Here is a 72,089-nt window from a genome sequence, read left to right as displayed (position 1 = left end):
TGCAAAGCTTGATGATGCTCTATGGGCATACCGGACTGCCTACAAAACACCAATCGGAACCTCCCCTTACAAGGTAGTTTATGGGAAGTCATGCCATTTACCGGTGGAACTTGAGCACAAGGCCTATTGGGCGATAAAGAAGCTGAACGTTGATGCAGAATTAGAGGGTATAAAACGGGTGATGCAATTGAACGAGCTTGATGAGTTTCGCTTGCATGCGTATGAGAATGCCAAGTTATATAAAGAAAAGACCAAGCGCTAGCATGATAAGCATATCCACCATCGCGAGTTCAAACCGGGCCAATTGGTTCTCTTGTTCAATGCGAGGTTAAGACTCTTTATGGGGAAGCTCAAATCGAGATGGTCGGGCCCGTTTGAGGTAGTGAGAGTCACTCCACATGGTGCAATTGAGTTGCGCGTCTTATATGACGAGAGAACGTTCTTAGTGAACGGACAAAGAGTAAATCACTATTATGGAGGTGACTTTGTTCGTCAGAAGTCGAAGGTGTTACTTGCCAATGATTAGACGAGATTCTGTGTCGTGCCGCGACGTTAAATCAGGCAATCCATCTTTACTGCTTTCTTTTATTTTTATTTTTTATCTTATTATTGATGTAGTGTTTGTTTTTGTTTTGCATGATTATAAGCATAGGAGGCAAAGCCATTGGAAGTGTGCAAAAGCGAGTTAGATGGTGAGAACTAAGTGTGAGGTGCTCACACAAAGGACCATGCCTGGGGGAAGTCTGAGTACCCCGTGAGCCGCTATTGCTTTGGCCTTTGGCCTTTCAGGGAGTTTCTTGTCCACCCTCGTTATTGCTTTGCTTTATTTGTGCATTGGGGACACTGCACTCAATTAAATGTGGGGTGGGAGAATTCTCTAGATAATTAGTAGTAGGATGTTAGAAAAATTTTAACTTCTTATTTTTGTTTTCTTAGTTGTGTAGTGTTTTAGTATTTTAGTAGTTGTAATTTTTTTTTTAAAAAAAGTAGAAAAATTGGACTTTTCCCGACGATGGATCTCCTAGACAGTTTTCTTAAGGGATTTAAGTCTAAGGAAAAAGGACAAAAAGATTTTCTTTGTATGTAGTGTAGTAATTCCCCCTTGGGTTTTCTTTGTGCCGTGGTTCTTTTTCGAAGGTTTTGTTTGAACTGGGTGTAGTTAGTTTTATTAGCCACTGTGAGATGAATTGAATTGAAGCAACTTCTATTGACTTTGTTATGCCTTGAGAATAGTGAGTACTTTGGTTGTGACGCTTAGGCTCAGTTTTTGACTCTTGTATAAGTACCTTAAATTGTATGATCTTAAATTTGCTTAACTTCTTTGACTAGAGTGTCTTGATGAGTCCGATCCTGAGTGAGTTATGTTCCATGTGTGTGTGAGGTTTGTGTGTTATTCTGTGCATTGTATTTGATGTCTAGAACTTGCCCCGTGTGTTTGCAAAGCGAAATAGTAGTTTTGTTCAGTATTGGAAGTGATATAGGCGTTTCTTTGTTGAGCCAGATATATATAGTTTACCCGCCTAATTGTTATGTATCGTAGTTAACCCCTTTGAGCCTGTAATCCTATTTCTTTGGCAACCACATTAAAAGCCTTACCCATTTGTTTGAATTAACCATCTATTTGAACCTTTTAACCTCTCATGAGTACTTGAATTGTAATGAACTTTGTAAAAGTTAAAGTGTGGGGGTGGTTGGTTTGGCTTTTGAGTGGAACTAATGAAATAAGGAGAAAGGTGCACTGTTTTGAAAAAGTAAGAGCCATGTGAATTGAAAAAGAAAGAAAACATATATATATATATATATATATATATATATATATAGTTGTATTGCTGTGAAAAATATTCCTTGATAATGGTGACTCTTGATGTAATTATGCTTATGGAGTAATATACATTGATGTGAAGGTGGAGTTTGGTTTGACATAAGTATGGGGTTTGAATGTTAAAGTATATGTATTAAAATGCTTAGGGAGGTGTAGTCACTCTTATATCCAAATGTATCCTACCCGACCCGCAGCCTACATTGCAACCAATTAAAGTCATACTTGATCCTAGACTGAATGAGCTCGATTAGTAGAGTAGTACACTACGGGCAAGCCTATGGTACATCTTTATGTGGCATATGAATGTTATTTCCGAGAGTGAGTGAATTCTTCCTATCTTGAGTTCCTAATTGTTCTTAAATTTTAATGTGTGTGGAACTACTCTCTTTTGTTGTGTGAGGGCACTTGATTCATGAAGAAAAGGTAATAATGTCATTGACCTCTATGTTTAAGTGAGTGAGTGGTGAATAATGCAAATCAGATGAATAAGATGACAATGCACCAAGCACAACAGATGCAGCATGTGCAACCGATGTCTACTTGCTGCGAGTTATGTGGTGAAGGTCACCCAAGTGGGGCAACAAGGTAGAGGGCCGATTAATCAAAATGCTCAATATAGTAACACATACAATCCGAACTGGAGGAATCATCCTAACTTCTCTTGGGGTGGAAATCAGAACATCAGGCCTCAAGCAAATTATAATCATCCACCTCAACCTCTACAGCAATTAGAAAAGAGTTTGACTGACATGATGAAAAAGCGCTTGCTAGACAATCAGAAAGTTATGGCTGAGAATCAACAATTGCGCACAAAGTTCAGAAATCTAGAGAGGAAGTTTGGCCAAATGGCTAACAATAAGAATATTAGACTTGTTGGAGCTCCCCCAAGTGATACAGAGAAAAATCCTCAAGTCAATGCAGCGACGTTGAGAAATGGGAGAGAGTTAGTAGAAGTGCCTAAGAAGAAAAAGGAGCAGTCTGGGTTCGAAGAAGAAAGAGTGCCACAACCTGTAGAGGTAGATGACAGAAACAAAATAGAGTCTGAGCAAATATCAGAGAGGGTGTCACCTCCTTTTCCTCAAAGACTGGGGAAGAAGAATGATGACCACATGTTTCACAAATTTTTAGATAAGCTGAAGCAGATACACTTGAACATCGCTTTGATGGACATGCTCCGTGAGGTCCCAAAATATGCAAAATATATTAAGGATATAGTGGCAAATAAGAGGAGGTTAACTGAATTTGAGACCGATGCACTTACTGAGGAGTGCACTTCCAGGATTCAACATAAGCTTCCACAAAAGCGTAAGGATTCAGGTAGTTTTACCATCCTCGTGAGGATTGGTGAAATTGATGAGGGTAGAGCCTTGTGTGATTTGGGTGCAAGTACCAATCTGATGCCGTTGTCAGTGTTCAAACAATTGGGATTAGGAGCTCCGAGACCCACCACGGTGCTGCTACAGTTATCTGACAGATCTTATGTTTATCCTAAGGGGGTAATTGCGGACGTCTTGCTGCAGATTGGGAAGTTTATTTTCCCTGCAGATTTTATCATCCTGGACTACGAGGTTGATGAGTTAGTTCCTATCATCGTGGAACGACCTCTTTTGGCCACTGGAGATGCCATTATCAAAGTCCGAGAGGGTAAGATGATCCTGAGGGTGGACAATGAAGAAGCGGTCTTTAATGTATATCGAGCCATTCAGTTGCCTCGTCATTACGAGGACCTGGCCATGGTTTCTGTGGTGAAGATAAATGAACCAGCCGTAGAGCCAAGTGCATTTAAAGAAGATGCACTAGAAAAGACATTGATGTTGTTCAATCACTTGGAATTGGAAGAAGAAGTTGAGGAGCTGTTGAAAATTTTGGATGCATCCTGTGAACACATAAGAGAAAGATCCCAGTTTGAGCCTCTAGATAGGGTAATCGGCTTGCCCTCTAGACCCTCAGTTGAGGAGGCTCCAAAACTTGAACTTAAGCACTTACCATCTCATCTTCATTATGCATATTTGGGTAGTTCTAACACTTTACTTGTGATTGTTTCTTCTCATTTGTCTAAATTACAGGAAGAAAAGCTCATAAGTGTGCTGAGGGAGCACAAACATGCCATTGGTTGGACAATGTCTGACATAAAGGGTATTAGCCCTACATTCTTCATGCACAAAATACTCATGGAGGAGGGACACAAACCTAGCTTGGAACATCAACACCGCCTAAATCCAATCATAAAAGAGGTAGTAAGAAAAGAAGTGATTAAGTGGCTCGACACAGGTATAGCATTTCCCATCTCCGATAGTAAGTGGGTTAGCCATGTTCAATGTGTACCTAAAACTTAAAAAGGGGGTATGACTGTTGTAGTTAATGAACAAAATGAATTAATCCCAACTAGGACTGTGACTGGTTGGCGAATATGCATAAATTATAGGAAGTTGAATAATGCTACACGAAAAGATCACTTCCCCCTCCCCTTCATTGATCAAATGCTTGGCAGGTTAGCCGGACAGGAATACTATTGTTTCCTTGATGGCTATTTGGGGTATAATCAGATTGCTATTGCCCCGGAAGATCAAGGAAATACCACTTTTACATGCACTTATGACACTTATGCATTTAAGAGAATGCCATTCGGGTTGTGTAATGCACCTGCGACTTTTCAAAGGTGTATGATGGCTATTTTCACCGATATGGTGGAACGGTTTGTGGAGGTTTTTATGGATGATTTTTCTGTGTTTGGTCCTTCTTTTGATGAATGCTTGACCAATCTTGCTAAAGTGCTTGCCAGGTGTGAGGAGACTAATTTGGTACTGAATTGGGAAAAGTGCCATTTTATGGTACGTGAAGGTATAGTGCTGGGGCACAAGGTGTCCAAAGATAGACTTGAAGTTGACAAAGCTTAGGTGGAAGCAATTGAAAAGTTGCCACCACCGAATTTAGTGAAAGGAGTTAGGAGTTTTCTGGGACATGCAGGTTTTTATCACTGATTTATAAAAGATATCTCAAAAATTTCTTCTCCTTTGTGCAGGCTGTTAGAGAAGGATGTGCCGTTCAAGTTTGACGATACTTGTCTGAAAGCATTCGAGGAGCTGAAAAAGAAATTAGTGAGTTCACCAATCATAGTGGCTCCTGACTGGAAAGAGCCATTTGAGCTGATGTGTGATGCTAGTGATGGTGCAATTGGGGCCGTGTTGGGCCAGAGGCGGAGCAAAAAATTTCACTCCATTTACTACGCAAGCAAGACTCTTACTCCTGCTCAAATAAATTATACTGTGACAGAAAAGGAGTTGCTTGCTGTAGTGTGGGCGTTCGATAAATTTCGAAAAGAAAGATGCTAAACCAAAGCTAATTCGTTGAATTTTACTCTTGCAGGAATTTGATTTGGAGATCGGAGACTGTAAAGGAACAGAGAATCAAGTGGCCGATCACTTATCCAGGTTAGAAACTCGGAATCATGTAGCTGAGAGAGATGTCATCAAGGTAACATTCCTGAATGAGCAATGGTTGGCCATTACTGCTGGGGAGGTGCCATGTTATGCAAATTTTGTGAGCTATCTGGCAAGTGGAGAGATGCCGCCTCATCTTGAACCTTATGCTAAAAAGAAGTTCTTGCGAGATGTGAAGGTAGCCTATGAATTTTTCTATAAAACTCCAATCGGACTGCCTATAAAACTCCAATCGGATTCTCCCCTTACAAGCTAGTTTATGGGAAGGTAGCCTATGAATTTTTCTACTATTTTCAACCCAAAATATTAATTTGTTGATAAAAATAATAATAGATTCGTGTAATTTAACCAAAACCGGGTTAGAATCACTTACCCCAATCCATATGGTGAAAAGCGCCTAAAAATCGCTTCAATCCGAGCTCTATAGCTCCAAATGTGTTAAAATATCTGAAACCTTGAAATATATCTTCTGTCCAGGCATTTACTCTTCGCGATCGCGAAGCACAAAAATTTTCAGCCCTAAAATTGCTCTTCGCGATCGCGGAAAATGCTTCACGATCGCGAAGAACAAACTCCCCAACTCTTCCGGACAGCCTCTAGTATAATGGTCATAACATTTTGTACATAACTCCAAATTTCGATTGGTTTAACTTTCTGAAAACTAGACACCAAGAACTATAACTTTCATTTGTTACAAAACTCCCAGTTCCTTATATATTGTTAGATATAAGCTTACAAATTCAGCCCTGTGCAATAGAGATTTCCAAATTCTTCCCAGATAGCTTATAGTTTATCCACCATAACCTTTTACAAACAACTCCAAATGACATATGGTTTATATTTCCAAAAACTAGACATCAAGGGCTACAACTTTCATTTTTGGATCATCTCCAAATTCCTTATAGATTGCGAGATATAATCTTCGAAAATCGGCTCAGTGCAGCAGAGATTTTGTTTTACGCAATCGCGAAAGAGCTTCCGCGATTGCGATTCACAAGGTTCTTAACTGCTGTTTGCTCTTCGCGAACGCGACCCAATGTTCGCGATCACGATGCACACCTCTGTAGGCAGAAACCAGCAACTAAAAATGGCCTTGAAATGGTCCGAAACCACCCCGAAACTCACCCGAGCCTCCTCGGGACCTCAACCAATTATACCAACAAGTCCTAAAACATCATACGAACTTAGTCGAAGCCTCGAATCACATCAAACAACGCTAAAACTACGAACCGTACCTCAATTCAAGACTAATGAACTTTGAACTTTCAAATTCTATATCTTGTGCCGAAATACATCAAATCAATCCGGAATGATTGCAAATTTTGCACACAAGTCATAAATGACATAACGAAGATATTTCAATTTCCAGAATCGGATTCCGACCTCGATATCAAAAAGTCAACCCCCCGGTCAAACTTTTCAAAAATTCAACTTTCGGCATTTCAAACTTAATTCCACTACGGACCTCCAAAAAAATTTCTGGACAAGCTCCTAAGTAAAAAATCACCATACGGAGCTATTGGAATCATCAGAATTAAATTCTGAGGTCGTTTACACATAAGTCGACATCCGGTCACTATTTTAACTTAAGCTTTAAACCTTGGAACTAAGTGTACCAATTCATTCCAAACACTCACCGGACCCGAATCAATTGCCCCGGCAAGTCACACAACAACTGTATAGCCCAATTTGAGCAGTAAATGGGGAAACGGGGTTGTAATACTCAAAACGACCGGTCGGGTCGTTATAATATATGATAATGAAATAAGATTCTCATGCTCCTGGACTGGTAAAAATAACACGCCATAGTGTAAGCATGTGCAAAGTCTGTTATCACACTTCAAATCGGCGATTTAACGCAGAAATAGTAACTACCCCATTTATTCGGGGGAATTAGCCTCTTTGTAACCTCAAATGTAGCCCAGATAGTTTTCAAAAAAGGTACGAACATAAGAGACTTTATAACTTTACGCTTAACAGTCAACTCTAGGCATATCATAGCCTAAGCATTCTTTCAAGTAGGAATACTTGCCCCGATACCCACACATAGGCTCAACCTCACATATATGTGCACTCATAGCGTGTAGCTATCACAAATAATTAACTCAACTAGTGCCTCCACTGGGCTTTAAATAAAATAAGCACCTCAAATAGGTTGCAACCCCGAAACAATATACTTCTGAGAACTCCCAGTCTCCAAATTCATCGAACACATAAATCACCGTAACTGATCCGAACTCCAGCACTAAAATGACTAACACATCTTCCATTCACGATAATCCCATGGGGAATACTTTCATAATTCTTCCTTTCCACATAGCAATAATTTGAATATCATCAGTCTATCAACCAGGTGAGTACTGTAATACCGATGAACATCCGTAAGTCAAAAGACAACGTGCCTTCTGAAATGCGAACCCTTCTCAGGAATTACCAAGCAGTTATAACACCCATCAAAATATCTAAATCTGACCACGCTGTCCAATATTCGTTACCTTCTCTTCAAGACTGAACTGTGACCCTTTACATGTAAATCCTAATCCCTCACAACACACCACATCTATTATGCCATCATGTGAAAAACACAAGAATCCTATTATCAACATTTAGTCACCAACAATTTACATACTCTATTAGTTTGAAACCGTTCTCTTGCTTCTTTCCAGGAGGAAATCACAATACACAACACATTCTCCACACCGGTAGAAAAGTATCTGATTCAAACCATGGTAGAAACCATCATGAACACTTTGAAATCCATCTGCACATAACCAAGCTATTAGAACTAAATTCCTCTAGCTCGACCAAACCATGTAGGTCACCAAAACCCAAGAATATTGCCACTTATACGTTTTTGAATCCATTATCACCTTCTCGAGAGTCACCCATTTTGCTCAAATCTGAATATTACACCGCCCAAACTTGCTGAAAGACACGTGCCTCATTAGCACAACAACACTCAAAGAAGTAACTCTACTTTAATACCACATATCAAATTCATACACAGTGCGCACTACATCATTCACAAATAACAACTCACTCATCCCACGATTTTCATATACTCATAAGTGTAATATAACCAGTATCCAGGAATTTCCTTACTAGAGTCATTCTCGAACTCCACCTATGCAAGTCATCACTGATTCACAAGTAAACCTCAGGTCAAAACAAACTTTTGACACATAGCCATGAATTAAATTACCGATAGAAGAATCCCTTACTTGGCTCAAAGCCATAAATCAAAACATTCGATAACTCCCAATAACCATACTCTCTTACTGCCATAATGCTGCAGTCAGTTCAATGGAAATTCTTCTCAAGCTCATGCAACACCAACCATAAAATCCCTCGATCATTCTCTAAGCTCACAATCATTCTCTTGTCACTCAAGTCAAGTTTCTCAGCTAGATTCAATTTCAAATCTCCGCACATACGCCCTGCTGGCAGAAAAGAAACTCTCCACTTCTATATAAGGAACATTACCGAACGTATGAATCTAAAAGCACTATTTACAACTGAAGCTACCGAGCTTAAGTTGCGGTCTAAACCTGGCCTCAAGTCCTCTAGATTGGCCCATCACCAAAACACATAATACACATCTCGAACCTCGTTCATAGAATCACAAGCCGATGATGCACAGTTGATAGCGAGCGGTCATGTACACATAAGAATACGTGCAAGAAATTCAAAGAGTTATATCTCAAGCTGAATCAATCTCGCACGATAAGGAAAGAAAGATAGGAAGTATATATCTTAAATTCCCTGTAGCCTCTCGAAGATAAGTATGGACGTCATCATACCGATCCGCAAGACTCTACTAGACACTTGCTCATGAATTGTAGAACCTATGAACCTAGAGCTCTGATACCACCTTGTCACGACCCAAAATTCAACTAGTCGTGATGGCACCTAACCCAACCCGTTAGGTAAGCAAATTACCAACTATTCAATTACAATGACAATTATTTAAAAGAAAATATCTAAAAATAATACATTTTCCCAAGAACTGGTAGTACAAATCATGAGCTTCTAAGAATAAAGTATACAAAGCGGAAATGAAATAAATACATAGCTTGTTTGAATAATACATAAACAGAGATTTTATAAATCTAAGGCTACCCTGAACAAGCGGCAGCAACAATAGGAATGCAGGTACATCTTCAAATTCGGAAACCATTGAACACAGCCACAACGGCAGCCAATATCTGCACGCAATGTGCAGAAGTGCAGTATCATTACAACCGACCCCATGTACTGAGTAAGTAACAAACCTAGCCTTAGGTTGTAAGCAGTGATGAGCTTCTACCAAGGTCGGGTCCAAAACCACTAGTCCACAACAGCCCATAACAACATAAAGCAAATAATACCAGAAGAAACACAGAGATAAAATGCTCAGCCAAATCATGATTTCAAAAATAATAGTTCTTCCTTTCAAATACATCAGTGAAAACCCAAATCGTTTGCCGAAGTTGCCAAAAATATGAATAATTTGAGAACATTAATTTTTTCAAAATCCTTTCAATAATAAATAAAATATCTCATTTTCTTTCCCAGATAACCAGTGTAAAACAAATGCATCACTATGCCCATCTGTCAACGTGTGTGAGAAATCATGAATAGTGTGATACCGTACAGCATGAGGAAAACACATCTCTATGCATATATGTCATGTGTGCATGTCAATGAAATGTATCTCATAGATTGCACTCATGTACTCACACTCTCTCAGAGTACTCAATCTCATTGTCTCGCATTCTCTCTCACTGTGCTCAGCACACTCAATCACTCAGCGCTATACAATACCTGCTGCGGCGTGCAGCCCAATCCCTGTTTATAGTCGACTGCGCTCACTGGGGGGTGTGTACAGACTCATGAGGGGCTCCTACAACCCAAGCGCTATAAGCACGGACAACTCACGTGCCATAATATAAGCCAATAAGTTATGCTGCAGGTGGGCAGCCCTGATCTATATAATAGTAACAATATATATAGAGCCAACATGGCCTACTGCGGCGTGCATCCCGATCCCAAAAATATCCTCACAATCAGTCCCTCGGCCTCCCTCAGTCATCAATCTCTCCAATCTCTCTCTCATGGGCTCACAATGTCATGAGAATAGCCCAAAAATGATGATATGATGTATCAATAAATAACAACAGAGACTGAGATATGATATGCAATGAAATGAATATGAGTGAGTATGAATTTTCAACATAACCAATAATTCACAACAATATGAACTCTGTGGGTCCCAATAATACTGGCACATAGCCTCAAAATAATTTTTAATATGCTCTTCAGCTCAATTTCTTTAACTCATAAAACCGCATGAAAAATGCCAAGATTATTTAACTACAAAATTCCACATAAACAATTATGTCACAATTTCTATAGTGCACACCCACACGCCTGTCACCTAACATGTGCGTCACCTCCCAACAATTCACAAAATACATATATTCAGGGTTCATACCCTTAACTCAAAGATTAGAAGAGTTACTTATCTCGAACAAGCCAAATCCAATGTCGAGCAAGCTAAGCAATGCTCCAGAAATTCCACTATGTGCGTATCAACTTCCAAACGGCTCGAATCTAGTCACAATTAATTTGATTCAGCTCACAAAAATTATAGGAATTAATTCCATATCAAAATACTAATATTTTCCAAAAATCTAAAATTACGCCCCAAAAATCACTCGTGGGGCCCACGTCCAATAAAACTCGCAAAATCCGAATCCCCATTCCACCACGAGTCCAACCATACCAAAATTACTCAAATCCGACCACAACTCGGCCTTCAAATCCTCAATTAAAGTCTTTGAAGTTTTCTACCATTTTCAACCCAATATTTACCCATTTGAACTCAATAATTTTTCCATAAACCTTATTGATATGTATAAATAATACTATTACACCCAAGAATCATACTCTTAATCATCCATCTTTACCCAAACTCGAAATTGAAAACTAGGGGTTAGAACCTAACCTCTTGGGTGAAGATCTTGATATTTCCTTGTTGGATTTCAAAGCTTGAACAAGATCTTGATGAACAAAGCACTTGATCTTCTTCCTCTCTCTAGAATACTCTCCCTTCTCTCTAAAAATATCAGAGTTTTGCTCCAAAATGAGTCCCCAAGCCTATTTATCAAAATGGGGTCAGGTTATGAAAATAGAAAAATTAACCCTCCGAAAGCAGGTCTGCGGTCGCATAATGGGCCGCAGAATGGGTATGCGGGTCGCAAAATGTACCGCAAAATCGATGCATAGAACTGAGCTTCACTGGACAGGTTTGTAACCATTTTGCGGTCGCATAACTACTTCTGCAATCGCATAATGGTTTTGCGATCGTAGAATCGCATTTTTCCAGCCTTTGGTAATTTGGTTATAATTTCTGGTAGGAATATCCAAATGATGAACGGTTTAAAGCGTTAGAAACTAGACTCAAAGATATATAATTTGATAGGTAATATACCATATAACACTTCGTATCATGAGAGGTATGCTCATTTGAAGTTGGGTCTTGTGCGAACTCACTTGACCTTTAGTCTATTATGAAATTTCCAACTTCTACATTCGATGTCGAAACCTATCGAATCAAGTCCGATTGACCTCAACTTTTTCACACAAGTCATAAATGATATAATGAAGCTATTCCAATTTTCATAATCGGATTCCAACCTCGATATCAAAAAGTCAACCGCCCCGGTCAAACTTTCCAAAAATTCAATTTTCGGCAATTCAAGCCTAATTCCACTACGGACATCCAAATAATTTTTCGGAGACACTCCTAAGTCCAAAATCACCATACGGAGTTATTGGAATCATCAAAACTCCATTACAGGGTCGTTTATACATAAGTCGATACTATTTTAACTTAAGTTTTCAATTATGAGACTAAGAGTCTCATTTCACTCTGAAATCCTTCCGGACCCGAACCAACTAACTCGATAAGTCATAAATGAACTGTAAGGCATAAATTGAGTAGTAAATGGGGGAACGGGGTTGTGATACTCAAAACGACCGGTCGGGTCGTTACACTCTGTGGGTTCGACATCTGACTTTTGAGTGACTTTATTACTTGACGGCCATGTATACTTGCGTGTACTTGGGGAACCAACAATTTCTCCTTTGCGAAGGCAAACTTAATCATTAAAGAAAATACTGATCTATTGCGACAACTATAGATCCTTTATCTAGTTTCTTAATATCCCATTGCATGGGATGTGATAGACAATGTGATTAACAGTTATGTTTGATACGCAAAAGATATTTTACCAAAACTTTCTAGCTTAAATTTCTACTTCATGTGTTATTATTTTTTTTTATTCATCTCTATTTTGTAGGGTTCTGTTTGATTCATTTATGTATTGTAGGGATTGGTACCAAGAATTCCTGAATTACTACCAAATTTTGAGCATCGAATGTGTGTTAGGCACTTATGGTCTAACTGTTCAAAAACTTGGATAAGTGAGGAGATGAGAAAGCAATTTTTGAGGTATTCTAAGGCTAGTTTTGAGGTGAAGTTGAAAGAAGAACTGGTTGGGAAAACTTGTATATGTGAAAGCCTATTGAAGTATAACAAAGAGTATTGATGCAGAGCTTTTTTTCTTGAACACTTCAAATGTGATATTGTAGAAAATAATATGTGTGAGACCTTTAATTCTTGGATATTGGCATCTAGGCACCAGTCTATTATTAGCATGTTAGAGGACATTAGATATAAAATAGTTAGGAGACATGTTGATATGATAAAGTTTGCAGAGATTTGGATTACAGACATTTCTCCTATGGCAAGGGTGATTCTAGAAGAAAATAAGGAGTTTTCTAGGAAATGCAAAGTTTTGTGGTTTGGAATTGATGGGTTTGAGGTTGATGAGTATTAATACATATATATAGTGAACTTGAGGAGAAGAACATGCACTTGTAGATCCTGGCAGTTAAGAGGGATCTCTTGTGCACATGCAATATGTGCAATCTATCACCAAGATAAGAATAAGAACCATATAATTATGTGGATAACTGGCATAGAAAGGAGACATTTCTCAAGGCAAATCAACACTTTCTTGAACAAATCCCTAACATGAAGATGTGTCCTGACACTAATAACATGGTAATTGAGCCTCCAGCACCAAAGCCAATGTCAGGCAGACCCCCCAAAAAAAGAAGAAAGGCCAAGAATGAGCCTTAAAAAATGAAGTATGGCAAGCTCTCCAAGAAAGGAGTGAAGATGACATGTTCAAAATGTCATCAAGGAGGCCATAACAAGTCTTCCTTCCAATCAAGGGCAAGTTGTAATGTTTTTCACCTTTCTTTTAACTTCAAATGCTAACTTAAATAAATGTTATAATTGGAAATTTTTTTTAGGGTGGAATTGGAGAGTCTACAAGTAGACAGTCAACTCAAGCAATTCAAGAAAACTAAGGAAGTCAAGCAACTCAAGAATCTAGTGCAACTAATACAAGCAGTGGCAGAGGGAGGGGAAACAATACTAGATTTGGCATGAGTGCATTCCAAATGCACCTCCAGCAACTGCTCCTAGAAAACTTATTGTTAGGGTTAAAAGAGCAATCAAATGGGACTAAGGATGTGAAGGATACTAGTGCATTCAATATTGATCTTGATTTTAAACCTTCTAGGCTTAAGTTTAAAGGCAGAAATGCTATTACTACTTCCCAGCTACAACAACTAAGTGAAAACAGGAGAAACCAAATTGGATCTTCATCAACTACCTCTTCAGTTGCAAGTCCAGCCCCTCCAGCACCATAATGCAAAAGAGCATCCTCAAGAATGTAGTTGTGTTAGGATTATGCTATTTTGAGTTCATGTATTTTGCTAAGTATCCAGACTTGGATTAATTATTCTATCTTTTTTGGGTCACTAGTTAACATTATTTTAAGAAGTTATATTCAAGCTTTGTTGCATTTCTATTCAACTTTTGGAAATATGACTGGTGTTGTATAACACTTTAGTTGTGAATGCAATTTAAATTCTATTGGTAGCCTCAACATTCGTGCTATTTGTTGCTTTTATAACATGAGTTGGCAGCCTCAGCATCCTTTGCAACAGTTGTGAATGCAACTGCTGTGCTTTTTCTTCAAATGAACATAAGATATGGCTCATAAGGTGGACTGTATATGCTTGGTAAATCTGGAAGATGGTAGGTTGCGATGGATGTTTTGTTGAGTACTTATCAGTTGAGTTCAATTACAACTTCAACATGTTAGCACTTCGAATTCCATATTTGAACCAGTACATAAAAAAAATGACAGAAAATTTCTTCAATTCATTGAAATAAGGCTACAGACCACAATTACATTCACACAAACTACAAGTTAAGAAACATCCAAAATATATCAACCACCATTACAAACGCAAAATACAAGAGCTAAGGCTTATATTAAATAATGGCATCAAAACGCTTCTACTCCAACAACATGCAGAGCCACAACAACTTCAACGATCGAAGGCACAATAGCAAACCCAGATATTTAGTATTATTACTATAACATAAGCCAATTTCTTCCTCTGTATTCTTGCTCGTGCCCTTTCTTCTTCAAAAGTTTTGACCCTGTTCAATAAACCCCAAATAACCCTATTTGCTTGGCTAGGAAACTCATCATTAACCCACCTAAAATACTTACATCCACCTTTGTCCTTCAAAAAAAAAAGAAATTGATTCAAACTAAAATCGGGGACAACATAGTAAAAATAATTAATTGTAGTTAATTAACACGTACCTTTTCAATTTTGCATCCATAGAACCTACTTCCAAGATTAGATGGAGACCATGAAGTTTTTAATTGACATTCATGATCACATCGACATGAATCGATTCTTGATGTGAGAGACATTATCCACAAAATTGAGAGATTAAGCCAAATACCGAACACTCAGGCGAGACTACTTTCAATTTGGAGAGAAGAGTAGAATTTTTAAACCAGAAAATCAAGAAAAGGGTGAAGAAATATGGCTGGATTTAAGAGACAAAGTAAAAAGGGACAAGGGTTTATATAATAGGGAAGGGGTATATTTTTACCTTTTGTATTTTACCGTTGAAATAGTTTTTGTCAGCATATTTTTAATGTTCTCACGCTCAACAGCAGTGATGCTCACGTTATTTGCCATTTCAGTCGGACTTGTTAAAATGGTACAGTAAAGATAGAGTTAAAGTGTTCCGTTGGTAAATGGCTTAGTTGAGGTGTTCAAGTGGAATTTTTGGGATAGTTAAAATATCTGTCTATGTATTCTGCCAATATTATTTTAGTATACGCCTTTTAAAATAAATAAAAACATCAATTTTGTTTTTTAAAAAGCCAAAGATAATGTCATACGTAAAAATAACATATTTTTGGAAGGTTTAACATTGGTTTTTTTTTAAAGAAAAAAAATTACTCATGATAAATGAATAAATAGAGTACATCGTTTCTATTATTTAACTCCTAAGTTTCCACATTCAGACAAATTATTGGGGATTGTTTGTATTTGAAGAATTAATTCAATGATTTGTCCTTCCATGGACTAGGCGGAACGTTAACTTGGGATTTCTATCCCTCATGTTTAGCTTTTATTTTTTGTTTTGATGCTTCTCATTTAAAGAACAAAGATTTTCCATAACATAACTCTGTTTTGACATGGTTGTTTAATAAATATTTATTGCTTAAAGAAAAAATCTGCTAAGTTCCCACATATTAACACTTTTTTTATTTAGTACGAACAATTTCTACATATTAACAATTTCTGTTACGTTTTAAAATGAAATATAAACATTATATTCTATAAAAATAAAAAAAACTCAAGAATACACAAAAATAATATATATTTCACGGTAAGATTGACAAAAATATATTAATTTGGAAATTCTTTTAACTCTTTTGTTTCTTTGAAAGATTACTACAAGCTACATGAATAAATAGTGTACATTGTTTTTATTATTTAACTCCCATGTTTCCATATATTAACAGTTCCTTTTTTTAAATTATTTTACAACGAACAATTTCGACCGTTAGAAGAAAGTTTCCAAAATTGTTACACGTTTGGTTTCCTACAAAGGCAGGGATTTCACGTACTTCCCTAAAATCGAACTCATTGCCGTTGATCATAATCAACTTTTTGTTCTATAAATACAAAGTATCTAAACTCCTAAGTCATATATATAGCCCTATTTTATCACTCAAAACTCTCTAGTCTCGGCCGCTGCGTTTTATTAATCTTCATATTCAAGAAACAATGAATATGATGGAGTTAGATAATCTTGGAGAAGGGTATCGATTTCGACCGACGGATTCAGAGTTAGTGAAATTTCTTTTGAGGTTTGTTGCTAAGCAAGAATTGCATGACAATGGTTTTATTGCAATTTATGATGTTTACAAACAAGAACCTTGGGTAACTTACAGCCATGGCCATTCTACTGGAGGAGTAGAAGATAATTGGGACACAAGTATTTACCGTTACTTTATTACACCAAGGAAGAAGAACAAGGGAAGGTTTAGTAGGATTGTAGGAAAAAGAGGTGGAACTTGGAAACAACAAGATAAGGGAAGAGCTGTTACTATAAAGAGTTGTGATGAGAGGAAAAGAGATTTGATTATTGGACGAATGAAGAGTATGTGTTATACTGAGAAGAATAATACTAAGTGTATTAATTCTGATGATTATAATGATGGTAAGTGGCTAATGAAGGAATATGTGTTGTCTGATCCTATTCTTAATAAGTTCAGTAATTCTGAGCGTAAAGATTATGTTATTTGTGCCATAAAAAAGTTGCCCAAAAGAAGTACTACTTGTAATTTTAGTCAGACTAGTAATGTGACAACTACTATGGAGTCATGTTCTGAACAAGAGAAGGTGGATACTGAGGTGACTTCTGATATAAATAATTATGTTGATCAGCCATTGATGGATCAGGACTATTTTGTTGAGAAAGCAATAGTAGAATCTGTTGAACCATTAATGGTGGAAACTGTTGGGATAAATTCGGTTAAGCCTTTGATGGATCAGGAATATACTGAGATGATCACTCCTATCTATTATGTTGAAGAACCAATGGAGGAATCTAAGGTGCAAAGTCACGAGGCTACTGGTGTAGAGAATGGTTCGTCGTTGGGGCTAACTACTTTTTCTCAATTTCAAGAATCTATGATCGCTGACTTTGAGAACGCGATGCAAGAATTTAATGTGCCTGAAATAATGGTTAGATCGGATGAAAATATGGGCTGTGACACACTATTGGAGAAGATCCAGACACAAGATCAAGAAGAAGAAGGTTGTTCTTTTGCTGTTAATGAGGAGCATAATATTGCATTTATGGAATCTGAAGTCAAGGCTGCAAGTTTTCTTGAACTACTAACTGGTTGCAGGGGTTATGGTATGGGGAACAATCAGGTGCAATTGGTACCTGATCAATCGACTACAATAACAACAACTATGCCTCAATTCCTAGAAAGTTGGGATCGGTTGTATGAATCTTCAATGTCCATGTCGTTGGTACCTGAATCGACTACTATGCTAAATTCTAATGAAATTGCAACAGGAGAATGTGACACAACACCTTGTTCTATTCAACCAGCAAATTGATATTACCAACAACCACTATTGAAGTACCTGAGGTAAATTTAGAATCTGAAGGGAATACTATTCTGCAGTTGGAGGGACCAGCCTCTGTTGAACCTGAGCTGCACACACAAGAGGGGGGTGAGTTAGTACAACTCGATGAGGGTACGGGTAACGAGGAGGATGTTTTGACAGGGGAAACAATTACTGAACCAGAAACTAGCTTCATTACTGATCTTGTGGACGCCATGTTAGATAATGCGCCTATGACGGAAAGATTGGCTGCAATAAGGATGGATCAGACAGTAATGTTGGACCAACAATCTTGGAACAATCTACCTGACAAGTTTCAGCTAACTTAGTATTAGCTAGGTTCAATTCTTGTCTTTGAAAGTGTATTTAATGCTTCTCATGGATATATCTCTAACAAATTGTAATAATCTTTCCAGCAATTCATTTGAGATTTGAACAATAACTGTACATACTGCACTTTTGAAGTAATATCAGTAGTTTCAAGTTGTTTTCTAATTAGTCCTTTGGTTTGCTGCTTTTGAGATGCTATTAGTCCGAATTTAGTGTTCAACTTTTTATTTAGACAAAGAATCTTCTTCTGATACTGTTAAACTAATAAGCTTGATCATGTGTTACAAACTGTCTAAACTAATTCTACTACTGAAAGAGATGAGCAGGTGCTTAGCTCTACCATGTTTTAGGTCTCTTCCCCTTTCTTCTTTTACACATATTCATATGAGAATTTGGCTTCTTTTGCCACTTACACACCTAAATTACAGGGGTGGAGCTAGTGTACATGTTATGTTAGAAATTTATTAAATATGTACAAATTATTAATATCTAGAAACTAATACCGCCCAGGCGAATTTCCTTGTACTTAACTTTTCCACTAAAATCTTAGTGGCAAGTGATAATAACGCCAAACATTAATTGGGCAATTTTGATACTCACGTCATGGGGAACATCAAAAGTGATGCATGTTTGAGCCATTTGAAATTCACTTGGTCTAGAAAAGATCACATGAAACTGATAATGAAAAACAAGATCGTGTTCGATTCCTTTTAATTCGTTGCGCGCAGGCACACAAATGAAATCGTATAAAGACAATTCGTATTTGATATAACTATCGTGCAAGTATTTTACCATTAAGAATCAAACAGTTTCTTGTTACAGATTGTATATTGATCTATTATAATTATAGGATATCCCCTTTCGTGAATGACTATTTATCTGAGTGATTTCTGATGTTTGGTTATAATTCCATATTTTTAGTGCATTACTTACCTTACATTTTGGGGCTTTAATGCTAAACTATACTATATTCGTGCTTAATTGAGTTTATTTTATGTGTAGGTACGTTGAAGACGAAATTGGGAGCAAAGTAGAGATTTTATGTGTATTTTATACACTACAAGAATGGAGTTTTGATTATTTAATTAGCGGATATATAAGGATTAAAGTTTAACATTACAAAGGAAGAAAAAAGAGACAAATCAAAAGAAGACAAAAAGAACAATTGAAAAAAGAAACAAAAACGTGAATTGGAAATGTTTGGCAACAAAATGGAATCGAAGCAGCAGCAGGCGTAGCGAGCTACTTTGCTCGCGTTAGAGCAGGCGAGGCGAGGATTCAAGCGCGCCACAGATCTTGCGTCGCACGGGCTACAGCGAGATGAAGCTCGCGTTTTGCCTCGCGCCGCGAGGCCTGTAGCGAGGGTCTTCCGGGTTTTAAAGCCTATTTTTTCTCCTTTTTGGTTTTGGACTTGGTTATTTCGTCTAGGATTTTTCCCTACACATATAAATATTCATTAAATACCATTTTTAGAGGATTTTTTGCGACCGGAGGCAAGAACATCACGTGGAACAACTTTTGGAGGAGAAAATCATTGAGTTCTTTATTCCTTTATCTTTTCTTTGTAATTTGTTTATGCAAAATACTTGGAAAATTGTTACTATGAACATGAGTGGCTAAGCACTCTAGTTCTAGGGTTGTGATTGACATGATTATTAACGTTTATTAATTACATCTTTGTTAATTCGAATTATCATCTTGTGGTAGTTTCTTTAATTCTAGTTTTAACTTGTGAATTGTTGTAGCTACCTATTCACCCTACTATCTATGCTATGCTTGGGGAAAGCCGTATTTAGATTAGAGTAGAATTAGAGAGAGCTTGTTTCTGAACCAGTGGATCGGGGGACGATTTCGCGGTTAGGACAGGAATATACCTAACAGTCTTGCTTAATTGAATACCGTATTATATTCGTTCATGAAAGACTCAATACCATAGGAATATAGGATTGCTATATTGTGGGCAGGCGAGTAGTATTGTGGGAACATGTTATTCATATAAACGATTCGGTTAATTAGCAACCATAGATAATCTGGATTAACCAGTGTGATTATTGAACTGAATAGAATTGATAAACCAACCACAACCCTGGAATTTTCACCTCCTCTGAATTAAAATCTCATCATACACATTTGCATTCTTGATAAATTAGTTGTTACTTGTTTAATTTCCGCAATAGTAGATTAATAGAAAAATATCACTCTTAAATATCTTGTACAATTAATTAATTTTAGTTTGCTTAGTTGACAATTGATCTAAGTCATTGTGGGTTCGACATCCGACTTTCGAGTCACTTTATTACTTGACGGCCACGTATATTTACGTGTACTTGGGGAACCAACAAGTTTTTGATGCCGTTGCCGGTGACTTAGTTATTGATTGTTTATCTAAGTTAAGCTTTTATTCGTTATTTGTTCAAGTTTTAATTTTTAGTTTGCTTTATTTGTGATAACGCAGACTCTTCTCTTGAACGAACACTTCATAGAGTGAGGAGGGAAGTTGAAGCTAGAACTAGAATTGTAAGAGAGTTGGACATCGTAGTTCAACCACAGCCAATAGAGATGGTAGGTAATGAAGGGCGTCCGATGATAAAAGTTGCGAGGCCCAATCTTGCTAATATGACTCAGGCAATTGTGAATCCTGAGATCACGGGTCACTTTGAACTCAAACAGTATATGGTAGAGCTGATTCAGTCCACAGGGCAATATGTGGTTGTATCTCACGAAGACCCGCAGAGGCACATTCAGATCTTCCTGGAAATTACAGACACTTAAGGCTGACAATGTTTCCCTTTTCACTGCTACGGGAAGCTAAGGAATGGTTGCAAAAGGAGCCCGCAAACTCAATCCACAATTGGGATGATTAGCAAGAAAATTCTTAATTAAGATTTTTTCCCACTAAGAAGACAAAGTCGCTGAGGAGACAGATTCTTGGGTTTCAACAACGAGATGGCGAGACTCTTCGTCAAGCTTGGGAAATATACAAGAAGGTACTCAGAGACTGCCCACATCATTGTCAGACTGATGAATTATTGGGTCACACTTTCGTTGATGGGTTGGATGAGGCATCAAAGATGAATCTTGACTCAGCATGTGGGTGTAGTTGCATGGCAAGACCTTATAGTGAGATCCAGATCCTGCTAAACAATTTCACTACTAATTATAATAATTGGCAAGTACATGGGGAGGCACGAAGAGCACTTAAACAAAAGGCAGCAGGTGTGATCAAGCGTGATGATTTCTCATCCATGAGGGTAGATATAGTGAGATTAGCAAATCAAATGAATAAGATGATAATGCACCAAGCACAACAGATCCAGCATGTGCAACAAATGTCTACTTGCTCTGAGTTATGTGGTGAAGGTCACACAAGTGACATATGCCCCGTGAATCCTGAATCCATCTACTACGTGGGGCAACAAGCTAGAGGGCCGATGAATCAAAATGCTCAATATGGTAACACATACAATCCGAACTGGAGGAATCATCCTAACTTCTCTTGGGTGGAAATCAGAACATCAGGCCTCCAACGAATTATAATCATCCACCTCAACCTCCACAGCAATCAGAAGAGAGTTTGACTGACATGATGAAAAAGCTCGTGCTAGACAATCAGAAAGAGAATCAACAATTGCGCACATCGTTCAGAAATCTAGAGAGGCAGTTTGGGTTAATGGCTAACAATCAGAATATTAGACCTGTTGGAGCTCTCCCAAGTGATACAGAGAAAAATTCTCAAGTCAATTCAGTGACGTTGAGAAATGGGAGAGAGTTAGTAGAAGTGGCTAAGAAGAAAAAAAAGCAGTCTGGGCTCGAAGAAGAAAGAGTGCCAAAACCGGTAGAGGTAGATGAGAGAAACAAAAGAGAGTCTGAGCAATTATCAGAGAGGGTGCCACCTCCTTTTCCTCAAATACTGAGAAAGATGAATGATCACCACATGTTTCACAAATTTTTAGATATGTTGAAGCAGATACACTTGAACATACCTTTGGTGGACATGCTCCGTGAGGTCCCAAAATATGCAAAATATATTAAGGATATAGTGGCAAATAAGAGGAGGTTAATTGAATTTGAGACCGGCGCACTTACTGAGGAGTGCACTTCCAGGATTCAATATAAGCTTCCACAAAAGCTTAAGGATCCAGGTAGTTTTACCATCCCCGTGAGGATTGGTGAAATTGATGTGGGTAGAGCCTTGTGTGATTTAGGTTCAAGTATCAATCTGATGTCGTTGTCAATGTTCAAACAATTGGGATTAGGAGCTCTGAGACCCACCACGGTGCTTCTACAGTTAGCTGACATATCTTATGTTTATCCTGAGGGGGTAATTGAGGACGTCTTGCTGCAGATTGGGAAGTTTATTTTCCTTGCAGATTTTATCACCCTGGACTACGAGGCTGATGAGTTAGTTCCTATCATCTTGGGTCGAACTCTTTTGTCTACTAGAGATGCCATTATCAAAGTCCGAGAAGGTAAGATGATCCTGAGGGTTGACAATGAAGAAGTGGTCTTCAATGTATATCTAGCCATTCAGTTTTCTCGTCATTACGAGGACCTGGCCATAATTTCTATGATGAAGATAAATGAACCAGCCGTAGAGACAATTTCATTTAAAGAAGATGCACTAGAAAAGGCATTGATGTTGTTCAATCACTTGGAACTGGAAGAAGAGGTTGAGGAGATGTTGCAAATTTTGGATGCATCTTGTGAATACATAAGAGAAAGATCCCAGTTTGAGCCTCTAGATAAGCCAATAGGCCTGCCCCCTAGACCTTCAGTTGAGGAGGCTCCAAAACTGGAACTTAAACCCTTACCATCTCATCTTCATTATGTATATTTGGGTAGTTCTAACACTTTACCTGTGATTGTTTCTTCTTATTTATCTAAATTTCAGGAAGAAAAGATCTTAGGGGTGATGAGGGAGCACAAGCATGCCATTGCCTGGCGTGGAACATCAACACCGCCTAAATCCAATAATGAAAGAGGTGATAAGAAAAGAAGTGATTAAGTGGCTCGTCATAGGTATAGTATTTCCCATCTCCGATAGTAAGTGGGTAAGCCCTGTTCAATGTGTACCTAAAGAGGGGGGGGGGTATGACTGTTGTAGTAAATGAACAAAATTAATTAATCCCAACTAGAACTGTGACTGGTTGGCGAATATGCATAGATTATAGGAAGTTGAATAATGCTACACGAAAAGATCACTTCCCCCTCCCCTTCATTGAACAAATGCTTGACAGGTTAGCTGGACAGGAATACTATTGTTTCCTTGATGGCTATTCAGGGTATAATCAGATTGCTATTGCCCCGGAAGATCAAGAAAATACCACTTTTACATGCTCTTATGGCACTTATGTATTTAAGAGAATGCCATTCGGGTTGTATAATGCACCTGCGACTTTTCAAAGTTGTATGATGGCTATTTTCACCGATATGGTGGAACGGTTTGAGGAGGTGTTTATGGATGATTTTTCTGTGTTTGGTCCTTATTTTGATGAATGCTTGACCAAACTTGCTAAAGTGCTTTCCAAGTGTGTGAGACTAATCTGGTACTGAATTGGAAAAAGTGCCATTTTATGGTACGTGAAGGTATAGTGTTGGGGCACAAGGTGTCCAAAGATGGACTGGAAGTTGACAAAGCTAATGTGGAAGAAATTGAAAAGTTGCCACTACCGATTTCAGTGAAAGGAGTTAGGAGTTTTCAGGGACATGCAGGTTCTTATCGCCGATTTATAAAGGATTTCTCAAAAATTTCTTCTCTTTTGTGAAGGTTGTTAGAGAAGGATGTGTCGTTCAAGTTTGACGATGCTTGTCTGAAAGCATTTGAGGAGCTGAAAAAGAAGTTAGTGAGTGCACCAATCATAGTGACTCCTGACCGGAAAGAGCCATTTGAGCTGATGTGTGACGCTAGTGATGGTGCAATTGGGGCTGTGTTGGGCCAGAGGAGGAGCAAAGTTTTCACTTCATTTACTACGCAAGCAAGACTGTTACTCCTGCTCAAATAAATTATACTGTGATAGAAAAGGAGTTGCTTGCTGTAGTGTGGGCGTTCGATAAATTTCGGGCCTATTTGGTTAGCACCAAAGTCATCGTCTACTCAGACCATGCAGCCATCATGTATTTGTTCGAAAAGAAATATGCTAAATCAAGGCTAATCCGTTGGGTTTTACTCTTAAAGGAATTTGATTTGGAGATCCGAGACCAAAAAGGAACAGAGAATCAAGTGGCTGATCACTTATCCAGGTTAGAAACTCGGAATCATGTAGCTGAGAGAGTCATCAAGGAAACATTCCCAGATGATCAATTATTGGCCATTACTGCTGGGGAGGTGCCATGGCATGCAGATTTTGTGAACTATCTGTCAAGTGGATAGATGCATCCTGATCTTGAACCATATGCTAAAAAGAAGTTCTTGCGGGATGCGAGGTCATATGTGTGGGATGAGCCATTTCTGTTCAAATCTTGTACCGATCAATTAATGAGAAGATGTGTGCCCGAATATGAAATAAATGCTATCTTACATGACTGTCATGCGTCGCCTTATGGTGGTCATTATGCGGGTGACAAAACGGTAGCTAAGGTGTTACAATCGCGTTTTTATTGGCCTAGGGTGTTTAAAGATGCCCATGAGTTCGTGAGGAGGTGTGATAGGTGCCAGTGAACAGGAACAATCACAAAAAGGCATGAGATGCCATTGCACGGTATTATGGAGGTTAAATTTATGATGTGTGGGGAATTGATTTTATGGGTCCGTTTCCCTTGTCCAGTGGGTGTAAGCACATTTTGGTGGCCGTTGACTATGTGTCGAAGTGGGTGGAGGCCATTGCTCTTCCTACCAATGATGCCAAGGTTGTCGTCAACTTTGTGAAAAAGCATATCTTTACAAGGTTCGGCACTCCAAGAGTGATGATTAGTGATGGGGGCACCCATTTCTGTAACAAGCTCTTGGACAATGTCTTATAACCATATGGGCTCAAACATAAGGTTGCAACCGCTTAGCATCCTCAGACTAGTGGGCAAGTGTCACGACCCGAAATTCTCACCTTCGGACAGTGATGGTGCCTAACATTTCGCTTGCTATGCAAGCCAACGTTAGAATAATATTATCCATTTTAAAACAATTTTTAAATTTATTAATAACAAAGAACCAAATGCGGAAGAAAAGTCCGAAATGTAGTGAATAATTCATAAAAATAACGGTATCTAAATACCATCCCGGAATTGGTGTCACAAGTGCACGAGCTTCTAGAATAATACAAATAAAGGTCTGAATAAAATAAAGCTGTCTGAAAACAAATACACAGCTAAAGTAAAGTAGATGGGGACTTCAGAACTGCAGACCACGTGCAGTTATACCTCAAGTCTCCTATGGGTAGCTGAAATTCGAGCAAGTCTATAGTACGCCACTGGGACCAACTCCGAAATCTGTACAAGAAGTGAAAAGTGTAGTATCAGTACAATCGACCCCATGTACTGGTAAGTGCCGAGCCTAACCTCGATGAAGTAGTGACGAGGCTAAGGCAGGTCACTTATAATAACCTGTACGCAATAATAGTAATAACAACAATAATAGAAATAAATTAGGTAACTCATTTTTAACAATGGAAGCCAATTCGGCAGTCATAACCAATTATTATTTCAACCAATTTCCGTTGCAGCGTGCAACCTGTTCCCACAATATATTCATTTTCAACCCTCCAATATATTTATTTTAATCAAGTATATATATAGACTTTTAAATAAGTCTGTTGCGGCGTGCAATCTGATCCCCCCAATATAGACTTTTTAATAAGTGTGTTGCGGTGTGCAATCTGATCCCCCAATATGGACTTTTAAATAAGTCTGTCGCGGTGTGCAATCTGATCCCCCAATATGGACTTTTTAATAAGTCTGTTGCGGCGAGAAACCCGATCCCCCAACATGGACTTTTAAACAAGTCTGTTGCGTCGTGCAACCCGATCCCCCAATATGAACTTTTAATAAGTCTGTTGCGGCGTGCAACACGATCTCCCAATATGGAATTTTACTAAGTCTGTTGCGGCGTGCAACCCGATCCCCCCAATATGGACTTTTAATAAGTCTGTTGCGGCGTACAACCCGATCCCCCAATATGTTCATTTAAATCAATTCTGTTGCGGCGTGCAACCCGCTCCTCCAATATATTGATTTACTAATTCTTATAAAAGAAATTGCCCCAATAAATGCAACAATTAATATGAAATTATAAGACAATAAGCATACAACAATTATGATTAAATTATGAAACAAACAATGACAAATAACAATTTATTATGAAAATCAAGGAGAACATAGACAGTTTAATATTTAATATGCAAAATGTCAAGTAGCAATTAAAACACATAAATCAAATAAACATGTAACAATTATTGCAAGAATTAAAGAATTAATATTTGACAAAGAATAAAAGAGAAACAATTATTATAACAATTAATTCGTGTCTTAAAATAATTTAATATGTTTAAATAATTAAGAAATAAATTAAATTGACAAAGTATAGGCACTCGTCACCTTGCCTATACATCGTTGCACATGAAATTCACATAGTCAAATAATTCAGGGGTTCTATTCCCTCAAGTCAAGGTTAACCACGACACTTACCTCGCTTTGCAATTTCAATAAATTACTCGACCACAACTTTTCCTTTTAAATTTGTCTCCAAAAACTTCAAATCTATTCACAAACAATTCGATATACTCAATACGAATCATAGGAATTAATTCCATATGAATTTACTAATTTTTTGGATAAAATCCGAAATTCACTTTAAAATTTGACAGTGGGGCCCACATTTCGAATCTCGGAAAAACTAACGAAATCCGAACACTCATTCCGATACGAGTCCAACCATACAAACATTATCCAATTCCGATGTCAAATGTATCGTTAAATCATAAATTTTCATTTTTGGAAAGTTTTACAAAAATTCCAATTTCTTCCATCTAAATGATGAATATAGACATGGATTTATGAATTATAATCACTTTTGGTTATAGAACACTTACCCAATTCAAAGTCGTGAAAAATCGCTTTGGAATCGCCAAAATTCGAGACTCAAAACTCAAAAAATGAGTTAAAATGGCAAAAACCCGATTTTATGTGTTCTGTCCAGCATTTCCGCTTTTGCGGAAAATTGACCGCAGGTACGATTATTCCAGAAGGCCAAAATTTCAAATTTTTCCTTAAGTCCAAATTTTGATCCGTTAACCATCCGGAATCCACCCGAGCCCCCCGGGACCTCAATCAATTATACCAACAAGTTCTAAAACATCATATGAACTTAGTCGAGACCTCAAATCACATCAAACAACGCTAAAATTACAATTCATACCTCGATTCGAACTTTGAGTTTTAAACTTTTCAATTTGCAAATGTCATGCCGAAACATGTTAAATGAATCCGGAATGACTTCAAATTTGGCACAAAAGTCATAAATGACATAACAGAGCTATTCCAATTTCCAGAATCGGATTCCGGCCCCGATATCAAAGAGTCAACTCCGTGGTCAAACCTGGAAATCTTTAGCCTTTAAATTTCTAGTTTTCGTTAAATGGTCATAACTTGAGCTAGGGACCTCCAAATTAAATTCCGGGCATACGCCCAAGTCCCAAGTCACAATACGGACCTACCGGAACTGTCAAAACACTGATCCGGGTCCGTTTGCTCAAAACGTTGACCAAAGTCAACTCAGTTGAGTTTTAAGGCTCTATTTCACATTTTAATCCATTTTTCACATAAAAACTTTCCGGAAAATTATACGTGCTGCGCACGCAAGTCGAGCAATGATAATTAGTGCTTTTTGAGGTCTTTGATCACAGAATTACTTATTAAATTTAAAGATGAACTTTTAGGTCATCACATTCTCCACCTCTAAAACAAACATTCGTCCTCGAACGGAACTAGAAAAAGTACCTGAGCTAGTAAAAAGATGTGGATATTTACTCTGCATGTCTGACTCGGACTCCCAGGTAGATGCTTCTACCGGCTGACCTCTCCATTGCACCCGAACTGAAGGGTAACTCTTAGACCTCAACTGTCGGACCTGTTGGGCTAAAATAGCTACCGGGTCCTCCTCATAAGTCAAATCTTTATCCAATTGGACTGAGCTGAAATCTAACACATGGAATGGATCACCATAATATTTCTGGAGCAAAGACACATGGAACACCGAATGAACCGCTGATAAACTAGGTGATAATACAAGCCTGTAGGCTACTTCACTCACCCTTTCAAGAATTTTAAAGGGTCCAATATACCTAGGGCTCAACTTGCCCTTCTTTCCTAACCTCATTACATCTTTCATAGGTGAAATCCGGAGCAATATTCTCTCTCCAACCATGAATGCAATATCACAAACTTTACGATCGGCCTAACTCTTTTGCCTAGACTGAGCTGTGCGAAGTCGTTCCTGAATAATCGTTACCTTATCCAAGGCATCCTGCACCAAATCGGTACTTAACAACCGAGCCTTACCCGGTTCAAACCAGCCAACTGGCGAATGACATCGTCTTCCGTGTAATGCCTCATATGGAGCCATTTGAATGTTCGACTGGTAGCTATTATTATAAGCAAACTCCGCAAGTGGCAAAAACTGATCCCAAGTACCTCCAAAGTCTAAAACACAAACGCGAAGCATATCTTCCAATATCTGAATAATGCGCTCTGACTGTCCACCTGTCTATGGATGAAATGTTGTACTCAACTCAACCCGCATGCCTAATTCATGTTGTACAACCCTCCAGAAGTGTGAGGTAAACTGCGTACCTCGATCTGAAATAATAGACACGGGCACACCGTGAAGGCGGATAATCTCATGAATGTAAATTTCAGTTAACCTCTCTGAAGAATAGGTAATTGCAATTGGAATGAAATGTGCTGACTTGGTCAACCTGTCTACAATGACTCAATATGCGTCAAATTTTCTCTGAGTCCGTGGGAGTCCAACAACAAAATCCATAGTGATACGCTCCCATTTCCACTCAGGAATTTCTAACTTCTGAAGCAAACCACCAGGTCTCTGATGTTTGTACTTAACTTGCTAACAATTCAGACACCGAGCTACATATGCAACTATATCCTTTTTCATTCTCCTCCACCAGTAATGTTGCCGCAAATCTTGTTACATTTTGGCGGTACCTGGATGAATAGAATACCTGGAACTGTGTGCCTCTTCAAGGATTAATTCACGAAGCCCATCAACATTAGGCACACAAATATGACCCTGCATTCATAGAACTCCATCTTCAACTTGTCATGACCCAAAATCCTGCTACATGCGTCGTGATGGCATTTAGTCTCTAAGACTAGGTAAGCCAATTTTATAACAATTCAAGCCATTTTGTTTTTCCAACAACGGAAATAATTACAAATATAACAACCTCCCAAGACTAGTAATACTGAGTCACGAACTCTAACTGAATACATGAAATGGTCTCGAGGATCGAATACTCAATACTGTTTGAATAATAAATAACAGTACAATAAAAGGGAAAGACTCTAAGGAACTTCGACGACCAAGCAGCTCTACCTCGAATCCTTGTGATCCCACTCTAACTCTGTCCAAGTCCGATATCTCCAATACCTGGCTCTGCACAAAAATGTGCAGAAGTGTAGTATGAGTACACCACAGTCGGTACCCAGTAAGTATCAAGACTAACCTCAGTGGAGTAGAAACGAGGTACAGTCAAGACACTCACTAATCTAATAACTTGTGCAATATAGTATACAAAATAATAGGAAACAAATAACAATAAGGGCAACCCAAATCAACCAGTGATATGCCCGACATGTCAACAAGAACACTATTAATATTGCTCAACAAATAATAAATACAAGTATACCCAATTAAATCAAGTTCTTCAAATAAATATCTTTCACATATAATTCTTCCAAATAACTCTCTTTCAAATATAATTTTCTCAAATAAATATCTTTTAAATATAATTCTTTCAATAAATATTTTTCAAATATAATTTCCTCAAATAAATATCTTTCACATACAATTCCTTCAAATACTACTTTTTGAATAAAAATCCTTCCAAATAAATATTTTGAATATAATTCTTTCAATTAAAAGTCACCATGTGACACCTCATTTCATAATCATAAAAATACGGGTCTCGTCCCTTCTCATATTTTCACGGCACTTCGTGCCCATAATTAAATCATCATATTTCCTCGGCACCTCGTGCCCATTTTTCATATCACATCTGCACGGACAATTCACATGCAAATAATAAAATCATCATATTTTCCCCGGCACTTCGTGCCCACGTTTCATATCTCAACTGCATGGACAATTCACGTGCCAATATCATCATTATTTACTCACGACACCTCGTGCCCACATTTCTTTTCATAATCCGCCTGGCAATAGACACAGGCTCCCAATTTCAATCATAAATTAGACGATTATCAATTTACCAACAACAAGAAAAATTGCACAAGGTATAAAAATAAATACAAGGAAAATCACAACATCACATAAAATCACCAATGCAACCACTCCACATCATCACATATCATCCCTGGCAATAGCCACCCTTATCTCTCCTATAGCCACCCTTATCACTTCTATAATAGCCTCCATTATCCCTCCGCCCTGACAATATCAATATCCACCCTTATCGCTCCTATAGCCACCCTTATCTCTCCTATAGCCACCCTTATCGCTCCGCCCAGACAATATCCCAACACACATAACAACAGTGAAATGCCACCCTTATACCCACATCATATCAACAGTGAAATGTCACCCTTATATTCTCAAAATAATAACACAACAATTTACACAGAATATTATCAAGGCAACATAACAAAAATCAATTCATAACACAATTTGCCCAATGGCCACAACCAATTCCAAAGATATAACAAATCAATTAATTTCACAACAAATAGCCAAAGGCTCCACACAATGTGTATAAGACCTCAAAAACAATCAACAGAGATAGAAATTACTCAGCATAGGGCAACACCTTCATTAATCCAAATTCTCAATAATTATATAAACACCTCTTCTTAAGCTCATTTAATTTATTATTTGCAGAGGCAAAATCCATAATAAAATTAAATTCCAAGAAATATCAAACAATCAAACTCACGGAATTCACATAAATATACAAGTAACATTCACGTCAAATCATAGCGATTATATCAACGGGTAGAGGGCGTTGTCACGACCCGAAATTCCCACCATCCGACCGTGATGGCGCCTAATATTTCACTTGTTAGGCAAGCCAATGTTAGAATAATATTATCCATTTTAAAACAACTTTTAAATTTATTAATAACAAAGAGCCAAATGCGGAAGTAAAGTCTGAAATGTAGTGAATAATCCATAAAAATAATGGTGTCTAAATACCATCCCAGAATTGGTGTCACAAGTGCATGAGCTTTTAGAATAATACAAATAAAGGTCTGAATAAAATAAAGCTGTCTGAAACCAAACACACAACTAAAGTAAAGTAGATGGGGACTTCAGAACTACGGACGCCGTACAGTTATAGCTCAAGTCTCCTATGGGTAGCTAAAATCCGAGCAAGTCTATGGTACGCCGCTGGGACCAACTCCGAAATCTGCACAAGAAGTGCAGAGTGTAGTATCAGTACAACCGACCCCATGTACTAGTAAGTACCAAGCCTAACCTCGACGAAGTAGTGACGAGGCTAAGGTAGGTCATTCACATTAACCTATTTGGCATCACCGTGCCGCACCGTATCCTTGAGGACAAGTAAATGAGGATCATCATACTGCCGCCCTATGATGCACTCATAAAAAGAAGACCGAGCGACTATGCAAGCTAAAACCTGACTGGGCTCTAAAACATCTAACCTCACAAACTGATTAGCCAAAGTCTGAACATCTGGAGCTAACGGCCTCTCACCGACCGGAATATACGCAAGACTGCCCATACTCACAGCCTTTCTACTCAAAGCATCGGCCACCACATTGGCCTTTCCGTGGTGATACAAAATGGTGACATCATAGTCTTTCAACATTTCCAACCATCTTCTCTGCCTCAAATTAAGATCTTTTTTTTTGAACAGATACTAAAGGCTACGATGATCAGTAAATACCTCACACGAAACACCGTAGAGATAATGCCTCCAAATCTTCAGCGCATGAACAATGGCTGCCAATTCTAAGTCATAAACAGGATAATTTTTCTCGTGAACTTTCAATTGTCGTGACACATATGCAATCACCCTACCATCCTGCATTAATACTGCACCAAGCCCAATGTGAGATGCGTCACAATATACCGTCTACGATCCTGAACCCGTGGGTAATACCAACACTGGCATCGTAGTCAAAGAGGTCTTGAGCTTCTAAAAGCTCAACTCACACTCGTCTAACCATCTGAATGGGACACCTTTTTGGGTCAGTCTGGTCAATGGGCTTGCTATTGATGAAAACCCTTCCACAAACCGACGATAGTAACCTGCTAAATCAAGGAAACTCTGGATCTCTATAACTGAAGTAGGTCTAGACCAATTCTGAACAGCCTATATCTTCTTAGGATCCACCTTTATGCCTTCTGCCGATACAACATGCCCTAAAAAGGCAATTGAGTCTAACCAAAACTCACATTTTGACAATTTGGCATATAACTGATTATTCTTCAAAGTATGAAGCACACTCCGAAGATGCTGCTCATGTTCCTCTCGACTGATGGAGTAAATCAAGATATCATCAATGAATATAACTACAAAAGAATCCAAATAGGGCTTGAACACTAGATTCATCAAATCCATAAATGCTGCTGGGGCATTTTTAAACCCAAATAACATCACTAGGAATTCGTAATGCCCATACCGAGTTCGAAAAGCTGTCTTAGGGACATCAGATGCACTAATCTTCAACTGATGGTAACCAGACCTCATAATTATTTACCCGAATTAACGAGTCACATTTAATGCCACCTGGGCGGGCACCTATATCATAGGTTAAAACTCAATAATTACAATACAAATTTGGCAAGTATGCACAGAGAATTTCATACAAGAATTTTCAATTAGGCCTAACAGGCATGACTCCCTAATATTGCTATAGTACAACTTTATTTTAACAAGCGAGAACTTAAACACAAGAATTTTCCTCACAAGGATCGCATTCTTATATAACTTCCATTGCAGCTCATAGCCCGGTTTAAACATATCAATTTATGTTAAAGTGTGAGGATCTCGTCCTCAGTTTCGAATCACAAATAATATGCACATCGTGCCAATCAAAAATTTCCATTTTCTTCTTTTAAATAATTTCAGTTACACCAAATCACAACACATAATGAACCCTATACCGGTAGGGCATATAATTCACAATTTGTAATTGATTATCCGGAAATTACATCAAAACTTACCGAAATGAGTACCAGAAAGCCACATTTAGCCTCACAGCTCTTATTAGAGTCCAACATAGAATGATAGGCGTAGTTATCTCCATAGAACCTGCCAACACGAGTAAACACATAAGTAGATTATAGAATTACGAAGCTCACTCATAAGTGAAGCATAATATGAGGACTCGTCTCGATACTCAGAACCGAACCGAGTTAAGGAAATTATTCCTTTATATTAAATTGAGGTCGTGCCTGTAACGACACCATCTGATGTAACGACCTCCGCCATACCATACAACAATTATATCAACGGCTGGGTCTCCACCTCTAGGACGCCTTCTACCCGCTTGTCCTCCATCCTTAACTGGTCATGTGGGTGGTGTAGAAACTGCAATGGGGCACGTAGCCTGAGTGCTTTGATGAAATGTCTCTCCCAAGTTTGGGACAAATTTCTCATGATGTGCCTAGTATCACCGTATTCATAACAACCCTTTTTGCGGGTTTGGCTGCTCATATTGAGTCTGTGCCAGATAACTGGAATAACCATTGCAGTAAACTCATGTCGGTGGTGCATTAAAAGAATTTACTGGAGGACCACGAGTAATACGATATGCGAACTAGGCTGGCCGACTGCCCGAGCCCCCGCCATAATGATTTATACTCATAGAGTAGAATCCACTGAATCCCCCAAAACCTCGAGACGTCTTGGTATCCTTAGTTTACTTTTTCCTCACTCGAACACGTTCTAATATCTTAGAAATTTCTACCACTAGTGAAAATTAAGTACCAGCCTGTAGCTCCTAAGTCGTACAAAATTTTACGATCATAATTGAGTCCTTTAATGAGTCTGTGGACTCGCTCCCTGGATATAGGAAGCAAAGTAGGAATATGACGGGCTAACTTATTGAACCTGATGGCATATTCTGACATCGTCATGATGACCTGACGCAACCGTTCGAACCATATGCGCCACGCATTACGGAGAATTCGGGAACAAACTTTTTCAAAAGCATTTCTGAGAACTGAGCCAAGTGGGCGGTGTTTCATTGGCTGGTCTGCCCCTCTTCATAGGCTTGCCACGGACACCTGTGGAGAATTATCTCTCCCAAGGCCAATTTCTTCTTTTGTTATGCTGACTCAACACTGTTGGGCTGACCCATTTCTTAACATACTCTTCGATTCTTCTTAGAGGTAACCCTTACCCCTATTTATACACAACGATCACAAAAGTAGAGCTCCATACAGACAAATCTTGGCACGAACCACATAGTCCAGAATCTCGTCAACCAATGTACTTCCTCCGAAGCACCCCAAAATCCGCAACTATGATGTCCACGCTGAGTAGACCTTCTCTAAATTTAAAGTTGTTTCTCTAACTCCTTTGGTACTGAAGTATAGGATTATTAAAGTAGGTAGACATACCGCAAGTCCCAACCTTATCTTCTACAAAATCCCAGGCCTTAAACATGTGTTAAATTATGGGGAACCTTTCAGTACCACATATATACATTTTAGGCCAAAACTAATATAACGCATGACCCCGCAATACATCCATTGATAGTGGACTTCCCCCACTCGGTGTGAAGTCATAGTTCACCATGTCCGATGATCCATAATATTAATCTTCACAGCTCGTATAAATCAACCAGATGCCAAGGTCCATTGCACTCCCCCACATGATTCAGTGGGTGGTCTCTCAATACGTCCGCATCTTCAGTCGGAACCACACATTGAGGCAATGTTTGAGCATCTATGGCTCCCTCGTAGTCCATCTGCGGCATCATGAACCGTCGACGCACAACTGATACCGCGTGCACAATGTCATACACGAGTGGGTACAAAGGAATACGAGATATATGTTTCAAGCTAAATCAATGCCGCACGATAAGGAATGAAAAAAGTGATATTGTTCCTAAACTTCATAGCCACTGAGAGATAAGTACAGACGTCTCTGTACCGATCCTTTAGACTCTACTAAGCTTGATCGTGACTCGTGAGACCTATGTAACATAGTGCTCTGATACCAACAGTCACGACCCGAAATTCCCACCTTCGGACCATGATGGCGCCTAACATTTCACTTGCTAGGCAAGCCAAGGTTAGAATAATATTATCCATTTTAAAATAATTTTTAATTTTATTAATAACAAAGAACCAAATGCGGAAGAAAAGTTCGAAATGTAGTGAATAATCCATAAAAATAACGGTGTCTAAATACCATCCCAGAATTAGTGTCACAAGTGCACGAGCTTCTAGAATAATACAAATAAAGGTCTGAATAAAATAAAGTTGTCTGAAAACAAACACACAACTATAGTAAAGTAGATGGGGACTTAAGAACTGCGGACGCCTTGCAGTTATACGTCAAGTCTCCTATGGATAGCTGAAATCCGAGCAAGTCTATGGTACATCGCAGGGACCAACTTCGAAATCTGCACAAGAAGTGCAGAGTGTAGTATCAGTACAACCGACCTCATGTACTGGTAAGTGCCGAGCCTAACCTTGATGAAGTAGCGACGAGGCTAAGGCAGGTCACTTACAATAACCTGTACGCAATAATAGTAATAACAACAATGATATAAATAAATTAGGTAACTCATTTTTAACAGTGGAAGCCAATTCGGCAGTCATAACATATTATTATTTCAACCAATTTTTGTTGCAGCGTGCAACCTGTTCCCACAATATATTCATTTTCAACCCTCCAATATATTTATTTTAATCAAGTATATATATAGACTATTAAATAAGTCTATTGCGGCGTGCAATCCGATCCCCCAATATGGACTTTTTCATAAGTCTGTTGCGGCGTGCAATCTGATCCCCCAATATAGACTTTTAAATAAGTCTGTTGTGGCGTGCAATCCGATCCTCCAATATGGACTTTTTAAGTCTGTTGCGGCGAGCAACCCGATCCCCCAATATGGACTTTTAAACAAGTCAGTTGCGGTGTGCAACTCAATCCCCCAATATGGACTTTTAATAAGTGTGTTGCGGTGTGCAACCCGATCCCCCAATATGGACTTTTAATAAGTCTGTTGCGGCGTGCAACCCGATCCTCCAATATGGACTTTTAATAAGTCTGTTGCGGCGTGCAACCCGAACCCCTAATATGTTCATTTCAATCAATTCTGTTGCGGTGTACAACCCGCTCCTCCAATATATTCATTTACCAATTCTTATAAAAGAAATTGCCCCAATAAATGCAACAATTAATATAAAATTATAAGACAACAAGCATACAATAATTATGATTTATTTATGAAACAAATAATGACAAATAATAATTTATTATGGAAATCAAGGAGAACATAGGCAGTTTAATATTTAATATGCAAAATGTCAAGTAGAAATTAAAACACATAAATCAAATAAACATGTAACAATTATTGCAAGAATTAAAGAATTAATATTTGACAAAGAATAGGAGAGAAACAATTATTATAACAATCAATTCATATGTTAAAACAATTTAAGATGTTTAAATAATTAAGCAACCAATTAAATTGACAAAGTATAGGCACTCGTCACCTTGCCTATACATCGTTGCACATGAAATTCACATAGTCAAATAATTCAGGGGTTCTATTCCCTCAATTCAAGGTTAGCCACAACACTTACGTCGCTTTGCAATTTCAATAAATTAGTCGACCACAGCTTTTCCTTTTAAATTTGTCTCCAAAAGCTTCAAATCTATTCACAAACAATTCGATATACTCAATACGAATCATAGGAATTAATTCCATATGAATTTATTAATTTTCCGTATAAAATCCAAAATTCACTTTAAAAATTGACAGTGGGGCCCACGTCTCGAATCTCGGAAAAAGTTACGAAATCCGAACACCCATTCCGATACGAGTCCAACCATAAAAAAATTATCCCATTCCGATGTCAAATGGATCTTCAAATCATAAATTTTTATTTTTGAAAAGTTTTACAAAAATTCCAATTTCTTCCATCTAAATCCGAAATAAATGATGAATATAGACATAGATTTATGAAATATAATCACTTTTGGTTATAGAACACTGACCCAATTCAAAGTTATGAAAAATTGCTTTGGAATCGCCAAAATCCGAGACTCAAAACTCAAAACATTGAGTAAAAATGGCTAAAACCCGATTTTATGAGTTTTATCCAGCATTTCCGCTTCTGCGGAAAATTGACCGTAGGTGCGATTACACCAGAAGGCCAAAATTTCAGATTTTTCCTTAAGTCCAAATTTTGATCCTGTAACCATCCGGAATCCACCCGAGCCCCCCGGGACCTCAACCAATTATACCAACAAGTTCTAAAACATCATATGAACTTAGTCGAGACCTCAAATCACAACGCTAAAAATTACAATTCACACCTCGATTCGAACTTTGAGTTTTAAACTTTTCAATTTGCAAATGTCGTGCCGAAACATGTTAAATGAATCCGGAATGATTTCAAATTTGGCAAACAAGTCATAAATGACATAATGGATTTATTCCAATTTCCAGAATCGAATTTCGGCCCCGATATCAAAAAGTCAACTCCGTGGTCAAACCTGAAATTCTTTAGCCTTTAAATTTTTAGTTTCTGTTAAATGGTCATAACTTGAGCTAGGGACCTCCAAATTAAATTCCGGGCATACGCCCAAGTCTCAAATCATAATACGGACCTATCGGAACTGTCAAAACACCGATCCGGGTTTGTTTACTCAAAATGTTGACCAAAGTCAACTTAGTTGAGTTTTAAGGCTCTATTTCATATTTTAATCCATTTTTCACATAAACATTTTCCGAAAACTTATACGGACTGCGCATGCAAGTCAAGGAATGATAAATAGTGCTTTTCGAGGTCTTAGAACACAGAATTACTTATCAAATTTAAAGATGATCTTTTGGGTTATCACAGCAAGTTGAAGTCTCAAATAGAGAGATAAAGCAGATTCTGGAGAAGACGGTTAGTGCAAGTAGGAAAGATTGGGCTGCAAAGCTTGATGATGCTTTATGGACATACCGGACTTCCTACAAAACTCAAATCGAAACCTCCCCTTACAAGCTAGTTATGGGAAGGCATGCCATTTACCGGTGGAACTTGAGCACAAGGCCTATTGGGCGATAAAGAAGCTGAACTTTGATGCATAATTAGTGGGTAGAAAGCAGGTGATGCAATTGAACGAGCTTGATGAGTTTTGCTTGCATGCGTATGAGAATGGAAAGTTATATAAAGAAAATACCAAGCGCTAGCATGATAAGCATATCCACCATCGCGAGTTCGAACCGGGCCAATTGGTTCTCTTGTTCAATTTGAGGTTAAGACTATTTCCAGGGAAGTTCAAATCGAGATGGTCAGGCCCGTTTGAGGTAGTGAGAGTCACTCCACATGGTGCAATTGAGCTGCACGTCTTAGGTGGCAAGAGAACATTCTTAGTGAACGGACAAAGAGTAAAGCACTATTATGGAGGTGACTTTGATCGTCAGAAGTCGAAGGTGTTACTTGCCAATGATTAGACGAGATTCTGTGTCGTGCCACAACGTTAAATCCGTGACGTTAAATCAGATGCTTGTTGGGAGGCAACCCATCTTTGCTGCTTTATTTTATTTATATTTTTTATCTTATTATTGCTGTAGTGTTTGTTTATGTTTTGTAGGATTATAAGCATAAGAGGCAAAGCCATTGGAAGTGTGAAAATCAAGTTAGATGGTGAGAACTAAGTGTGAGGTGCCCGCACAAACGACCATGCTTGGGGGAAGTCTGAGTACCCCGTAAGCCGCTATTGCTTCGGCCTTTGGCCTTTCAGGGAGTTTCTTGTCCACCCTCTTTATTTTTTTGATTTATTTGCGCATTGGGGATGCTGCACTCTTTTAAGTGTGGGGTGAGAGAATTCTCTAGATAATTAGTAGTAGGAAGTTAGAAAAATGTTAACTTCTTATTTTTGTTTTCGTAGTTGTGTAGTGTTTTAGTATTTTATTAGCTATGAAAAAAATTGAAAAAAAAAACAAGTAGAAAAATTGGACTTTTCCCGACGATGGATCTCCTAGACAGTTTTCTTGAGGGATTTAGGTCTAAGGAAAAAGGACAAAAACATTTTCTTTGTTTGTAGTGTAGTAATTCCCCCTTAGTTTTTTCTTTGTGCCGCGTTTCTTTTCCAAGGGTTTTGTTTGAACCGGGTGTAGTTAGTTTTATTTTTTTAGGAGTAGGAGCCATTGTGAGATGAATTGAATTGAAGCAATATCTCTTGACTTTGTTATGCCTTGAGAATAGTGAGTACTTTGGTTGTGACGCTTAGGCTCAGTTTTTGACTCTTGTATAAGTATCTTAAATTGTATGATCTAAAATTTGCTTAACTGCTTTGACTAGAGTGTCTTGATGAGTCCGATCCTGAGTGAGTTATGTGTCAGGTGTGTGTGAGGTTTGTGTATTATTTTGTGCATTGCATTTGATGTCTAGAACTTGCCCCGTGTGTTTGCAAAGCGAAATAGTATTTTTGTTCAGTCTTGGAAGTGATATAGGCATTTCTTTGTTGAGCCAGACATATATATAGTTTACCTGCCTAATTCTTATGTATCGTAGTTAACTCCTTTGAGCCTGTAATCCTGTTTCTTTGGCAACCACATTACAAGACTTACCCATTTGTTTGAATTAACCATCTATTTGAACATTTTAACCTCTCATGAGCACTTGAATTGTAGTGAACTTTGTAAAAGTTAAAGTGTGGGGTGGTTGGTTTGGCTTTTGAGTGGAACTAATGAAATAAGCAGAGAGGTGCACTGTTTTGAAAAACTAAGAGCCACGTGAATTGAAAAAGAAAGAAAAAAAATATATATAGTTGTATTGATGTGAAAAATATTCCTTGATATTGGTGACTCTTGATGTAATTGTGCTTAAAAGAAGTATGGAGTAATATACATAGATGTGAAGGTGGAGTTTGGTTTGACATAAGTATGGGGTTTGAATGTTAAAGTATATGTATTAAAGTGCTTAGGGAGGTGTAGTCACTCTTATAGCCAAATGTATCTTACCCGACCAGCAACCTACATTACAAACAATTAAAGTCATACTTGATCCTAGACTGAATGAGCTCGATTAGTAGAGTGGTACACTACTGGCAAGCCTATGGTGCATCTTTATGGCATATGAATGTTATTTCTAAGAGTGAGTGAATTCTTCCTATCTTGAATTAATAATTGTTCTTAAATTTTAATGTGTGTGAAACTACTCTCTTTTGTTGTGTGAGGGCACTTGATTCATGAAGGAAAGCTAATAATGTCATTTACCTCTATGTTAGAGTAAGTGAGTGAGTAGTGAATAATGCATGGTACTTGTGAGTCAATTCTTGAGGTGAAGATGTTACACCTTTGTGCTTAGTCTATTTTAAAGATTCTTGGTGTGATGAGTTAGGAGAATTGTTTCAAAAGGCCGTGCCTATATAAAGTGTAGTTCGATTGCTCGAGGATGAGCAACGTTTAAGTGTGGGGTAGTGATATTTGGCTTTAATTTCATATTTTTAGTGTATTACTTACCTTACATTTTGGGTCTTTAATGCTAAACTATACTATATTTGTGCTTAATTGAGTTTATTTTATGTGTATGTACGTTGATGACGAAATTGGGAGCAAAGTAGAGATTTTATGTGTATTTTATACACTACAAGAATGGAGTTATGATTATTTAATTAGTGGATATATAAGGATTAAATTTTAACATTACAAAGGAATACAAAAGAGTCAAATCAAAAGAAGACGAAAAGAACAATTGAAAAAAGAAACAAAAACGTGAATTGGAAATGTTAGGCAACAAAATTGAATCGAAGCAGCGGCAGGCGTAGCAAGCTTCTTTGCTCGCGTTAGAGCAAGCGAGGTAAGGATTAAAGTGCGTGACAGAGCTTGCGTCGCACAGGCTACACCGAGATGAAGCTCGCATTTTTTGCCTCGCGCCGCACACTTAAACGTATTTTGTCTCCTTTTTGGTTTTGGACTTGGTTATTTCGTTTAGACTTTTTTCCTACACATATAAATAGTCATTAAAACCATTTAAGAGGAGTTTTTGCAACCGGAGGCAAGAACATCACGTGGAATAACTTTTGGAGGAGAAAATCATCGAGTTCTTCATTCATTTATCTTTTCTTTGTAATTTGTATATGCAAAATACTTGAAAACTTGTTACTACGAACATGAGTGGCTAAGAACTCTAGTTCTAGGGTTGTAGTTGACATGATTATTAACGTTTATTAATTACATCTTCGTTAATTCGGATTATCATCTTGCGGTTGTTTCTTTAATTCTAGCTTTAACTTGTGAATTGTTGTAGCTACCAATTCACCCTACTATCTATGCTATGCTTGGGAAAGCCATGTTTTGATTAGAGTAGATTTAGAGAGAGCTTGTTTCTGAACCCGTGGATCGGGGGACAATTTCGCGGTTAGGATTGGAATATACCTAACAGTCTTGCTTAATTGAATACCGTATCATATTCATTCATGATAGACTCAATACCATAGGAATATAAGATTGATATATTATGGACAGGCGAGTAGTATTCTGGGAACATCCTATTCATATAAACGATCCGGTTAATTAGCAACCATAGATAATCTGGATTTACGAGTGTGATTATTGAACTCAATAGGATTGATAAACCAACCACAACCCTGGAATTTTCACCTTCTCTGAATTAAAATCTCATCATACACATTTGCATTCTTGATAAATTAGTTGTTACTTGTTTAGTTTCCGCAATAGTAGATTAATAGAAAAATATCATTCTTATATATCTTGGACAATTAATTGATTTTAGTTTGCTTAGCTAACAATTGATCTAAGTCTCTGTAGGTTCGACATCCAACTTTCGAGTAACTTTATTACCTGACGGCCACGTATACTTGCATGTACTTGGAGAACCAGTAATTTCTCATTTGCGAAGGCAAACTTTATCATTAAGGAAAATACTGATCTATTGCGACAACTAGAGATCCTTTATCTAGTTTCTTAATCCCATTGCATGGGATGTGATAGACATTGAGTCAAAAGCATCTTGGAGTTGGTTTATATACAACTTAATATCTGATTTGGAGTTAGGAGATGAAGCTGGATTAACAGTTATGTTTGATACGCAGAAGCTATTTTACCAAAACTTTCTGGCTTAAATTTCTACTTCATGTGTTATTATTTTGTTTTATTCATCTCTATTTTATAGGGTTCTGTTTGATTCATTTATGTTTTGTAGGGATTGGTACCAAGAATTCCTTAACTACTACCAAATTTTGAGCATCGAATGTGTGCTAGGCACATATGGTCTAACTGGTCAAAAACTTGGAGAGGTGAAGAGATGAGAAAGCAATTTTGGAGGTATTCTAAGGGTAGTTTTGAGGTGAAGTGTAATGACCCGAACGGTCATTTTGAGTACTACAACCCCGTTTCCCCATTTACTTCTCAAATTGGGCTTTACAATTGTTGTGTGACTTGCCGGGGCAGTTGGTTCGGGTCCGGTGAGGTTTTGGAATGAATTGGAACACTTAGTTCCAAGGTTTAAAGCTTAAGTTAAAATAGTGAACGGATGTCGACTTATGTGTAAACGACCTCGGAATTTAATTATGATGATTCCAATAGCTCCGTATGGTGATTTTGGACTTAGGAGCATGTCCGAAAAATTATTTGGAGGTCCGTAGTGGAATTAGGCTTGAAATGCCGAAAGTTGAATTTTTGGGAAGTTTGACCGGGGGGTTGACTTTTTGATATCATGTTCGGAATCCAATTCTGAAAATTTGAATACCTCCGTTATGTCATTTATGACTTGCGTGCAAAATTTGAGGTCAATCGGACGTGAATTGATAGGTTCCGGAGTCGTTTGTAGAAACTAGAAATTTCAAAGTTCATTAGACTTGAATTGGGGTGTAATTCATGGTTTTAGCATTGTTTGAGGTGATTTGAGGGTTCGACTAAGTTCTTATGATGTTTTAGGACTTGTCAGTATATTTGGTTGAGGTCCCGAGTGGCTCGGGTGAGTTCCGGGGGGGGGTTAACGGATCATTTTTGGCCTTGGTGGGATTACTGATATCTGTTGCTGCATTTTTCTGATTTTTTCTTTCGCGTTCGCGAAGAGTATTTTCTGAGTGTGAGGTTTTGTTCTTCGCATTCGCGAAGGTATGGTCTGTGTGTGCATCGCGAATGCGCGAGAGGTGTCGCGTTCGCGAAGAAGAGTGAGGCGATTGGGGACCCCGAGTTCTTGTTCTACGCGTTCGCGAAGGTCTGAGCTAGTAAAGCGTCGCGTTCGCATTCGCGAAGGGTAAGATTTTGAAAACTTTGCGTTCGCGAAGCCACGGTCGCGTTCGCGAAGAGTTAAATTTGTGGGCAGTCGAGTTGTGCTTCGCGAACGCGAGGGTCCTGTTGCATTCGCGAAGAAGAGAGGCCTGGACAGAAAGTTGAGGCAAAATTTGGGCGGTTTTCAGAGGAAACACCGGGGTAAGTGTTTTTAACTCAATATTGGTTAAATTACCCGAATCTATGATTGTTTTTATCATCTAATTGGTGAATTAAGTTGGAAAAGTTTGAAAACTTTCTTAGTTTAAATTGAGGATTTGAAGGATGAATTGTGGTCGGATTTGAGTAATTTTGGTATGGTTGGACTCGTGGTTGAATGGGGGTTCGGATTTTGTGATTTTTACCAGAATCCGAGATGTGGGCCCCACGGGTGATTTTTGGGGCGCAATTTCGGATTTTTGGAAAATATTAGTGTTTTGATATGGAATTAATTCCTATAATTTTTGTGGGCTAAATCAAATTATTTTGATTTGATTCGAGCCGTTTGGAAGTTGATACGCGTATAATGGGATTTCTGAAGCATTAATTAGCTTGCTCGGCTTTGGATTTGGCTTGTTCGAGGTAAGTAACTCTTCTAATCTTGCAGTTGAGGGTATGAATCCTGAATATATGTATTTTATAAATTTTAGGAGGTGACGCACATGCTAGGTGACGGGCGTGTGGGCGTGCACTATAGAAATTATGACATAATTATTTCTGTGGAATTTTGATAGTTAAATAATCTTGGCATTTTCCATGCGGTTTTACGTGTTAAAGAAATTGAGCTGAAAAGCATATTAAAAATCATGTTGAGGCTATGTGCCAGTATTATTGGAACCCTCAGAGGTCATATTGCTGTGAATTATTGTGTTAAATTAAAAATTCATACTCAGTCATATTCATTTCATTGCATATCATAACTCAGTTTTATGACTCTATTTTGATGCATATAAATATTTTGGGTCGAATGCCCTATTTTACTGAAATGCCCGAGTGGCTTGAGAGGTTTATGACTGGGTGAAGCCGAGGGCCTGATTTATGTTACATATTTATGGGATCGGGCTGCACGCCGCAGCATGTTTGATATCGGCCGAGGGCCTGATTGTGAGGATGAGTGTGGATCGGGGCTGCCCGTGTGCAATATACTTTATTATTATAGCACGTGAGTTGTCCGTGCAGCACGTGAGTTGTCCGTGTAGATTATAACGCTTGGGCTGAAGGAGCCCCTCCGGAGTCTGTACACACCCCTAGTGAGCGCAGGTACCTACTGAGTGCGAGTGCCGATTGCTGAGTGACTGGGAGGCATGAGTGATTGTGAGGTATGCCCGAGTGGCAAGAGTGATTGTGAGGTATGCCCGAGTGGCAAGAGTGATTGTGAGGTATGGCCGATTGGCAAGAGTGATTGTGAGGTATGCCCGAGTAGCACGAGTGACTGTGAGGTTTGCCCGAAGGGCTGTATATGAGTGATGTTCTGCCCGAGGGGCTATTTATGATTTTATCACTGAATTGTATCGCATTGGCATGCACATATGACATACATGCATAGAGATATATTTTTTCTCATGTTGTACAACATCACATCATTCATGATATCTCACACATTTTGACAAATGAGCATAGTGATGCATTTGTTTTATAGGGGTTATCCGGAAGGAAAATGAAACATATTATTTATTATTGAGAAGAACCTTTTTTGAGAAATTTATTTTTTTCAAACTATTCATATTATTGGCAATTTCGGCAAACGATTTGGGTTTTCACTGATGTATTTGAAAGAAAGAACTACTATTTTTTTTTAAATCATTATTTGGCTGAGTATTTTATTCCTGAGTTACTTCTGGTATTATTTGCTTTATGTTGTTATGGATTGTTGTGGACTATTGGTTTTGGACCCGACCTTGGTAGAAACTCGTCACTACTTTCAACCTACGACTAGGTTTGTTACTTACTCAGTACATGGGATCGGTTGTACTGATACTACACTTCTGCACATTGCGTGCAGATATTGGCTGATGTTGTTGCTGTGCTCGATGGTTGCGAGACTTGAAGATGTACCTGCGTTCCTGCTGTAGCTGCCCCTTGTTCAGGGTAGCCTTAGATTTTATAAAAGCTCTGTTTATGTACTATTCAAATAGACTATGTATTTATTTCATTTCCGCTTTGTATACTCTATTCTTAGAAGCTCATGATTTGTACTACCAGTTCTTTGGGAATGTAAAAGGTTAAGATAATTATTTATTTAAATTTTTTAAATAATTGTTATCGGAATTGGATAGTTGAAAGTTGGCTTACCTAGCGGGTTGGGTTAGGTGCCATCACGACTAGTTGGAATTTGGGTCGTGACATGAAGTTGAAAGAAGAACAGGTTGGGAAAACTTGAAAAAATATATGTGAAAGCCTATTGAAGTATAACAAAGAGTATTAGTGCAGAGCGTTTTTTCTTGAATACTTCAAATGTGATATTGTAGAAAATAATATGTGTGAAACCTTTAGTTCTTGGATATTGGTACCTAGGCACCAGTCTATTATTAGCATATTAGAGGACATTAGATATAAAGTAGTTAGGAGACATGTTGATATGATAAAGTTTGCAGAGATTTGGATTACAGAAATTTCTCCTATGGTAAGGGTGATAGAAGAAAATAAGGAGTTTTCTAGGAAATGAAAAGTTTTATGGTTTGGAACTAATGGGTTTGAGGTTGATGAGTATGAATACATATATATATATAGTTAACTTGAGGAGAAGAACATGCACTTGTAGATCCTGGCATTTAAGAGAGATCTCTTGTGCACATGCAATATGTGCAATCTATCACCAAGAAGAAGAACCATATAATTATGTGGATAACTGGCATAGAAAGGAAACATTTCTCAAGGCATATCAATAATTTCTTGAACAAATCCCTAACATGAAGATGTGGCCTGACACTAATAACATGGTAATTGAGCTTCCAACACCAAAGCCAATGCCATGCAGACCCCCCAAAAAGAGAAGAAAGGCCAAGAATGAGCCTTAAAAAAGAAGTATGGCAAGCTCTCTAAGCAAGGAGTGAAGATGACATGTTCAAAATGTCATCAAGAAGGCCATAGCAAGTCTTCCCTCCAATCAAGGGTAAGTTGTAATATTTTTCACCTTTCTTTTCACTTCAAATGCTAACTTAAATAAATGTTATAATTGGAATCTTTTTTAGGGTGTAATTGGAGAGTCTACAAGTAGACAGTCAACTCAAGCAACTCAAGAAAACTAAGGAAGTCAAGCAACTCAAGAATCTAGTGCAACTAATACAAGCAGTGGCAGAGGAAGGGGAAACAATACTAGATTTGGCATGGGTGCATTCCAAATGCATCTCCAACAACTGCTCCTAGAAAACTTACAGTTGGGATTAAAAAAGCAATCAAATGGGACTAAGGTTGTGAAGGATACTAGTGCAGTCGATATTGATCTTGATTTTAAACCTTCTGGGCTTAAGTTTAAAGGCAGAAATGCTGTTACTACTTCCCAGCTACAACAACTAAGTGCAAACAGGAAAAACCAAATTGGATCTTCATCAACTACCTCTTCAGTTGCAAGTCCAGCCCCTCCAGCACCATAATGCAAAAGAGCATCCTCAAGAATGTAGTTGTGTTAGGATTATGCTATTTTGAGTTCATGTATTTTGCTAAGTATCCAGACTTGGATTAATTATTCTGTCTTTTTTGGGTCACTAGTTGATACTATTTTAAGAAGTTATATTCAAGCTTTGTTGCATTTCTATTCAACTTTGGGAAATATGACTGGTGTTGTATAATACTTTAGTTGTGAATGCAATTTAAATACTATTGGTAGCCTCAACATTCGTGTTATTTGTTGCTTTTATAACATCAGTTGGCAGCCTCAACAACCTTTGCAACAGTTGTGAATGCAATTGATGTGCTTTTTCTTCAAATGAACATAAGATATGGCAGATAAGTTGGACTGTATGTGCTTGGTAAATCTGGAAGATGGTAGGCTGCGATGGATATTTGTTAAATACTTACCAGTTGAGTTCAATTAAACCTTCAACATGTTAGCACTTCGAATTCCATATTTGAACCAGTATATAAAAAAAAGGCAGAAAATTTCTTCAATTCATTGAAATAAAGCCACAGACCAAAATTACAATCACACAAACTACCAGTTAAGACACATCCAAAATATATCAACCACCATTACAAACGCAAAATACAAGAGCTGAGACATAGATGACATAATGGCATCAAAACGCTTCTACTCCAACCACATGCAGAACCACAACAACTTCAATGATCGAAGGCACAATAGCAAACCCAGATAATTAGCATTATTACTATAACAAAAGACAATTTCTTCCTTCATATTCTTGCTCGAGCCCATTCTTCTTCAAAATCTTTGACCCTGTTCAATAAACCCCAAATAACCCTATTCGCTTGGCTAGGAAACTCGTCATTAACCCACCTAAAATACTTACATCCACCTTTGTCCTTCAAACAAAAAAGAAATTGATTCAAACTAAAATCGGGGACAACATAGTAAAAATAATTAATTGTAGTTATTTAACACTTACCTTTTCAATTTTGCATCCATAGAACCTCCTTCCAGGATTATATGGAAACCATGAAGTTTTTAATTGACATTCATGATCACACCGACATGAATGGTTCTTGGTGTGAGAGACATTATCCACAAAACTGAGAGCTTAAGCCAAAATCCGAACACTCAGGCGAGACTACTTTCAATTTGGAGAGAAGAGTAGAATTTTTAAACCAGAAAATAAAGAAAAGCGTGAAGAAATATGATTGGATTTAAGAGACAAAGTAAACAGGGACAAGGGTTTATATAATAGGGAAGGGGTATATTTTTACCGTTTGTATTTTACCGTTGAAATAATTTTTGTCAGCATATTTTTAATGTTCACGCGCTCAACAACAGTGATGCTCATGTTATTTTTCATGTCAGTCGGACGTGTTAAAATGGTACTGTAAAGATAGAGTTAAAGTGTTCCGTTGGTAAATGGCTTAGTTGAGGTGTTCAAGTGGAATTTCTAGGATAGTTAAAAGGCCTGTCTATGTATTCTGCCAATATTATTTTAGTATATGCCTTTTAAAATAAATAAAAATATCAAATTCTATTTTTTTTAAAAGACAAAGATAATGTCATACGTAAAAATAACATATTTTTGTAAGTTTTAACCTTGGTTTTTTTTTTTAAAAAAGAAGAAGATTACTCATGATAAATGAATAAATAGAGTACATCGTTTCTATTATTTAACTCCTAAGTTTCCACATTCAGACAAATTATTGGGGATTGTTTGTGTTTGAAGAATTAATTCAATGATTTATCCTTCCATGGATTAGGCGGAACGTTAATAAAGCGGCTCTCTCTCTTGCTCATATAGCTTTATCGTATGTAACTCGTATAACTTGGGATTTCTATCCTTCATGTTTAGCTTTTATTTTTTGTTTTGATGCTTCTCATTTAAAGAACAAGGATTTTCCATAACGTAACTTTGTTTTGACTTGGTTGTTTAATAAATATTTATTGCTTAAAGAAAATTTTTTCTAAGTTCCCACATATTAACACTTTTGTTTTATTTACTACGAACAATTTCTACATATTAACAATTTCTGTTACGTTTTAAAATGAAATATAAACATTAAATTCTATAAAAATAAAAAAACTCAAGAATACACAAAAATAACATATATTTCACGGTAAGATTGACAAAAATATATTAATTTGGAAATTCTTTTAACTCTTTTGTTTCTTTGAAAGATCACTACATGCTAAATGAATAAATAGTGTACATTGTTTTTATTATTTAACTCCCATGTTTCCATATATTAACAGTTCCTTTTTTTAAATTATTTTACAACGAACAATTTCGACCGTTAGAAGAAAGTTTCCTAAATTGTTACACGTTTGGTTTCCTACAAAGGCAGGGATTTCAGGTAAAATTTGTTGAATATACTTGGGCTTCACGTACTTCCCTAAAATCGAACTCATTGACGTTGATCATAATCAACTTTTTGTTCTATAAATACAAAGTATCTAAACTCCTAAGTCATATATATAGCCCTATTTTATCACTCAATACTCTCTAGTCTCGGCCGCTGCGTTTTTTTCATCTTCATATTCAAGAAACAATGAATATGATGGAGTTAGATAATCTTGGAGAAGGGTATCGATTTCGACCGACGGATTCAGAGTTAGTGAAATTTCTTTTGAGGTTTGTTGCTAAGCAAGAATTGCATGACAATGGTTTTATTGCAATGTATGATGTTTACAAACAAGAACCTTGGGTAACTTACAGCCATGGCCATTCTACTGGAGGAGTAGAAGATAATTGGGACACAAGTATTTACCGTTACTTTATTACACCAAGGAAGAAGAACAAGGGAAGGTTTAGTAGGATTGTAGGAAAAAGAGGTGGAACTTGGAAACAACAAGATAAGGGAAGAGCTGTTACTATAAAGAGTTGTGATCAGAGGAAAAGAGATTCGATTATTCAGACTTTGAGATTTAAACTTTTCAATTTGTAAATTTTGTGCCAAAACATATTAAATGAATCCGGAATGACTTCAAATTTGGCACACAAGTCATAAATGACATAACGGAGCTATTCACATTTTCAGAATCGGATTCTGGCCCCGATATCAAAAAGTCAACCCCGTGGTCAAATTTGGAAGTCTTTAGCCTTTAAATTGCTAGTTCCGTTAAATGGCCATAACTTGAGCTTGAGACCTCCAAAATTAAATTCCGGGCATACGCCCAAATCCCAAATTACGATACGGAGCTACCGGAACTGTCAAAATACTGATCCGGGTCCGTTTGCTAAAAATATTGACCAAAGTCAACTCAGTTGAGTTTTAAAGCTCTATTTCACATTTTAATCTATTTTTCACATAAAAACTTTTCGGAAAATTTTTCGGACTGCGCACGCAAGTCGAGGAATGATAAATGGTACTTTTCGAGGTCTTAGAACACAGAGTTACTTATTAAATTTAAAGATGACATTTTGAATCATCACAGACTAGTCCATATATATTCTTAAATTGTATTATTACTGGTCCACGTAATCCAAAAAGTTTGATTGATGTATATTTACAACCTTTGATTGATGAGCTAAAACAGTTGTGGTATGATGGTGTTAAAACATATGACATATCAATCGAGCAAAATTTCAATTTGCGTGCTAATTTAATGTGGACTATTAACGATTTTCCTTCGTATGGAATGTTGTCTGGGTGGATGACTGCTGGGAAGCTAGCTTGTCCTTACTGCATGGAAAATGGTAAATCGTTCACTTTGAAACATGGCCGAAAGCAATCATGGTTTGATTGTCACCGTCAATTCTTGCCTGATGATCATGAGTTTAGAAGGATGAAAAATGTATTAAAAAAGAATAAAGTGGAATATGATTCTCCACCTCCGATACTTTCAGGTGAGAAAATTTGGGAGAGGGTCCAGAACTTCAGTAAAGTTACTGAGGCTCCACCTTATAGATTCCCCGGATATGGTGTTACTCATAATTGGACGAAACAGAGTATATTTTGGGAGTTGCCTTATTGGAAGGATAATCTTCTCTGACACAACCTTGATGTCATGCATATTGAGAAGAATTATTTTGATAATTTGTTCAACACAGTGATGGATGTTAAAGGTAAGACAAAAGATAACTCGAAGGCTAGAATGGACTTACAAGAATATTGCAGGCGGCCTGAATTATACTTGCAGACAACAAACAATGGTAAGGTGTCCAAGGCTAAAGCAAGTTACACATTCACTTTGGAGGAAAGATAACAAATTTGTGATTGGGTTATGAAATTGAAGATGCCTAAGGGTTATGCGTCGAATCTTGGAAAAAAAGTAGATATGGAGGTACGGAAGTTGAGCCATCTGAAAAGTCATGACTGTCATGTTTTCATGGAGACCTTAGTGCCTATTGCATTTTGTGGTTTGCTTGAAAGAATCTGGAAACCCATCACAGAGATTAGTTTGTTTTTCAAAGACTTGTGTTCTACCACATTAAGGGAAGAAAACCTACTTCGGATGGATTAGAACATTCGTGTAACTTCTAGTAAGATGGAAAAAATATTTCCATGTGGTTTCTTTGATGTGATGGAACACCTTCCAATCCATTGCTATAAGTGTGGAATGTAAGGAATAGGGACTTCCTCGCAAGGCAAGCAACTTAATAGGGAGAGTGTAACGACCCGGCCGGTCGTTTCGAGAGTTATAACCTTGTTTTCCCCATTCCTACTTCTTTTTGTGTTATTCCGCTATATTATGTTATATCGGGTTAGTTGGTTCGAGTCCGGAAGGAACTCGGGGTGAAATGAGACACTTAGTCTCATAATTAAAAATTTTAAGTTAGAAAAGTGGACCGGATATGAACCTATATGTATACGACCTTGGATTTGAATTTTTATGATTCCAATAGCTCCGTATGGTGATTTTGGGCTTAGGAGCATGTCCGAAATATTATTTGGAAGTCCGTAGAGGAATTAAACTGGAAATACCGAAAGTTTTATTTTTGAGAAGTTTGACCGGGGGGTTGACTTTTTGATATCGGGGTCGGAATCTGATTCTAAAAATTGGAATACCTCTGTTATGTCATTTAGGACTTGTGTGCAAAATTTGAGGTCAATCAGATGAGATTTGATAGGTTCCGGAGTTGTTTGTAGAAATTAGAAATTTCAAAGTTCATTAGGCTTGAATTGGGGTGTAATTCATGGTTTTAGCATTGTTTGAGGTGATTTGAGGATTAAAATAAGTTCATATGATATTTTATGACTTGTTGGTATATTTGGTTGAGGTCCCGAGGGCCTCGGGTGAGTTTCGGATGGTTAACGGATCAAAAATTGAACTAGAACAGCTGCTGATGGAAATTGCTTCTGCCCGGAAATCGAAGCCCAGATCGAGCTCAGGGTCGTGGGCCATGATCGAAGCCCAGATTGAGCTCAAGGTCGAGGGCCACGATCGAAGCCCAGATCGAGCTCAGGGTCGAGGGCCACGATCGAAGCCCAGATCGAGCTCAGGGTCGAGGGCCACGATCGAAGCCATGATCGAGCCCAGGGTCGAGGGCCACGATCGAAGCCCCGATCGAGTTCAGAGTCGAGGGCTACGATCAAAGGCACGATCGAGATCCGGATCGAGAACCAGGATCAAGGGGCAGGACCGAGGACCAGGGTCGAGGGCCACGATCGAAGGCCAAGATCGAGGCAGAACCGAGGATGTTTGGGCAGAATTATAAAATCAAGGACTTCGTCCCATTTGCCATTTTTGACGAATTGGAGCTTGGGGAGAGGCGATTTTTGATATATTTTCAAGGAAAACTTAAGGTAAGTCCCTTGTGATCATTTCTACTCCAGAATATTGAATTATCATCGAGTAATCCGACTAGATTACATGATTTTGAGGCGTAAATCAGAGATTGAAACTTAGAAATTTGGAAATTAGATTTGTAGATTTGAGGGTCGAGTTGAGGTCGGATTTTGGTAAAATTGGTATGGGTAGACTCGTGGTTGAATGGGCTTTCGGATTTTGTAACTTTTGTCGGGTTTCGAGACGTGGGCCCGACAGGCAAATTTTGAGCCAATTTCGGGTTTTGGTCTAATTTTGAAGCTTTTCTTGTGGAATTCATTCCATTAGCGTATATTGATGGTATTATACTAATTGTGAATAGATTTGGAGTATTTGGAGGCAGAGTCCAGAGGCAAGAACATTGCGGGGTAGAGATTTGACCGGTTTGAGGTAAGTAACGATTGTAAATCTAGTCCTGAGGGTATGAAACCCCGGATTTCATATCATTCTATTATTTTGAGGTGACGCATATGCTAGGTGACAGGCGTGTGGGCGTGCACTGTTGGGGATTTGTGACTTGGTCCGCCCCGTAGCAACTGTAAAGTTGCATACTTTGTTGAAATCATTGATACTTATATGATTTAGAAAGATTTTATGTAAATTGGGCTGAATGCCATGTTTGGGCCTTGCGCCAATGCTGTTTGTTTTCGTATCATCCTCTCACTATTTTCGATTGAAAAATCTATACTCAGTCATGTTTATACTTGTTTACTGCATAACTCAGTTTTATGACTCTATTTTGATGCATATAAATGTTTTGGGCCGAATGCCCTGTTTTTCTGAAATGCCCGAGTGGCTTGATATGTGAGGATAAGTGTGGATCGGGGTTGCCCGCCTGCAGCATACTTGTGATTGAGTGAGGCCGAGGGCCTGATTGGTGAGGATGAGTATGGATCGGGGTTGCCCGCCTGCAACATACTTTATTATTATCGCACGTGAGTTGTCCATGCAGATTATAGTGCTTGGGCTGAAGGAGCCCCTCCGTAGTCTGTACATACTCCCAGTGAGCGCAGGTACCTACTGAGTGCGAGTGCCGAGTGCCGAGTGCCGAGTGCTGAGTGACTGGGAGGCAAGAATGATTATGAGGTATGCCCAAGTGGCAAGAGTGATTGTGAGGTATGCCCGAGTGGCACGAGTGACTGTGAGGTCTGCCCGAGTGGCTGTTTATGATTTCATCATTTTTGCTCACCTTTGCATTGAGCCTTTGTTTGAAAAACTATTGGAAAAAAATGATTTTTATTGGAACTGGGTTTAAACGAGATGTTTGATTCCAATCCTGATTTTTAAGAGCATGTGGTATTTTACTGAGATTTCCTGATATGAACGTTATATGCTTCATTGCTCGTCACTACTGCTCAGTCTTTATTTATTGTTGTTACTTACTGAGTTGGCGTACTCATGTTACTCCCTGCACCTTGTGTGCGGATCCAGGTGTGGCTGGACACGGTAGCGGTTATTGAGTGTTCTGGTTGCAGATTTTCTTGGAGATAGCAAGGTAGCTGTTTGGCGATCGCAGCCCCTATTCTTCTCCCTCTTATCTTCCTCTAGTACTATTTAGCTATTTTTCTAGGCTGAGTTAGCCTTGATATTGTTAGACAGATTATAGTAGATGCTCATGACTAGTGACACCCCGATGTCGGGCTTTTCTTTTCCGCACTTCTATTTTTCTTTGATTTGAACTCTTTAAATGGAGGTTTTTATGTTAAATAACCTTGAAATTATCTTTGAAATGAAAATATCGTTTTGTTTTGGAAATGAGTCGGCTTGCCTAGTTCCACGATAGGCGCCATCAAGACAAGGGGTTAGTTTTGGGTCGTGACAGAGAGCCTCTCCGCTCTGCGGGAGACAGTGACAAAGCTCACATCCGAGCTAGAAACGGCCAAGGAAAGAGAAAGGCTTAGAGATGCTCAATTCCTTGGTATGCAAGCTCAGATCAGAACTCTCCTATCTACTGAAGCTTTTCCGTTGCCCGGTCTCGTGAGTCATCGCCAAAGGGTCGACTCCACGTGATCATTCCTCCCGTCCTGCTCGTGATCATTCCTCCCGTCCTCCCCGTGATCGTTCCTCCCGTCCTCCCCTTGAGTTTTCCTCCCGTCCTCTACAAGACTGTTCTCTATACCGTCTTGTAAATGAAAGTTCATCAGATGATGATAATGATGTTGTAAAAAATACCCCTTGACTTTTATATACTTTGAACTAGACAAATAGAACTAGTTTTGAACTTGTTGTAATTAGTTTTAACGAGGCGAGGATTAAAGCGCGCGACAGAGCTTGCGTCGCACGGGCAATAGCGAGATGAAGCTCGCGTTTTGTTTTGCGCCACGAGGCCTGTAGCGAGGGTGTTCCGTGTTTTAAAGCCTATTTTGTCTCCTTTTTTGGTTTGGACTTGGTTATTTCGTTTAGACTTTTTCCCTATACATATAAATAGTCATTAAACACCATTTTTAGAGGATTTTTTACGACCGGAGGCAAGAACATCACATGGAACAACTTTTGGAGGAGAAAATCATCGAGTTCTTCATTCATTTATCTTTTCTTTGTAATTTATTTATGCAAAATACTTGGAAAATTGTTACTACGAACATGAGTGGCTAAACACTCTAGTTCTAGGGTATGATATGATTATTAACGTTTATTAATTACATCTTCGTTAATTCGGATTATCATCTTGTGGTTGTTTCTTTAATTCTAGTTTTAACTTGTGAATTGTTGTTGCTACCAATTCACCCTACTATCTATGCTATGCTTGGGGAAAGCCGTGTTTAGATTGGAGTAGAATTAGAGAGAGATTGTTTCTGAACCCGTGGCTCGAAGGACAATTACGCGGTTAGGATAGGAATATACCTAATAATCTTGCTTAATTGAATACCGTATTATATTCGTTCATGATAGACTCAATACCATAGGAATATAGGATTGATATATTGTGGGCAGGCGAGTAGTATTGTGGGAACGTGCTATTCATATAAACGATCCGGTTAATTAGCAACCATAGATAAGCTGGATTAACGAGTGTGATTATTGAACTTAATAGGATTGATAAACCAACCACAACTCTGGAATTTTTACCTCCTCTGAATTAAAATCTCATCATACACATTTGTATTCTTGATAAATTAGTTGTTACTTGTTTAATTTCCGCAATAGTTGATTAATAGAAAAATATCATTCTTAAATATCTTGGATAATTAATTGATTTTAGTTTGCTTAGTTGACTATTGATCTAAGTCTCTGTGGGTTAGACATCCGACTTTCGAGTGACTTTATTACTTGACGGCCACGTATACTTGCGTGTACTTGGGGAACAACAAGTTTTTGGCGCTGTTGCCGGGGACTTAGTTATTGATTGTTTATCTAAGTTAAGTTTTTATTCGTTATTTGTTCAAGTTTTAATTTTTAGTTTGCTTTATTTGTGATAACGCAGGCTCTTCTCTTGAATGCGGGGGAGTAGAAGCGCAAACAATATCCTTCCTTTTGATCCTGAGATCGAACGAACACTTCATAGAGTGAGGAGGGAAGTTGAAGTGAGAACTAGAATTGAAAGAGAGTTGGACATCGTAGTTCAACCACAACCAATAGAGATGGTAGGTAATGAAGGGCGTCGGGTGATAGAAGCTGCAAGGCCCAATCTTGCTAATATGACTCAGGCAATTATGAAGCCTGAGATCACGGGTCACATCGAACTCATTGCCGTTGATCATAATCAACTTTTTGTTCTATAAATACAAAGTATCTAAACTCCTAAGTCATATATATAGCCCTATTTTATCACTCAAAACTCTCTTGTCTCGGCCGCTGCATTTTTTTCATCTTCATATTCAAGAAACAATGAATATGATGGAGTTAGATAATCTTGGAGAAGGATATCGATTTCGACCGACGGATTCAGAGTTAGTGAAATTTCTTTTGAGGTTTGTTGCTAAGCAAGAATTGCATGACAATGGTTTTATTGCAATGTATGATGTTTACAAACAAGAACCTTGGGTAACTTACAGCCTTGGCCATTCTACTGGAGGAGTAGAAGATAATTGGGACACAAGTATTTACCGTTACTTTATTACACCAAGGAAGAAGAACAAGGGAAGGTTTAGTAGGATTGTAGGAAAAAGAGATGGAACTTGGAAAAAACGAGATAAGAATTCGATTATTGGACGAATGAAGAGTATGTGTTATACTGAGAAGAATAATAATAAGTGTATTAATTCTGATGATTATAATGATGGTAAGTGGCTAATGAAGGAATATGTGTTGTCTGATCCTATTCTTAATAAGTTCAGTAATTCTGAGCGTAAAGATTATGTTATTTGTGCCATAAAAAAGTTGCCCAAAAGAAGTACTACTTGTAATTTTAGTCAGACTAGTAATGTGACAACTACTATGGAGTCATGTTCTGAACAAGAGAAGGTGGATACTGAGGTGACTTCTGATATAAATAATTATGTTGATCAGCCATTGATGGATCAGGACTATTTTGTTGAGAAAGCAATAGTAGAATCTGTTGAACTATTAATGGTGGAAACTGTTGGGATAAATTCGGTTAAGCCTTTGATGGATCAGGAATATACTGAGACGATCACTCCTATCTATTATGTTGAAGAACCAATGGAGGAATCTAAGGTGCAAAGTCACGAGGCTACTGGTGTAGAGAATGGTTCGTCGTTGGGGCTAACTACTTTTTCTCAATTTCAAGAATCTATGATCGCTGACTTTGAGAATGCGATGCAAGAATTTAATGTGCCTGAAATAATGGTTAGATCGGATGAAAATATGGGCTGTGACACACTATTGGAGAAGATCCAGACACAAGATCAAGAAGAAGAAGGTTGTTCTTTTGCTGTTAATGAGGAGCATAATATTGCATTTATGGAATCTGAAGTCAAGGCTACAAGTTTTCTTGAACTACTAACTGGTTGCAGGGGTTATGGTATGGGGAACAATCAGGTGCAATTGGTACCTGATCAATCGACTACAATATTTCCTAGAAAGTTGGGATCGGTGGTATGAATCTTCAATGTCCATGTCGTTGGTACCTGAATCGACTACTATGCTAAATTCTAATGAAATTGCAACAGGAGAATGTGACACAACACCTTGTTCTATTCAACCAGCAAATTGATATTACCAACAACCACTATTGAAGTACCTGAGGTAAATTTAGAATCTGAAGGGAATACTATTCTGCAGTTGGAGGGACCAGCCTCTGTTGAACCTGAGCTGCACACACAAGAGGGGGGTGAGTTAGTACAACTCGATGAGGGTACGGGTAACGAGGAGGATGTTTTGACGGGGGAAACAATTACTGAAAAAGAAACTAGCTTCATTACTGATCTTGTGGACGCCATGTTAGATAATGCGCCTATGACGGAAAGATTGGCTGCAATGAGGATGGATCAGACAGTAATGTTGGACCAACAATCTTGGAACAATCTACCTGACAAGTTTCAGCTAACTTAGTATTAGCTAGGTTCAATTCTTGTCTTTGAAAGTGTATTTAATGCTTCTCATGGATATATCTCTAACAAATTGTAATAATCTTTCCAGCAATTCATTTGAGATTTGAACAATAACTGTACATACTGCACTTTTGAAGTAATATCAGTAGTTTCAAGTTGTTTTCTAATTAGTCCTTTGGTTTGCGGCTTTTGAGATGCTATGTAATGCTATTAGTCCGAATTTAGTGTTCAAACTTTTTATTTAGACAAAGAATCTTCTGCTGATACTGTTAAACTAATAAGCTTGATCATGTGTTACAAACTGTCTAAACTAATTCTACTACTGAAAGAGATGAGCAGGTGCTTAGCTCTACCATGTTTTAGGTCTCTTCCCCTTTCTTCTTTTACACATATTCATATGAGAATTTGGCTTCTTTTGCGGGTGGAGCTAGTGTACATGTTACATAAGTACTGTATTTATGTTAGAAATTTATTAAATATATATAAATTATTAATATCTATAAATTAATATCGCCCGGGCGAATTTTAGGATCTTCGTATTATCCTTGTACTTAACTTTTCCACTAAAATCTTAGTGGCAAGTGATAATAACGCCAAACATTAAGTGGGCAATTTTGATACTCACGTCATGGGGAACATAAAAAGTGATGCATGTTTGAGCCATTTGAAATTCACTTGGTCTAGAAAATCAAACAGTTTCTTGTTACAGATTGTATATTGATCTATTATAATTATAGGATATCCCCTTTCGCGAATGACTATTTATCCGAGTGATTTATGATGTTTGGCTATAATTCCATATTTTTACTGCATTACATACCTTACATTTTGGGGCTTTAATGCTAAACTATACTATATTTGTGCTTAATTTAGTTTATTTTATGTGTAGGTACGTTGAAAACGAAATTGGGAGCAAAGTAGAGATTTTATGTGTATTTTATACACTACAAGAATGGAATTATGATTATTTAATTAGTGGATATATAAGGATTAAAGTTTAACATTACAAAAGAAGACAAAAGAGACAAATCAAAAGAAGACAAAAATAACAATTGAAAAAAGAAACAAAAACGTGAATTGGAAATTTTAGGCAACAAAATTGAATCGAAGCAGCAACAAGCGTAGCGAGCTACTTTGCTCGCGTTAGAGCAGGCGAGGCGAGGATTAAAGCGCGCGACAGAGCTTGCGTCGCACGGGCTACAGCGAGATGAAGCTCGCGTTTTGCCTCGTGCCGTGAGGCCTGTAGCGAGGGTGTTCCGAGTTTTAAAACCTATTTTGTATCCTTTTTGGTTTTGGACTTGGTTATTTCGTCTAGGTTTTTTCCCTACACATATAAATAATCGTTAAACAATATTTTTAGAGGTGTTTTTGCGACCGGAGGCAAGAACATCACATGGAACAACTTTCGGAGTAGAAAATCAGCGAGTTCTTCCTTCATTTATCTTTTCTTTGTAATTTGTTTATGCAAAATACTTGAAAGATTGTTACTAAGAACATGAGTGGCTAAGCACATCTTTGTTAATTTGAATTATCATATTGTGGTTGTTTCTTTAATTCTAGTTTTAACTTGTGAATTGTTGTAGCTACCAATTCACCCTACTATCTATGTTATGTTTGGGGAAATTCGTGTTTAGATTAGAGTAGAATTAGAGAGAGCTTGTTTCTGAACCCGTGGCTCGGGGGACGATTTCGCGGTTAGGATAGAAATATACCTAACAGTCTTGCTTAATTGAATAACATATTATATTCGTTCATGATATACTCAATACCATAGGAATATAGGATTGATATATTATGGGCAGGCGAGTAGTATTGTGGGAACATGCTATTCATATAAATGATCCGGTTAATTAGCAATCATAGATAATCTGTATTAATGAGTGTGATTATTGAACTTAACAGGATTGATAAACCAACCACAACCCTGGAATTTTCACCTCATCTGAATAAAAATCTCATCATACACATTTGCATTCTTGATAAATTAGTTGTTGCTTGTTTAATTTCCGCAATTGTAGATTAATAGAAAAATATCACTCTTAAATATATTTGACAATTAATTGATTTTAGTTTGCTTAGTTGATAATTGATTTAAGTCTCTGTGGGTTCGACATCTGGCTTTCGAGTTACTATATTACTTGACGGCCACGTATACTTGCGTGTACTTGGGGAACCAACAAGTTTTTGGCGTCGTTTCCGGGGACTTAGTTATTGATTGTTTATCTAAGTTAAGCGTTTATTCGTTATTTGTTCAAGTTTTAATTTTTAGTTTGCTTTAGTTTGTGATAACGCAGGCTCTTCTCTTGAATGCGGAGGAGTAAAAGTGCAAACAATATCATTCCTCTTGATCCTGAGATCGAACGAATACTTCATAGAGTGAGGAGGGAAGTTGAAGCTAGAACTAGAATTAAAAGAGAGTTGGACATCGTAGTTCAACCACAGCCAATATAGATAGCAGGTAAAGAATGGCGTCCGGTGATAGAAGCTGCAAGGCCCAATCTTGATAATATGACTCAGGCAATTGTGAAGCCTGAGATCATGGGTCACTTTGAACTCAAACAATACATGATACAGCTGATTCAGTCCACAGGGCAATATGTGGGTCTATCTCATGAAGACCCGCAAAGGCACATTGATAACTTCCTAGAAATTACAAACACTTACAATTATCCGAACATTTCCAAGGACTATGTCAGGCTAACACTATTTCCCTTTTCACTGCTAGGGGAAGCTAAGGAATGGTTGCAAAAGGAACCCGCGAACTCAATCCACAATTGGGATGATCTAGCAACGAAATTCTTAATCAAGTTATTTCCCACTAAGAAGACAAAGTCGTTGAGGAGCCAGATTCTTGGGTTTCAACAATGAGATGGCGAGACTGTGTTTAGATTAGAATAGAATTAGAGAGAGCTTGTTTCTGAACCCGTGGCTTGGGGGACGATTTCGCGGTTAGGATAAGAATATACCTAACAGTCTTGCTTAATTGAATACCGTATTATATTCGTTCATGATAGACTCAATACCATAAGAATTTATGATTGATATACTGTGAGCAGGCGAGTAGTATTGTGGGAACATGCTATTCATATAAACGATCCGGCTAATTAGCAACCATAGATAATCTGGATTAACGAGTGTGATTATTGAGCTTAATAGGATTGATAAACCAACCACAATCCTTGAATTTTCACCTCCTCTGAATTAAAATCTCATCATAAACATTTGCATTCTTGATAAATTAGTTGTTACTTGTTTAATTTCCGCAATTATAGATTAATAGAAAAACATCTCTCTTAAATATCCTGGACAATTAATTGATTTTTGTTTGCTTAGTTGACAATTGATCTATGTCTCTTTGGGTTCGACATCCGACTTTCGAGTCACTTTATTACTTGACGTCCATGTATACTTATGTGTACTTGGGGAACCAACAAGTTTTTGGCACCGTTGACGGGGACTTAGTTATTGATTGTTTATCTAAGTTAAGCTTTTATTCATTATTTGTTCAAGTTTTAATTTTTATTTTGCTTTATTTGTGATAACGCATGCTCTTCTGTTGAATGTGGAGTAGTAGAAGCGAAAACAATATTCTTCCTCTTTATCCTGAGATCGAACGAACACTTCATAGAGTGAGGAGGGAAGTTGAAGCTAGAACTAGAATTGAAAGAGAGTTGGACATCGTAGTTCAACCACAACCAATAGAGATGGCAGGTAATGAAGGGCGTCCGGTGATAGAAGCTGCAAGACCCAATCTTGCTAATACGACTCAGGCAATTGTGAAGCCTGAGATCACGGGTCACTATGAACTCAAACAATACATGGTACAGCTGATTCAGTCCACATGGCAATATGTGGGTCTATCTCATGAAGACCCGCAGAGGCACATTGAGAACTTCCTGGAAATTACAGATACTTACAATTATCCGAATGTTTCCAAGGACTATGTCAAGCTGACACTGTTTCCCTTTTCACTGCTAAGGGAAACTAAGGAATGGTTGCAAAAGGAGCCCGCGAACTCAATCCACAATTGGGATGATCTAACAAGGAAATTCTTAATCAAGTTTTTTCCCACTAAGAAGATAAAGTCGCTGAGGAGACAGATTCTTGGGTTTCAACAACGAGATGGCGAGACTCTTCGTCAAGCTTGGGAAAGATACAAGAAGCTACTCAGAGACTGCCTACATCATTGTCAGACTGATGAGGTGTTGCGTCACACTTTAGTTGATGTGTTGGACGAGACATCAAAGATGAATCTTGACTCAGCATGTGGGGGTAGTTGCATGGCAAGACCGTATAGTGAGATCCAGATCCTGCTAAACAATTTCACTACTAATGATAATAATTGGCAAGAATATGGGGAACCACGAAGAGCGCTTAAACAAAAGGCAGAAAGTATGATCGAGCTTGATGATTTCTCAGCTATGAGGGCAGATATAGCGAGATTAGAAAATCAGATGAATAAGATGACAATGCACCAAGCACAACAGATGCAGCATGTGCAACAAATGTCTACTTACTGCAAGTTTTGTGTTGAAGGTCACACAAGTGACATATGCCCCGTGAATCCTGAATCCATCTACTACGTGGTGCAACAAACTAGAGGGCCGATGAATAAAAATTCTCAATATAGTAACACATACAATCCGAACTGGAGGAATCATCCTAACTTCTCTCGGGGTGGAAATCAGAACATCAGGCCTCAAGCGAATTATAATCATCCACCTCAACCTCCACAGCAATCAGAAGAGAGTTTGACTGACATGATGAAAAAGCTCTTGACAGACAATTAGAAAGTTATGGCTGAGAATCAACAATTGCGCACAGAGTTTGGAAATCTAGAGAGGCAGTTTGGGCAAATGGCTAACAATTAGAATATTAGACCTGTTGGAGCTCCCCCAAGTGATACAGAGAAAAATTCTCAAGTCAATACAGTGATGTTGAGAAATGGGAGAGAGTTAGTAGAAGTGCCTAAAAAGAAAAAGGAGCAGTCTGGCCTCGAAAAAGAAAGAGTACTAAAAAGTATAGAGGTAGATGAGAGAAACAAAATAGAGTCTGAGCAAATATCAGATAGGGTGCCTCATCCTTTTCCTCAAAGACTGAGAAAGAATAATGATGACCATATGTTTCACAAATTTTTAGATATGCTGAAGCAGATACACTTGAGCATCCCTTTGGTGGACATGCTCCGTGAGGTCCTAAAATATGCAAAATATATTAAGGATATAGTGGCAAATAAGAGGAGGTTAACTGAATTTGAGACCGGCGCACTTACTGAGAAGTGCACTTCCAGGATTCAACATAAGCTTCCACAAAATCTTAAGGATCCGGGTAGTTTTACCATCCCCGTAAGGATTGGTGAAATTGATGTGGGTAGAGCCTTGTGTGATTTGGGTGAAAGTATCAATTTGATGACATTGTCAGTGTTCAAACAATTGGGATTAGGAGCTCCGAGACCCACCACGGTGCTGCTACAGTTAGCTGACAGATCTTATGTTTATATTGGGAGGGTAATTGAGGACGTCTTGCTTCAAATTAGGAAGTTTATTTCCCCTGCAGATTTTATCATCCTGGACTACGAATCTGATGAGTTAGTTCCTATCATCTTGGGACGACCTCTTTTGACCACTGGAGATGCCATTATCAAAGTCCGAGAAGGTAAGATGATCCTGAGGGTGGACAATGAAGAAGCGGTCTTCAATGTATATCGAGCCATTCAGTTGCTTCGTCATTACGAGGACCTAGCCATGATTTCTGTAGTGAAGATAAATGAACCAGCCGTAGAGCCAAGTGTATTTAAAGAAGATGCACTAGAAAAGACATTGATGTTGTTCAATTACTTAGAACTGGAACAAGAGGTTGTGGAGATGTTTCAAATTTTGGGCGCATCTTGTGAATACATAAGAGAAAGATCACAGTTTGAGCCTTTGGATAGGCCAATCGGCCTTCCCCCTAGACCCTCAGTTGAGGAGGCTCCAAAATTGGAACTTAAACCCTTGCCATCTCATCTTTATTATGCATATCTGGGTAGTTCTAACACTTTACTTGTGAATGTTTCTTCTCATTTGTCTAAATTGCAGGAAGAAAAGATCTTAAGGGTGCGGAGGGAGCACAATCGTGCCATTGGTTGGACAATGTATGACATAAAGGGTATTAGCCCTACATTCTGCATGCCCAAAATACTCATGGAGGAGGGACACAAGCCTAGCGTGGAACATCAACGCCGCCTAAATCCAATCATGAAAGAGGTGACAAGAAAAGAAGTGATTAAGTGGCTCGACACATGTATAGTATTTCCCATCTTCGATAGTAAGTGGGTAAGCCATGTTCAATGTGCACCTAAAAGAGGGGGTATGACTGTTGTAGTGAATGAACAAAATGAATTAATCCCAACTAGGACTGTGACTGGTTGTCGAATATGTATAGATTATAGGAAGTTGAATAATGCTACACGAAAAGATCACTTCCCCCTCCCCCTCATTAAACAAATGCTTGATAGGTAAGCCGGACAGGAATACAATTGTTTCCTTGGCGGCTATTCGGGGAATAATCAGATTGCTATTGCCCCGGAAGATCAAGAAAAGACCTTTTACATGTCCTTATGGCACTTATGCATTTAAGAGAATGCCATTCGGGTTGTGTAATGCACCTGCGTCTTTTTAAAGGTGTGTGATGGCTATTTTGTACCGATGTAGTGGAACGGTTTTTGGAGGTTTTTATGGATGATTTTTCTATGTTTGGTCATTTTTTTTATGAATGCTTGACCAATCTTGCTAAAGTGCTAGCCAGGTGTGAGGAGACTATTCTGGTACTGAATTGGGAAAAGTTCTATTTTATGGTATGTGAAGGTATAGTGTTGGGGCACAAGGTGTCCAAAGATGGATTGGAAGTTGACAAAGCTAAGGTGGAAGCAATTGAAAAGTTGCCACCACCGATTTCAGTGAAAGGAGTTAGGAGTTTTCTAGGACATGTAGGTTTTTATCGCCAATTTATAAAGGATTTCTGAAAAATTTCTTCTCATTTGTGCAGGTTGTTAGAGAAGGATCTGCCTTTCAAGTTTGACGATGCTTGTCTGAAAGCATTCGAGGATTTGAAAAAGATGTTAGTGAGTGCACCAATCATAGTGGCTCCTGACTAGAAAGAGCCATTTGAGTTAATGTATGGCGCTAGTGATGGTGCAATTGGGGTCATGTTGCGCCAGAGGAGGAGAAAATTTTTTCAATCTATTTACTACGCAAGCAAGACTGTTACTCCTACTCAAATAAATTATACTGTGACAAAAAAGGAGTTGTTTGCTGTAGTGTGGGAGTTCGATAAATTTCGGGCCTATTTGGTTGAAACCAAAGTCATCATCTACACAGACCATGCAATTTTCAAGTATTTGTTCGAAAAGAAAGATGCTAAACCAAGGCTAATCCGTTGGGTTTTACTCTTGCAGGAATTTGATTTGGAGATCCGAGACCGTAAAGGAATAGAGAATCAAGTAGCTGATCACTTATCCAGCTTAGAAACTCGAAATCATGTAGCTGAGGGAAATGTAATCAAGAAAACATTCCTGGATGAGCAATTGTTTGCCATTACTGCTGGGGAGGTGCCATGGTATGCAGATTTTGTGAACTATCTGGCAAGTGGAGAGATGCTTCCTGATCTTGAACCTTATGCTAAAAAGAAGTTCTTGCGAGATGTGAGGTCATATGTGTGGGATGAGCCATTTCTGTTCAAATCTTGTACCGATCGGTTAATGAGAAGATGTGTGCCTGAATCTGAAATAAATACTATCTTACATGACTGTCATGCGTCGCCTTATGGTGGTCATTATGCGGGTGACAAAATGGAAGCTAAGGTGTTGCAATCGGGTTTTTATTGGCCTAGGGTGTTTAAAGACACCCATGAGTTCGTGAGGAGGTGTGATAGGTGCCAGAGAATAGTAATAATCATGAAAAGGCATGAGATGACATTGCACGGTATTATGGAGGTTGAAATTTTTGATGTGTGGGGAATTGATTTTATGGGTCCGTTTCCCTTATCCAGTAGGTGTAAGCACATTTTGGTGGCCGTTGACTATGTGTCGAAGTGGGTGGAGGCAATTGCTCTTCCTACCAATGATGCCAAGGTTGTGGTCAACTTTGTGAAAAAGCATATCTTTAAAAGGTTCGGCACTCCGAGAGTGATGATTAGTGATGGGGGCACCCATTTATGTAGCAAGCTCTTGGACAATGTCTTAGCGCAATATGAGGTCAAACAAAAGGTTGCAACCGCCTACCATCCTCAGACTAGTGGGCAAGTTGAAGTCTCAAATATTTAAGAATTGTTTAAAAAGGTCGTGTCTATATAAAGGGTAGTTTGATTGCTCGAGGACGAGCAACGTTTAAGTGTGGGGTAGTGATGTTTGGCTATAATTCCATATTTTTAGTGCATTACTTACCTTATATTTTAGGGTTTTAATGCTAAACTATACTATATTTGTGCTTAATTGAGTTTATTTTATGTGTAGGTACGTTGAAGACGAAATTGGAAGCAAAGTAGAGATTTTATGTGTATTTTAGGCAATACAAGAATGGAGTTATGATTATTTAATTAGTGGATATATAAGTATTAAAGTTTAACATTATAAAGGAAGACAAAAGAGACAAATCAAAAGAAGTCAAAAATAACAATTGAAAAAAGAAACAAAAACGTGAATTGGAAATGCTCGGCAACAAAATTGAATCGAAGCAGCAGTAGGCGTAGCGAGCTACTTTTCTCGCGTTAGAGCAGGCGAGGCGAGGATTCAAGAGCGCGATAGAGCTTGCGTCGCATGGGCTACAGCGAGTTGAAGCTCGCATTTTGCCTCGCGCCGTGAGGCCTGTAGCGAGGGTGTTCCGGGTTTTAAAGCCTACTTTGTATCCTTTTTGGTTTTGGACTTGGTTATTTCGTCTAGGTTTTTTTCCCTACACATATAAATAATCGTTAAACAATATTTTTAGAGGTGCTTTTGCGACCGGAGGCAAGAACATCACGTGGAACAACTTTCGGAGGAGAAAATCAGCGAGTTCTTCATTCATTTATCTTTTCTTTGTAACTTGTTTATGCAAAATACTTGGAACATTGTTACTAATAACATGAGTGGCTAAGCACATCTTCGTTAATTCGGATTATCATATTGTGGTTGTTTCTTTAATTCTAGTTTTAACTTGTGAATTGTTGTGGCTACCAATTCACCGTACTATCTATGCTATGCTTGGGGAAAGCTGTGTTTAGATTAGAATAGAATTAGAGAGAGCTTGTTTCTGAACCCGTGGCTCGGGGGACGATTTCGCTGTTAGGATAAGAATATACTTAACAGTCTTGCTTAATTGAATATCGTATTATATTCGTTCATGATAGACTCAATACCATAGGAATATAGGATTGATATATTGTGAGCAGGCGAGTAGTATTGTTGGAACATGCTATTCATATAAACGATACGGTTAATTAGCAACCATAGATAATCTGGATTAACGAGTGTAATTATGGAACTTAATAGGATTGATAATCCAACCACGATCCTTGAATTTTCACCTCCTCTGAATTAAAATCTCATCATAAACATTTGCATTCTCGATAAATTAGTTGTTACTTGTTTAATTTCCGCAATTATAGATTAATAGAAAAACATCACTCTTAAATATCTTGGACACTTAATTATTTTTTGTTTGCTTAGTTGACAATTGATCTAAGTCTCTTTTGCTTCGACATCCGACTTTCTAGTCACTTTATTACTTGACGGCCACGTATACTTGTGTGTACTTGGGGAACCAACAGGTTTTTAGCGCCGTTGCCGGGGACTTAGTTATTGATTGTTTATCTAAGTTAAGCTTTTATTTGTTATTTGTTCAAGTTTTAATTTTTAGTTTGCTTTATTTGTGATAACGCATGCTCTTTTGTTGAATGCGGAGTAGTGGAAGCGAAAACAATATCCTTCCTCTTTATCCTGAGATCGAACGAACACTTCATAGAGTAAGGAGGGAAGTTGAAGATAGAACTAGAATTGAAAGAGAGTTGGACATCGTAGTTCAACCACAACCAATAGAGATGGAAAGTAATGAAGGGCGTCTGGTGATAAAAGCTGCAAGGCCCAATCTTTCTAATATGACTCAGGCAATTGTGAAGCCTGAGGTCACGGGTCACTTTGAACTCAAACAATACATGGTACAACTGATTCAGTCCACAGGGCAATATGTGGGTCTATCTGATTAAGACCCGCAGAGGCACATTGAGAACTTCCTTGAAATTACAGACACTTACAATTATCCGAACATTTCCAAGGACTATGTCAGGCTGACACTGTTTCCCTTTTCGCTGCTAAGGGAAGCTAAGGAATGGTTGCAAAAGAAGCCCGCGAACTCAATCCACAATTGGGATGATCTAGCAAGGCAATTCTTAATCAAGTTTTTTCCCACTAAGAAGACAAAGTCGCTGAGGAGCCAGATTCTTGGGTTTCAACAACGAGATGGCGAGACTCTTCGTCAAGCTTGGGAAAGATTCAAGAAGCTACTCAGACACTGCCCACATCATTGTCAGACTGATGAGGTGTTGCGTCACACTTTAGTTGATGGGTTGGAGGAGGAATCAAAGATAAATCTTGACTCAGCATGTGGGGGGTAGTTGCATGGCAAGACCTTATAGTGAGATCCAGATCCTGCTAAACAATTTCACTACTAATTATAATAATTGGCAAGTACATGGGGAACCACGAAGAGCACTTAAACAAAAGGCAGCAGGTGTGATCAAGCTTGATGATTTCTCATCCATGAGGGTAGATATAGCGAGATTAGCAAATCAAATGAATAAGATGATAATGCACCAAGCACAACAGATCCAGCATGTGCAACAAATGTCTACTTGCTCTGAGTTATGTGGTGAAGGTCACACAAGTGACATATGCCCCGTGAATCCTGAATCCATCTACTACGTGGGGCAACAAGCTAGAGGGCCGATGAATCAAAATGCTCTATATGGTAACACATACAATCCGAACTGGACGAATCATCCTAACTTCTCTTGGGTGGAAATCAGAACATCAGGCCTCCAACGAATTATAATCATCCACCTCAACCTCCACAGCAATCAGAAGAGAGTTTGACTGACATGATGAAAAAGCTCGTGCTAGACAATCAGAAAGAGAATCAACAATTGCGCACATCGTTCAGAAATCTAGAGAGGCAGTTTGGGTTAATGGCTAACAATCAGAATATTAGACCTGTTGGAGCTCTCCCAAGTGATACAGAGAAAAATTCTCAAGTCAATTCAGTGACGTTGAGAAATGGGAGAGAGTTAGTAGAAGTGGCTAAGAAGAAAAAAAAAGCAGTCTGGGCTCGAAGAAGAAAGAGTGCAAAAACCGGTAGAGGTAGATGAGAGAAACAAAAGAGAGTCTGAGCAAATATCAGAGAGGGTGCCACCTCCTTTTCCTCAAATACTGAAAAAGAAGAATGATCACCACATGTTTCACAAATTTTTAGATATGTTGAAGAAGATACACTTGAACATCCCTTTGGTGGACATGCTCCGTGAGGTCCCAAAATATGCAAAATATACTAAGGATATAGTGGCAAATAAGAGGAGGTTAACTGAATTTGTGACCGGCGCACTTACTGAGAAGTGCACTTCCAGGATTCAATATAAGCTTCCACAAAAGCTTAAGGATCCAGGTAGTTTTACCATCCCCGTGAGGATTGGTGAAATTGATGTGGGTAGAGCCTTGTGTGATTTAGGTTCAAGTATCAATCTGATGCCGTTGTCAATGTTCAAACAATTGGGATTAGGAGCTCTGAGACCCACCTCGGTGCTTCTACAGTTAGCTGACATATCTTGTGTTTATCCTGAGGGGGTAATTGAGGACGTCTTGCTGCAGATTGGGAAGTTTATTTTCCCTGCAGATTTTATCATCCTGGACTACGAGGCTGATGAGTTAGTTCCTATCATCTTGGGACGAACTCTTTTGGCCACTAGAGATGCCATTATCAAAGTCCGAGAAGGTAAGATGATCCTGAGGGTTGACAATGAAGAAGTGGTCTTCAATGTATATCGAGCCATTCAGTTTCCTCGTCATTTCGAGGACCTGGCCATAATTTCTATGATGAAGATAAATGAACCAGCCGTAGAGACAAGTGCATTTAAAGAAGATTCACTAGAAAAGGCATTGATGTTGTTCAATCACTTGGAACTGGAAGAGGAGGTTGAGGAGATGTTGCAAATTTTGGATGCATCTTGTGAATACATAAGAGAAAGATCCCAGTTTGAGCCTCTGGATAGGCCAATAGGCCTGTCCCCTAGACCTTCAGTTGAGGAGGCTCCAAAACTGGAACTTAAACCCTTACCATCTCATCTTCATTATGTATATTTGGGTAGTTCTAACACTTTACCTGTGATTGTTTCTTCTTATTTATCTAAATTTCAGGAAGAAAAGATCTTAGGGGTGATGAGGGAGCACAAGCATGCCATTCGTTGGACAATGTCTAAAATAAAGGGTATTAGTCCTGCATTCTGCATGAACAAAATATGCATGGAGGAGGGACACAAGCCTGGCGTGGAACATCAACGCCGCCTAAATCCAATAATGAAAGAGGTGATAAGAAAAGAAGTGATTAAGTGGCTCGTCATAGGTATAGTATTTCCCATATCCGATAGTAAGTGGGTAAGCCCTGTTCCATGTGTACCTAAAGGGGGGAGGGGTGTGACTGTTGTAGTAAATGAACAAAATGAATTAATCCCAACTAGGACTGTGACTGGTTGGCGAATATGCATAGATTATAGGAAGTTGAATAATGCTACACGAAAAGATCACTTCCCCCTCCCCTTCATTGAACAAATGCTTGACAGGTAAGCCGGACAGGAATACTATTGTTTCCTTGATGGCTATTCGGGGTATAATCAGATTGTTATTGCACCGGAAGATCAAGAAAATACCACTTTTACATGCTCTTATGGCACTTATGTATTTAAGAGAATGCCATTCGGGTTGTATAATGCACCTGCGACTTTTCAAAGGTGTATGATGGCTATTTTCACCGATATGGTGGAACGGTTTGAGGAGGTTTTTATGGATGATTTTTCTGTGTTTGGTCCTTATTTTGATGAATGCTTGACCAATCTTGCTAAAGTGCTTTCCAGGTGTGTGAGACTAATCTGGTACTGAATTGGAAAAAGTGCCATTTTAGGGTACGTGAAGGTATAGTGTTGGGGCACAAGGTGTCCAAAAATGGACTGGAAGTTGACAAAGCTAATGTGGAAGCAATTGAAAAGTTGCCACTACCGATTTCAGTGAAAGGAGTTAGGAGTTTTCAGGGACATGCAGGTTTTTATCGCCGATTTATAAAGAATTTCTCAAAAATTTATTCTCTTTTTTGCAGGTTGTTAGAAAAGGATTTGAGGAGCTGAAAAAGAAGTTAGTGAGTGCACCAATCATAGTGACTCCTGATCGGAAAGAGCCATTTGAGCTGATGTGTGACGCT

The 72,089-nt window shown here is 38.2% G+C and overlaps 4 protein-coding genes and 1 non-coding gene across 5 annotated transcripts in view; 4 read left to right on the top strand and 1 right to left on the bottom strand.

Annotated features, from left to right (window-relative positions):
- LOC138894688 (uncharacterized) overlaps window positions 1–262 on the top strand; it is a 1,942-nt gene extending 1,680 nt beyond the window's left edge. Inside the window, exon 4 of the mRNA XM_070179409.1 lies at window positions 1–262. This exon is cut by the window's left edge and continues 12 nt beyond it. Coding sequence (XP_070035510.1) covers window positions 1–262 — 262 coding nt within the window.
- Window positions 263–21,757: 21,495 nt separating this feature from the next.
- On the top strand, window positions 21,758–23,179 carry LOC138894687 (uncharacterized). The gene has a single exon (XM_070179408.1). It carries the CDS (start codon window positions 21,758–21,760, stop codon window positions 23,177–23,179), a length of 1,422 nt encoding a protein of 473 aa, XP_070035509.1.
- A 26,765-nt stretch (window positions 23,180–49,944) lies between these two features.
- LOC138894686 (NAC domain-containing protein 22-like) lies at window positions 49,945–50,340 on the top strand. The gene has a single exon (XM_070179407.1). The coding sequence runs from the start codon at window positions 49,945–49,947 to the stop codon at window positions 50,338–50,340; it is 396 nt and encodes a 131-aa protein (XP_070035508.1).
- Window positions 50,341–63,551: 13,211 nt separating this feature from the next.
- On the top strand, window positions 63,552–65,752 carry LOC104116921 (uncharacterized). The gene is made up of 3 exons (XM_070179406.1): window positions 63,552–65,113; window positions 65,404–65,535; window positions 65,644–65,752. Exons 1-3 carry the CDS (start codon window positions 63,552–63,554, stop codon window positions 65,750–65,752), a joined length of 1,803 nt encoding a protein of 600 aa, XP_070035507.1.
- Window positions 65,753–69,051: 3,299 nt separating this feature from the next.
- Window positions 69,052–69,158, bottom strand: LOC117281660 (small nucleolar RNA R71). Its single transcript, XR_004512284.1, has one exon. It is a non-coding gene; the product is annotated as a small nucleolar RNA R71 (small nucleolar RNA).
- Window positions 69,159–72,089: the final 2,931 nt, after the last annotated feature.

The sequence above is a fragment of the Nicotiana tomentosiformis genome, chromosome 6 (genome assembly GCF_000390325.3).
Source record: "Nicotiana tomentosiformis chromosome 6, ASM39032v3, whole genome shotgun sequence".
Taxonomy (NCBI): Eukaryota; Viridiplantae; Streptophyta; class Magnoliopsida; order Solanales; family Solanaceae; genus Nicotiana; species Nicotiana tomentosiformis.
This window is presented reverse-complemented; position numbering and strand designations above follow the sequence as displayed.

What these genes read in the sequence shown, in the direction of transcription:
- LOC138894687 (XM_070179408.1), top strand. Translation starts at nt 21,758, where the DNA reads ATGATGAAAAAGCTCGTGCTAGACAATCAGAAAGAGAATCAACAATTG.
- LOC104116921 (XM_070179406.1), top strand. Translation starts at nt 63,552, where the DNA reads ATGTTGAGAAATGGGAGAGAGTTAGTAGAAGTGCCTAAAAAGAAAAAG. An exon ending in ATTAAACAAATGCTTGATAG is followed by an intron (nt 65,114 to 65,403) that starts GTAAGCCGGACA and finishes AGTGCTAGCCAG; the next exon opens with GTGTGAGGAGACTATTCTGG. An exon ending in AAGGTGGAAGCAATTGAAAA is followed by an intron (nt 65,536 to 65,643) that starts GTTGCCACCACC and finishes TCATTTGTGCAG; the next exon opens with GTTGTTAGAGAAGGATCTGC.
- LOC138894686 (XM_070179407.1), top strand. Translation starts at nt 49,945, where the DNA reads ATGAATATGATGGAGTTAGATAATCTTGGAGAAGGGTATCGATTTCGA.